The sequence below is a fragment of the Macaca mulatta genome, chromosome 14, assembly GCF_049350105.2.
Source record: "Macaca mulatta isolate MMU2019108-1 chromosome 14, T2T-MMU8v2.0, whole genome shotgun sequence".
Lineage (NCBI taxonomy): Eukaryota > Metazoa > Chordata > Mammalia > Primates > Cercopithecidae > Macaca > Macaca mulatta.
In genome coordinates, this window is record NC_133419.1 from 57,837,948 (window position 1) to 57,898,895 (window position 60,948).

The 60,948-nt window shown below is 38.7% G+C and overlaps 2 protein-coding genes across 2 annotated transcripts; both read left to right on the plus strand.

Moving 5' to 3' along the window:
- Positions 1-8,289: 8,289 nt before the first annotated feature.
- On the plus strand, positions 8,290-9,228 carry LOC100427521 (olfactory receptor 5P76-like). The gene has a single exon (XM_015114937.3). It carries the CDS (start codon positions 8,290-8,292, stop codon positions 9,226-9,228), a length of 939 nt encoding a protein of 312 aa, XP_014970423.3.
- Positions 9,229-21,745: 12,517 nt separating this feature from the next.
- OVCH2 (ovochymase 2) lies at positions 21,746-56,913 on the plus strand. Its single transcript, XM_077964886.1, has 15 exons — positions 21,746-21,836; positions 41,523-41,632; positions 42,410-42,501; positions 44,174-44,346; positions 44,693-44,788; positions 45,029-45,180; positions 45,993-46,182; positions 47,642-47,665; positions 49,962-50,052; positions 50,173-50,297; positions 51,018-51,158; positions 51,539-51,669; positions 54,730-54,823; positions 55,339-55,470; positions 56,712-56,913. The coding sequence occupies exons 1-15, from the start codon at positions 21,746-21,748 to the stop codon at positions 56,792-56,794; spliced, it is 1,725 nt and encodes a 574-aa protein (XP_077821012.1). The 3' UTR covers positions 56,795-56,913.
- The last annotated feature ends 4,035 nt before the right edge of the window (positions 56,914-60,948 follow it).

A 60,948-nucleotide genomic window follows, 5' to 3' on the forward strand; every position in this document is an offset into this window, starting at 1 on the left:
CCACGAGACAGAAACCCTTACAGTCTTTCAATACTATTCAAACTTTGCACTATGCCATATGCTAATAAACTCGGTACTTTCAAGATGCTTTCAGCACTTACTGGTATTTAAAGTTTTTTTTTTTTTTTTTTTTTTTTTTTTTTTTGAGACGGAGTCTCGCTCTGTCACCCAGCCTGGAGTGCAGTGGCCAGATCTCGGCTCACTGCAAGCTCCGCCTCCCAGGTTTACGCCATTCTCCTGCCTCAGCCTCCCGAGTAGCTGGGACTACAGACGCTCGCCACCTCGCCCGGCTATTTTTTTGTATTTTTTTACTAGAGACGGGGTTTCACCGGGTTAGCCAGGATGGTCTCGATCTCCTGACCTCGTGATCCGCCCGTCTCGGCCTCCCAAAGTGCTGGGATTACAGGCTTGAGCCACCGCGCCCGGCCAGTATTTAAAGTTATAAAGATTTTAATTAAGTGTTTCAAAATGTAAAGATATTAGCAATATGTGTAGAAAGACTTACTTTGTTTATAGGTCTGAATGCTGTTAGCTTCAAGGCAATAACATATTAGACAAAACTTGGGATATAAAGTTAGAAAATTTGGAGATGAGTGTCAACCTGGCCACCAGTTGGGTGATCCTTCTTCAATTTTTAGGTTATACTTTATTCGACTATATATTATGTTGAAAATAATATTATTTTATTCTACACAACTCTAATTAGAAAACATTGTTACAGTGAAAGATATTTGATTTGTTCAAATAAATGTGTTTTATATACTGAATAGCAATCATACTTTTTGCATAGTGATTATATTGATAATTCAAACTACTTGAAAAGTAAAACAATAATATAACATATTCAATTATTAATATTTTTAAAGTATTTAACACATTTATGTGACCTAATTCATAACTGTAATTAGAAATTCCTTTCTGATAAGAGTTAAAAATAAATTGACTTTTCCTTTTCTAAAAAAAATGGCTTATTTCGCTGATACATGTTGTGAAACATGTAATTAACCAAGTGTCTCCCTTACATATTAGCTGTAAGAAGACATAAACGATAAAATGTTATCCACTCATTGCCAGGAGTATTGAATGATTTATGTTTATTTATTGTATAGTTACTAAAAGAATGGGCAGTCGTACTTCCTAGAGTTCATGTTCTAACTGCACCATTTGGTGTGTAACCTTGTACAAGTTACAGAATCTCTTTCAAATTCAGTTTATGCATCCATAAAATAATAATGAAATGAATATTATTTTATGGAAAGTGAACCAAAATTCCTAGCCCTCTGCTTGTCATTTAGTAAACATATAATAAATGTTAGCTATTACTCAAGTCTTTATTACACAACTCTATATGTATACATATTTTTAAATATGAGTCCCTTTTGTTATTCTCAACTATCTTAAATTTTTTAACCTTTGGGTTTAAAGCCACTTTAAGTGCATTTTTGGAAACAATATGACATAGTAAGAAAAAGACATTATTTGGAGGATCTTTTCTGGTGTTTGTGCTAAAAAAAACTTCTTGAGGAGAGCAAGATGGCCGAATAGGAACAGCTCCAGCCTCCAGCTCCCAGTGGGAGCAACACAGAAGACCAGTGATTTCTGCATTTTCAATTGAGGTACTGGGTTCATCTCACTGGGGAGTGCCGGACAATCGGTGCTGGTCAGCTAGTGCAGCCCGACCAGTGAGAGCTGAAGCAGGGCGAGGCATCGCCTCACCTGGGAAGTGCAAGGGGGAAGGGAATCCCTTTTCCTAGCCAAGGGAAACTGAGACACACAACACCTGGAAAATTGGGTAACTCCCACCCTAATATTGTGCTTTACCAAGGGTCTTAGCAAATGGCACACCAGGAGATTATATCCCACACCTGGCCGGGAGAGTCCCACACCCAGGGAACCACCCTCATTGCTAGCACAGCAGTCTGAGATCTAACTGCAAGGCCACAGCAAGGCTGGGGGAGGGGTGCCCACCATTGCTGAGGCTTAAGTAGGTAAACAAAGCCTCTGGGAAGCTCCAACTGGGTGGAGCCCATGGTAGCTCAAGGAGGCCTGCCTGTCTCTGTAGACTCCACCTCTTGGTGGAGTCTGACAGCTGTCTGACAGCTTTGAAGAGAGCCATGGATCTCCCAGCACAGAGGCTGAGATCTGAGAATGGACAGACTGCCTGCTCAAGTGGGTCCCTGACCCCTGAGTAGCCTAACTGGGAGACATCCCCCACTAGGTTCAGACTGACACCTCACACCTCACACAGCAGGGTACACCCCTGAGACGAAGCTTCCAGAGCAAGAATCAGACAGCAGCACTCGCTGTTTAGCAATATTCTATATTCTGCAGCCTCTGCTGCTGATACCCAGGCAAACAGGGTCTGAAGTGGACCTCAAGCAATCTCCAACAGACTTACAGCTGAGGGTCCTGACTGTTAGAAGGAAAACTAACAAACAGAAAGGACACCCACACCAAAACCCCATCAGTACGTCACCAGCATCAAAGACCAAAGGCAGATAAAAACCACAAAGATGGGGAAAAAGCAGGGCAGAAAAGCTGGAAATTCAAAAAATCAGAGTGCATCTCCCCCTCCAAAGGAACGCAGCTCATCACCACCTATGGATCAAAGTTGGATGGAGAATGACTTTGACGAGTTGAGAGGAGATGGCTTCAGTCAATCAAACTTCTCAGAGCTGAAGGAGGAACTATGTACCCAGTGCAAAGAAACTAAAAATCTTGAAAAAAGAATGGAAGAATGGATAACTAGAATAATCAATGCAGAGAAGGCCATAAACGAACTGACAGAGACAAAAACCATGACACGAGAAATACGTGACAAACGCATAAACTTCAGTAACTGACTTGATCAACTGGAAGAAAGAGTGTCAATGATTGAAGATCAAATGAATGAAATGAAGCGAGAAGAGAAGTCTAGAGAAAAAAAAGGAAAAAGAAATGAACAAAGCCTCCAAGAAATATGGGATTATGTGAAAAGACCAAATCTACGTCTGATTGGTGTGCCTGAAAGTGAGGGGGAAAATGGAACCAAGTTGGAAAACACTGTGCAGGATATCATCCAGGGGAACTTCCCCAACCTAGTAAGGCAGGCCAACATTCAAATTCAGGAAATACAAAGAACGCCACAAAGATACTCCTCGAGAAGAGCAACTCCAAGACACATAATTGTCAGATTCACTGAAGCTGAAATGAAGGAAAAAATGTTAAGAGAGCAGCCAGAGAGAAAGGTCGGGTTACACACAAAGGGAAGCCCATCAGACTAACAGCAGATCTCTCGGCAGAAACTCTATAAGCCAGAAGTGGCCAATATTCAGCATTCTTAAAGAAAAGAATTTTCAACCCAGAATTTCATATCCAGCCAAACTAAGTTTCATCAGTGAAGGAGAAATAAAATCCTTTACAGACAAGCAAATGCTTAGAGATTTTCTCACCACCAGGCCTGCCCTACAAGAGATCCTGAAGGAAGCACTAAATATGGAAAGGAACAACCAGTACCAGTCATTGCAAAAACATGCCAAAATGTAAAGACCATCGATGCTAGGAAGAAACTGCATCAACTAACGAGCAAAATAACCAGCTAATATCACAATGACAGGATCAAGTTCACACATAACAATATTAACCTTAAATGTAAATGGACTAAACGGTCCAATTAAAAGACACAGACTGGCAAATTGGATAAAGAGTCATGACCCATCAATTTGCTGTATTCAGGAGACCCATCTCACGTGCAGAGACACACATAGGCTCAAAATAAAGGGATGGAGGAAGACCTACCAAGCAAATGGAGAACAAAAAAAAGCAGGGGTTGTAATCCTAGTCTCTGATAAAACAGACTTTAAACCATCAAAGATCAAAAGAGACAAAGAAGGCCATTACATAATGGTAAAAGGATCAATTCAACAGGAAGAGCTAACTACCCTAAATATATATGCACCCAATACAGGAGCACCCAGATTCATAAAGCAAGTCCTTAGAGACTTACAAAGAGACTTAGACTCCCATACAATAATAATGGGAGACTTCAACATTCCACTGTCAACATTAGACAGATCAATGAGACAGAAAGTTAACAAGGATATCCAGGAATTGAACTCAACTCTGCACCAAGCGGACCTGATAGACATCTACAGAACTCTCCACCCCAAATCAACAGACTATACATTCTTCTCAGCACCACATCGCACCTATTCCAAAATTGACCACATAGTTGGAAGTAAGGTACTCCTCAGCAAACGTAAAAGAACAGAAATTATAACAAACTGTCTCTCAGACCACAGTGAAATCAAACCAGAACTCAGGACTAAGAAAATCAATCAAAACCGCTCAACTACATGGAAACTGAACAACCTGCTCCTGAATGACTACTGGGTACATAACGAAATGAAGGCAGAAATAAAGATGTTCTTTGAAACCAATGAGAACAAAGATACAACATACCAGAATCTCTGGGACACATTTAAAGCAGTGTGTAGAGGGAAATTTATAGCACGAAATGCCCATAAGAGAAAGCTGGAAAGATCTAAACTTGATGCCCTAACATCACAATTAAAAGAACTAGAAAAGCAAGAGCAAACACATTCAAAAGCTAGCAGAAGGCAAGAAATAACTAAGATCAGAGCAGAACTGAAGGAGATAGAGACACAAAAAACCCCCCAAAAAATCAATGAATCCAGGAGCTGATTTTTTGAAAAGATCAACAAAATTGATAGACCACTAGCAAGACTAATAAAGAAGAAAAGAGAGAAGAATCAAATAGATGCAATAAAAAATGGTAAAGGGGTATCACCACCGACCCCACAGAAATACAAACTACCATCAGAGAATACTATAAACACCTCTATGCAAATAAACTAGAAAACCTAGAAGAAATGGATAATTTCCTGGATACATACACTCTCCCAAGACTAAACCAGGAAGAAGTTGCATCCCTGAATAGACCAATAGCAGGCTCTGAAATTGAGGCAATAATTAATAGCCTACCAACCAAAAAAAGTCCAGGACCAGATGGATTCACAGCTGAATTCTACCAGAGGTACAAGGAGGAGCTGGTACCATTCCTTCTGAAACTATTCCAATCAATAGAAAAAGAGGGAATCCTCCCTAACTCATTTTATGAGGCCAACATCATCCTGATACCAAAGCCTGGCAGAGACACAACAAAAAAAGAGAATTTTAGACCAATATCCCTGTTGAACATCGATGCAAAAATCTTCAATAAAATACTGGCAAACTGAATCCAGCAGCACATCAAAAAGCTTATGCAGCATATAAACAGCACTAAAGACAAAAACCACATGATTATCTCAATAGATGCAGAAAAGGCCTTTGACAACATTCAATAGCCCTTCATGCTAAAAACTCTCAATAAACTAGGTATTGATGGAACGTATCTCAAAATAATCAAAACTATTTATGACAAACCCACAGCCAATATCATACTGAATGGGCAAAAACTGGAAGCATTTCCTTTGAAAACTGGCACAAGACAGGGATGCCCTCTCTCACCACTCCTATTCAACATAGTGTTGGAAGTTCTGGCTAGGGCAATCAGGCAAGAGAAAGAAATAAAGTGTATTCAGTTAGGAAAAGAAGAAGTCAAATTATCCCTGTTTGCAGATGACATGATTGTATGTTTAGAAAACCCCACCATGTCAGCCTAAAATCTCCTTAAGCTGATAAGCAACTTCAGCAAAGTCTCAGGATACAAAATTAATGTGCAAAAATCACAAGCATTCTTATACACCAGTAACAGACAAACAGAGAGCCAAATCATGAATGAACTTCCATTCACAATTGCTTCAAAGAGAATAAAATACCTAGGAATCCAACTTACAAGGGATGTAAAGGACCTCTTCAAGGAGAACTACAAACCACTGCTCAGTGAAATAAAAGAGGACACAAACAAATGGAAGAATATACCATGCTCATGGATAGGAAGAATCAACATCGTGAAAATGGCCATACTGCCCAAGGTAATTTATAGATTCAATGCCATCCCCATCAAGCTACCAATGAGTTTCTTCACAGAATTGGAAAAAACTGCTTTAAAGTTCATATGGAACCAAAAAAGAGGCCGCATTGCCAAGACAATCCTAAGTCAAAAGAACAAAGCTGGAGGCATCACGCTACCTGACTTCAAACTATACTACAAGGCTACAGTAGCCAAAACAGCATGGTACTGGTACCAAAACAGAGATATAGACCAATGGAACAGATCAGAGCCCTCAGAAATAATACCACACATCTACAGCCATCTGATCTTTGATAAACCTGAGAAAAACAAGAAATAGGGAAAGGATTCCCTATTTAATAAATGGTGCTGGGATAATTGGCTAGCCATAAGTAGAAAGTTGAAACTGGATCTTTTCCTTACTCCTTATATGAAAATTAATTCAAGATGGATTAGAGACTTAAATGTTAGACCTAAAACCATAAAAACCCTAGAAGAAAACCTAGGTAATACCATTCAGGACATAGGCATGGGCAAGGACTTCATGTCTAAAACACCAAAAGCAATGGCAACAAAAGCCAAAATTGACAAATGGGATCTAATTAAACTAAAGAGCTTCTGTACAGCAAAAGAAACTACCATCAGAGTGAACAGGCAACCTACAGAATGGGAGAAAATTTTTGCAATCTACTCATCTGACAAAGGGCTAATATCCAGAACCTACAAAGAACTCAAATAAATTTACCAGAAAAAAACAAATAACCCCATCAAAAAGTGGGCAAAGGATATGAACAGACATTTCTCAAAAGAAGACATGCATACAGCCAACAGACACATGAAAAAATGCTCATCATCACTGGCCGTCAGAGAAATGCAAATCAAAACCACAATGAGATACCATCTCACACCAGTTAGAATGGCAATCATTAAAAAGTCAGGAAACAACAGGTGCTGGAGAGGATGTGGAGAAATAGGAACACTTTTACACTGTTGGTGGGATTGTAAACTGGTTCAACCATTGTGGAAAACAGTATGGCAATTCCTCAAGGATCTAGAACTAGAAATACCATATGACCCAGTCATCCCATTACTGGGTATATACCCAAAGGATTATAAATCATGCTGCTATAAAGACACATGCACACGTATGTTTATTACGGCACTATTCACAATAGCAAAGACTTGGAATCAACCCAAATGTCCATCAGTGACAGATTGGATTAAGAAAATGTGGCACATATACACCATGGAATACTATGCAGCCACAAAAAAGGATGAGTTTGTGTCCTTTGTAGGGACATGGATACAGCTGGAAACCATCATTCTCAGCAAACTATCTCAAGAACAGAAAACCAAACACCGCAGGTTCTCACTCATAGGTGGGAATTGAACAATGAGATCACTTGGACTCTGGAAGGGGAACATCACACACCAGGGCCTATTATGGCGAGGGGAGAGCAGGGAGGGATGGCATTGGGAGTTATACCTGATGTAAATGATGAGTTGATGGGTGCTGACGAGTTGGTGGGTGCAGCACACCAACATGGCACAAGTATACATATGTAACAAACCTGCACGTTGTGCACATGTACCCTAGAACTTAAAGTATAATAAAAAAAATTTTAAAAAAATAATAAATGCTTATCAAGTATGGTTAACCTCAACATGACTCTTCATCTTAAGACATTTTATTTCACAATAACCTTGTTGCTATATAAATGTCTATATCAAATATTAAACAAGTAATTTGGGGCTTTTCAAAAAGAAATACAAATTGTTAATTTCTGATTTAAATTATAATTAGTATATATCCTTTATTGAATTACATTCAATAAAATATTTGGAAAAAAAAAAAAAACTTTTTTAGAAACATAGACTTGGCCGGGTGTGGTGGCTCACACCTGTAATCCCGGCACTTCGGGAGGCCGAGGCAGGCCGATCACAAGGTTGGGAGATCGAGACCATCCTGGCTAACATGGTAAAACCCCATCTCTACTAAAAATACAAAAAGATTAGTCGGGCATGGTGGTGGGTGCCTGTAGTTCCAGCTACTCGGGAGGCTGAGGCAGGAGAATGGTGTGAACCTGGAAGGCGGAGTTTGCAGTGAGTGGATATCTTACCACTGCACTCCAGCCGGGGCGACAGAGCAAGACTCCCTCTCAAAAAAAAAAAAAAAAAAAAAAGAGAGAAACATAAACTCATCATTTGATGTGAAAAATGTACTGATGTTGAATGTCTTCAAAATGACTTCTAGTGAAAATGAAACCAACAAGTTTTTACTGCTTTAATGTGCTGTTCTCATCATGGGTTCATTTAGTCAGCAGCCACTTCGTCTCATGGATTCCCTGGAAGATGGGAATCACACTGCTGTGATGGAGTGCATCTTACTGGGCTTAACAGATAGTCCAATCCTTGGAGTCATCCTCTTCATGATTATCCTATGCATCTACCTGGTGACCATATCTGGCAATCTCAGCACAATCATTCTTATCAGAATCTCTTCTCAGCTTCATCATCTTATGTACATTTTTCTGAGTCACTTGGCTTTTGTTGACATGGGCTACTCATCTTCTGTCACACCCAACATGCTTATGAACTTCCTCATGGAGAGAAATACAATCTCTTACCTTGGATGTGCCATCCAGCTTAGTTCAGTGTTTTTCTTTGGCACAGTCGAATGCTTCCTTCTGGCTGCCATGGCCTATGATCGCTTTGTGGCAATTTGCAGCCCACTGCTTTATTCAACCAAAATGTCCACACAAGTCTGTGTTCAGCTACTCCTAGTGGCTTATATAGGTGGTTTTCTTAACTCTTCCTCCTCTACCTTTTCCTTCCTGTCTTTATTCTTCTGTGGACCAAATCAAGTCAATCATTTTTTCTGTGATTTTACTCCTTTACTTGAACTCTCCTGTTCTGATACGAGTATCCCTGCAGTCATTCCCTCATTTTCTACTGGCTCCATCATTGTGGTCACTGTGTGTGTCATAGCCCTCTCCTACATCTACATCCTCATCACCATCCTGAAGATGCGCTTCACTGAGGGGCGCCACAAGGCCTTCTCCACCTGCACCTCCCACCTCACTGCAGTCACTCTGTTCTATGGGACCATTACATTCATTTGTGTGATGCCCAAGTCCAGCTACTCAACTGACCAGAACAAGGTGGTGTCTGTGTTCTACGTGGTGGTGATTCCCATGTTGAACCCCCTGATCTACAGCCTCAGGAACAAGGAGATTATAGGGGCTCTGAAGAGAGAGCTTAAAAATATTTTCTAGTGATGTCTGTTCTTTTTTATAATGATTGACAAAGTAATATTCCATAAATAAAGTAATGAAAAGAAATTGAACGTCTGAAACATAGCTGGCCATACATCATTACCAGCATTGAGCTTTTGTTAGTAGTGGGTGGATTTTCAGCTATCAAATAGTAAATCAGAGGCACATAGTAAATTACCTCTACAAAATTAAGTTAAATTTATAATTTTAAAAAGTCAAATGTGTTTATATTTTAAAAATACACAATCTACTGAAAATTCTTTTTAAGATAGAATTTTTGAAAGAAGTTATCTGCTGTAATTAGACTTGAAGACATATGAACTAAAGAGACAAGTCATCTGCTTGCTACACACCTAACAGATACTGTTGATACAGGGGTAGGATAACTTTAGTAAACACTTTTGTTTATAAATGGGGAATACAGGAGTCACATAGCAATCACTGTCCCATAACATTTACAAAAATCAGCTGGATACAAATTGCCATTTTCTTGATCAGGGGCCAGTCATTGGTACCTGTTAAATAGGTTCTTTCTCTCTTGGCTCTGCCCTCTGGGCTTTTGGTTCTATCCTCTGAATCATCCTTCCCTTTCCAGAAAAAAAACCAAAAACCAAAAACAAAAACATGTTATAGCTGAATAGTCTGGATAATCAAAGGGAATGTAATAAGAGACTATAAAATTGTGAGCAGAACTTAGGAAAAGCTTCAAAGGTAATGCCATATTCCAGGGATAGTGATCTGCTGAAAACCTGGAGGGGCAAAAGATGTGGGCAGTTACTAGAACCTGGAGAGCTGTGATGAGAGGACCACCTGTCAGGAGATATGGCATTTGGTGGAGGGTCACGGCCAACTCAGGTGACCCCAAAGGGGAAGAGCCAGAGAAGTACCCAAGCCTCAGTCTCCTCTGCCAGTGTCTCCCAGAAGCCACAGGCAAGGGAGTCTGTTGATGTAGTCCACATAGGTCAGCCTCTTGGTGCTATGTCAAGGTGGAAATGGGTAGACCACTGTGGTCAGAGAAGACTTATTCCACTGTGGTCAGTGGAATAAAACTAGAAATTAATTGCAAGAGGAATTTTGGAAATGATCCAAATACGTAGAAATTAAGCAATATGCTCCTGAATGACCAGTGGTTCAATGAAGAAATTAAGAAAGAAATTCCGAAATTTCTTGAAACAAATGATAATGGAAACACAACCCACCAAAATTTATGAGATATAGCAAAAGCACTACTAAGAGGGAAGTTTATAGCTATAACTGCCTACATCAAAAAAGAGAAAAAGCTTCAAATAAACAATGTAGTGATGAATCTTAAAGAATTACAAAAGCAAAAGCAAGCCTAATGGCAAAGTAGAAGAAAAGAAATAATAATAATTAAAGCAGAAATAAATGAAATTGAAATGAAGAAAACAATACAAAAGATCAATGAAAAGAAAAATTTGTTTTCTGAAAAGTTAACTACAGCCTCTACCTCCTGACTTCCAGTGATCCTCCTATGTCAGTCTCCTGAGTAGGTGGGACTACAGGTATGCACTACCAGACTGGGATGATTTTTAAATTTTTTGTAGAGATGAGGTTTTACCATGTTGCCCAGACAGGTCTCAAACTCCTGGTCTCGAGCAATCTGCCTGCCGTGGACTCCCAATGTTTGCTTTAATGGGTGCAAAGTCTCACTCTGTCACCCAGGCTGGAGTGCAGTGGTATGGTCATAGCTCACTGCAGCTTTGACCTCCTGGGTCCAAGTGATCTTCCTGCTTCAGCTTCGCAAGTAGCTGGGACCACAGGTGTGCACCACCACACCTGACTAACAAAATGTGTATTCCATACAATGGAATATTATTCAACATTTAAAAGAATGAAATTCTGATGCATGCTACAACATGGATGAACCTTAAAAACATTATGTTAAGTGAAAGAAGCCAGTCACAAAAGACCACATGTTATAAGATCCCATTCATATAAAATGCTAGAATAGGAAAATTCATAGGCATGGGAAGATTTGTGTTTGCTAGGGGCTGATAGGAGGTTGGAGTTGAAAGATGGGAAGTGACTGTTAATAGATACAGGGCTTTTTGGAGTGATACAAATGTTCTTAAATTACATAGTGGCAATGATTGAACAAGTGTGAATAAACTAAGTACCACTGAATTACATAAAAGGCAAAAAAAGAAAATGAGGTACACATACACAATGGAGTACTATTCAGCCATAAAAAAGAATGAGATCTTGTCATTTGCAACAACACGAATGGGGCTGGAGATCATCATGTTAAGTGAAATTATCCAGGCACAGAAAGAGAAACATTTCATGTTCTCACTTATACGTGGGAGTTAAAAATCAAAACAATTGAACTCATGGACATAGAGAGTAGAAGGACGGTTACCAGAGGCTGGGGGAGTGGTGGAGGCCTGGTGGTGAGGTGGTGATGGTTAATGTATACAAAAAAGAAATTGAAAGAATGAATAAGACATACTATTTGACAGCACAAAAGGATGACTATAGTCAGTGATAACTCAGAGTGTAACTGGATTATTTGTAACACAAAAGATAAATGCTTGAGGGAATGGATACCCCATTCTCCATGATATGATTACTTCACATTGCATGCCTGAATCAAAACATCTCATGTAGCCTATAAATATATATGCACCTACTATATACCCCCAAAATTAAATAATTAAAAATAAACTATTCTCCAATGTACTCAAGGAGATAAGTACAAGGATGTTTATAATGGCATTGAAAGATATCTCATCAGAAGACATCTCTTGATTTTTACTCTCTCTTGTCCAACTGTGTTATATCTACTTCTGCCCCTTTGTTTCCATTCTTAGTAAATGAGATCTCTATTCACTCAATCAGGCCATAAAATGCAGAATAATCCTTGATACCTTTTTTTCACACTTGCTCCTTTTCCTGGGGTAAAGGATCCCATCCTATTTAAAATAATTGAAATGGAGGGTTCCAGGGTGACTAAATATATAATGGGAGTAGGCAACTGGAAAAGTGGCTATCATGGTGGAATAAATATCTTGCATATTTTGCAGATCCCTCCAATACACATATTCTACACACACACACACACACACACACACACACACACACACACACACACACACACATTTCAATACTAAAGGACTGCTCGAAACGATAAGAAACCAGGTATTATTTTTAGGGAGTAGGTATTAATTAGATATGAACCGAAGAGTTAGGGATACAAATTTTAGTGACTAACATGTAGAGTGAATTAGGAAATTAGATTTAAATAATGGATCAGCATTATAAAAAATGTTCCCTGGCTACGAATGAAATACATGATACAAGGATAGGGGAAGATATTCTAGACATATCAGCATTTGCAGTTACTTTAATTTGAGGATAAAGTAATTTCTCAGAATAATTTATTTTTTCTTCTTCAAGATAGTCAGTCTGTAAGGAGTTGAACATACAATAATAAAAACCATATTCTTAGTCAACCACACTATTACATTTTAGCCTTAGATACATCATTGATGCCACATGTGAATTATCTCAATGGACTGTCATATGAAATTTTACTAGAATTGAGTATGAATTCTCAAGTTCTGACATCTTAACTAGGCATAGGACATGAATAAGATTATTGCTTAGACATAGACCCAAATCAGAAATGAACTTTCTATTTCAAAAAACATAGATGTATGAAAGATAGAAATAAAATTAGAGTAGGTACGTAAGTGCTCATATAGCATGTCAAGAAAAGTGATATGTGGAAATATGGACTTTTGTCAGTTTCCAGCTCTGTCCCTTGTGGTGCAGAACCTTAAGCAATTTAAATACAATCTTGGATCTTTAGTTCCATTACTTTACAAAGAGAATATTACTATACACTTCACAATTGTCTTGTTTTAAATTTTGTCGTGTATATAAAAACACCAAGCTCTGTTTTTGCTTAGCAATTGAAAATTTCTTTGATGTAACTGACTTAAATCCCAGTTGCTTAACTACTGAAAATTTCCTTGGTGAAACTGACAAGTATTTCTGTATCTGTGACCCAGGACAAATATTGTCCATTGATGCATACTTCAACAGTAGGTATGGAATCTAGGCAATTTTCACTGTGCAATAAAATTATGCTTATGCAAAGTTTGATACACTTGGGATATATCACCTTAAGTATATTATCTGTCTGGGGAAATTACACTGACAATTCATAGCAACTGAAAATTGCATGTATACATAATTATGTAAAAGTGTGTGTCTAAAGTATTTTCTAAATTATCAGGGGTTCCATTTATCCTTTCATTTCATTATTCCAAAAAGGAATCATTGCTTTTGGCTGTCATTTCAGTTCTTAAAAAATTATTTTAGATCTATATATACCTTGTTGAGAACCTCACTGTGACTAATGAATGATCCAAGAGAAAGACTTTAATGAGTAAAAATTGCCCAAATTCCATCAGGGAGAATAAATTGCTCCTAACACTTCCCACAGTAGCATTTTATTCATATTACTTGAACAAGACCTATAATATTTTAAAATCTTCCTTAAATTATTTGTTTTAAAGGAAGCTTTTATCTTTAGGATTTTATAGAAGAAATAATATGTCTGAAGTTCGCTCAAAGCAATCAAATGCTAAGTAAAGGAACTTGTGGAGGTATAGATTTTATATATTTTTTGTATATATTTTTAAATGACAAAAAATTATTTTAAAATATCTATGTATGTAAAAAAGTTATGCAAGAATGTTCTTTACATATCTTACTACTGTGAACATTTGAAAAGTGCCTGAATGTCCATTAAATTTAATATGTTACCTTCGAAGTATGTAATGCTATGAAACTATTAAAAAAAAAGAAATTGATTTGCATGTATTCCACAAAATATTAAGACAAAAAGCAAGTTACAGAAAGTATAAGTGATGTGTTTAATAAATATTTTTGTTAAGGGACAACGTGGCTGCTGTTTTTAACAGCAAAATATGTATTTTTGTTTTAAACAATAGTAAAATATGTGAATTGCTATAATTTCAAAATTTTTATTTTAACTTCCATAATCATTAACTATTTCCCTTTAATGCCTGCCTTTTCTTGTCTTATGAAATTTGTTTTTATGAACATAATAATCTCCATTATCTCTTTAAAAATTTAATTATAATTTACATTATGAATAAATTTTTCTTTGAGTATAAGTTCTATTTTGTTTCCCTTTTATGAATTGCTGTTTTTCAACTGTTGTGTAACTATCAATTTTGAGCTCATCTTTGCTGCTTGATATTTTCTACTTTATTGCCCACAACCTCTGCTTATAGGGGAAAATGTAGAAGCATCAATTTTCTTATAGATTTTAGCTAAAGTTGGAAAAAAGCAGGACGTACAGTCAGGAAGTGTGCTATTGTCTGGTCTTCTGTGCTTGACTCCTTTTCTCCAGAGTGCTGATGAGGCTTGGGTAACATAATCCTGTCACTGATGCTTGGTGATTAGGAGGAGATGTGATATAAGAGCTTGGTAAGCACTTTGGGAGGACAAACAGGAAGGATAGCTTGAAGCCAGCAGTTCAAGATCAGCCTGGGCAACATAGCAAGACCACATTTCTACAATAAAAATTATAATTATAAATAAAGGCAGAGCTTGGTAAAGCAGTCTAGCTGCTCCCACTGAAGCACCACAGCTAAACCATTTGTTGGTTGCCCTGATGTCCTTTCAGCTTCTGAAGGGTTAGTGAACTTTCCTGGTGTTAGACCCACTGGTTTTTGACATTATTCTTTTATAGACACACATACACATTCTGAATATATTTTTCTTTCTTCTGATTGTACTTCTCTGAGTTTTATTTCTCATTGATCTGGGAACATAACTCACTTATTTATCATTTAAAACATATCTATTTTAAAAATATATATGCATAGTATATGTACATATATGTGTTTCTATAATTAAGTTTGCTCTAAGTTTGTGTATGTTGATACACAAAATAAGAAGATTATATAATGTTCCAACACTATATATAGATTCTTAGGTTTGTTGTAGTGTTGAAGGTTATTGCATGTGCTCTTTCCTCTTAAACCTGAAGTCTTTCAAAAACTGATGTATATTTTAAAATATTTACATAATTATAAAGGAAAAACATTGAAAGAGAAATAAATTTATAATAATATTTTCCTTCCACAAGATTTACAATTGGTTAGTTAGACATGCAGAGACAATATATTTCTACTTTATAAATCTCTGTGTAGAATAAACATGCACATCCAAAAATTTCTCAAGGTCTTCTCAGATTTTTAATTTATTTTAAAATAAAGTTTGTTAATTTACATTACAGTAAAACATAAAACATTTCCTATAGTTTTAAAAATGTACTGTTGTAAAGTTGTGCATAAGATTAAATAAAAATTAATCTACTTCTATGTCATGTAAGTCATTTGCATAGTTTGTTTTCTCTCATTCTTTTTAATCATGTTGGCCAAGCGTTTTCTATTTGTCAAAACATGCTATAATGGAGTAGCTTTTATCAGAATGATACTCCTGCCAAGAATACATATGTGCTTGCTAAAACTAAAGATAAAAAACTGTTTTAAGGCATTAGAAAGCAACCAACGCAACAAGGCTTTGGAGAAGCCAAAGTCTTAGAAAAAGAGAAAAACAGATTGCAGTGAACTTGAGATTCTCTGTCACATTTCCTCACAACCTGATACTGAGAGACAAAGCAGAAAGTAGTGATTCTGAGTTGGCAGGCTCATGGGAGAAAGTAGATAAAAATTAGTTTAATAATACTATGGCTAGAAGAAGAGGAGAAACTAATACCCTAGAGAAATGAATATCAAAGCGAGGTAAGCCTTTATGTTCTGAAGGCAGTTGCAGATTCTGAAGCTACACAAAGGGAAAGCTTAAGAAAATTTTAAAAAGCATGTATGAAACTAAATAGATAATTAGAGATTTAAGCAATCTTATGAAGCTGAGAATACAAAAGTTAAATTTCAGAGCCTGTCAAAGAGACACCCTTGTAAAAACATCAAGCATTCCATTGGGATTCCTCAAAGAATCTCAGTTCAGCAGAGAAGCTAAATCTATAAAAAAAAAATACGAAATAAGCAATAACTGAAATTGAGGACTCAGTAAATGAATTGAACAGCAGATGACACACAATAAAGGGAGGATTAGTGAACTGTAATAAAGGTCAGTGGAAAATATATAGTTAGAAACGTGAAGAGAAAACAGAATGTGAGGGAAAGAGCATAAGACATGTTTTTAAAAATTAATTAATTAATTTACTTGTTTTTTGAGACGGAGTCTCACTCTGTCACCCAGGCTGGAGTGCAGTGGTACAATCTCAGTTCACCGCAAGCTCTGACTCCCAGGTTCACGCCATTCTCCTGCCTCAGCCTCCCGAGTAGCTGGGACTACAGGCACCTGCCACCACACCCAGCTAATTTTTGTTTTTGCATTTTTAGTAGAGACCAGGTTTCACCGTGTTAGCCAGGATGGTCTTGATCTCCTGACCTTGTGATCCACCCGCCTTGGCCTCCTAAAGTGCTGGGATTACAGGCATGAGTCACCGCACCTGGCCAGTATGTTAAAATTTGTACAAAACTCTAATATACATAGAATTAGAGTTCCAAAAGGAAAGGAAAGGAAATAATGGGAAAAATATATAAATTTAGAATTTTGAAATAAACAAATTTGGGGACATTAAAATAAATCAACTCATAGATTCACAAAACACCACTAAAACCAGTTAAGATGAACACAAAGAAAACCAAATTTACATTTCAGTCAAACTATTAAAAATAAAAGATAAAGAATAAATTAATCTTTAAAGCAAAGGAGAAAAAACATATCACTTTCAAGAGTAATAATAAAACAAATGATTTCTGAATAGAATCCATAGAAACCAGAAAACAATATAATTACATAGTTAGGTTGCTAAAAGTAAAAAGCCTTCCAACTTAGAATTCTATACCCAGCAAAAATATCCTTTAAAATTATGCCAAAATAAAACATTGTGAGACAGACAAACCTTGGAGAATTTGTGGCCAGCATAACTGTACTAAAAGAAAATACTCAAGAAAGTTATTCAGGCAGAAGGAAATTATTTCTATAGAAAACATGTAAAAACAATAATGAATGAAGACTAGTTGAAAAAATAAATCTAAATGTATAAGTATATAAAAGTTCTTGTGGAATTATATATATGTATGCCATTTCTAGGTAATTATTTGTAAGAAACATTAAAGTCATCTGGCTTATATATATTTACAAAATATATGAAAATTAAAAATAAAAATGATAGAAAATATATGCAATGTAAATTGTAACCCCCCAAAAGCTGGAGTAGTTATACCAATGGCCTATAAGGCAATATATAGTTATAGAGATGAAGGGGAGCATTTATATTGATAAAATATTTAATCATCCAGAGAAACATATGTAGATTTATTTGTACAAAGCAACAAAGCTTCAAAATATAGAAATTATAAAAACTGATGGAATTAAAGGAAAATTTTGTTTAAAAACATAATTGTAGGCTTTTCACAAAGCTCATGACTGACAGAAACTGACAAAACTCAGTAAGAATGTAGAAGATTTGAAATCTTCAGTTAAATTTAATCCCGTTGGAATGTATGTACTACTACATCAAATACCAGCGTAATACATTTGTTATAATTACACATGAAACATTTTTTAAAAAACTGATTGTATATGGAGCCACAAATCGAGTTTCAGGGTTTTTTTAGGTCTTTAAATATTTTAGAACACGTTCTCTGGCAAAAGTGTAATTTAAACAGTCCCAACATTTTGGGAAATAAGCAATACATTTGTTAATGATACAAAAGTTAAACAAGAAATCATGATAAAAATCAGATACGTTCAATTAAATAACTAAAATATAGCACATTAAATAAGCTAAGGTAATGATGAGAAGGAAATTTATAGCCATCTTTTACATGATATATTGCAAAATAGAGGCTGAAAACAATGATCTAAGTCTTTTTCTCAAGAGTTTAGATAACAAACACTAAATTAAACCCAAAGAAATAAAGATGAAGATAATAAAGACATATAAAAATGTATGAAATAGAAAATTCATGTACAATGCAGAAAAACACAAGTAAAAAACTTCATTACTTGAAAATGCTAATAGTATTGATAAACATCTAATAAGACATTAATAAAAATATAGGAATTACAAACATTGGGAATGAAAAGGTGACATTGCTGATCTTAAAGAACATAAGAAGTAAAAAGATATAAGTTTAAAGCATAAATGAACAGGTAAACTATTATGAAGAACATCTTATCAAAAATGACATTAGAAAGCAATTGAAAAACTAAGTATTTATTAAAGAAAATGAGCCTTGTGGGGAAAAACTTTTCCACAAAAGTGGAAGGCCCAGATGGCTGCAATGTTGATTCCCTTCAAATATTTAGGACATAAATAGCATCAATCCTGTAAAAAATTCTTCTGAGAAAAGGCATCAAAGAAACTTTTTCCAAATCATGCTTATATTTTGATACCCCAACCTGAAAATTTCATTTCAAGAGTGAAAAACCACAGGCAAAACTCTCTCATGAACATAGGTGAAAATATGCTAAATAAAATATCAAATCAACTCCAGTAATAACAAAATGGATAAAAAAGCAACTCAAGTTGGATTTTTTTTTTCCAGGAAATCTAGATTGATTTAACATTTATAAAATAATCAAAGTGGAACTTGCATCTCTGAATTAGGATGTAGAAGGATGTGAAAAACCTTTGATCACGTGGTAACAAGAAAAACCTAGACAACATGGAAATCACATGTGTATATGCAATGAACCAAGAATAAAGGATTCTTGAAAGCCTAATGGACACATTTCCACACAGGTGAGCAGAGAACTGTAGCAGGTTGCATACCTGAGGCAGGTGCATAGTCTGGCCCGCCACACACTGAGACTAAAGGGATGAGAAGGAATCAGTCAGTCCTCGGGTGACAGTGTGGACTTCCTGGACAGAGAGAAATTTAGAAGAAATCCAAATGCAAAAATAAATCATTTCACCCACTAATACCCTTAAATTTACCTAGAAAGCAGCAGTGGAGGAGGAGCTGGTAACAAGAGAGCAATCCCATAGTTCCATACATTTTCACAGTGAATGAATCTGTGGGCCTTGCCTGTGTTGAATTTATAGATGAAATAAAAAAGAACCATAAAATTATAGCCCAACTCTGAATTTCAAAGGTATAAAGCATCTAGAAGATAACATGAGAGAATATCTTTGTGACCTTAGATTAGGGAAAGATTTCTCAAACTTGTCACCAAAGCATTAAACATTAAAGAAAAGATCATTAAATTAGACTTCCTTAAAATTAAAAACTTTTTTCATCAAAAGATATAAATAAGAGCAACATGGCAAACTTCACAATGGGAATATACCTTGAAAATATACAAATCTGACAAAGGATTCATGATAGACTGTAAGAACAAATCAAAAAGAAAAGTGAGAATAAAATTGGCAAAAGACCTGAAAAGACACTACACAAAAGAGGATATAAAAATGGCTGATAAATGTATTTATTTAGATGTCCAACATAAGAGGTCCAAAGTGATTAATGTCAACACTGCCTGACTATTTCATTGTAAAAACTGGTGTCAGTTCCTGGATTCAATGGTGTTACCCTTTTCAAAAACCATAGGTAAATAATTTCATCGTCCAGAGTGCTGAGTGACCAGGACTTCTTTAAACTTGTTCCTTCCATAGGTTGTCTTCAGATCCCCGACTGTTTGCAAAGCATTATGCTTCCACCAACTTACATGCCATAAACGTTGAATTGAGGGTAAATTATCATCCATTCTTGCTCTAGGACTCATGTGACACACATCACTTTTGTAATAATTGGAAAACCACATTTTAATTTTTAAGAATGATTAATCAGAAATTATTACAGAGGAGGTTCTGGAGGTGGGGAGGCCATTCAGGAGGCTAAAAACTGGTATCCAGACTCAATCATAAACAGCTAAAGTAAACCAGTGACAGAAGTAGTGACCATGAACACCTTCTTAACACATACTACGAAGAAGAATGACAGTTGTATTCCAGGCCTGCATCAACCTGGGTGCTTCAGTCAATAATGTTATACCCTGGAAACACCAACTGGCTTGCTGAAGGAAAGTTCCACTGTGCCCTAGGCCCCTCTTCACCACAGTTACCCAGTAATTTTTCCTACAGCTCAAAGGCTTGCCTGGTAAGCCTTTAGAGTTCCTTCTGTGTTATCTGGAATGAGTCTCATGGTGGCAAAACTGAAACAAATTATTTTTGTCTCAATTAGATTAGATGGGAATAAAACATTCCCAAGATTTCAGCATCTCTATTTCCAAAGATTATGATAATAACATAAAACAGAAGCCAAGTCTTTCAGAGAAAGTGACCTGGGATGCCAACACTAATATCAATTGCATTTCCACTGAGTGCATGATGCTTTCCAGAATGCTAATTTATAAGATGACATTAAAAATATATATTACTTAATTGAAGAAAAACACACACCCTTTAATCATAGACTCTTCAAATAATGGGAAAAAAAAAGAGAAGTAAAAAAAGAGAAGGAAAAAGAGAAGTAAAACTATATTCTCGAGGTATCCTAACTCTGAAATAGACACATTTGATTTGAACCCATTATACTTTCATGGAAATGATGTACTGTTTTTGTGACTCTAGAAAATTATAACTTAAAGTGGACATTAATAGCATACTGGCATTGTGTATTTAAGATAGTTCTTCACATAAAATAAAGCTAACGGACAATATAAATATCTATCACATATGTTCCCAAAACTATTATTTATGCAATTTCTGGATTCACATTGGATTTCTTTCAAAATTAGAAATTTATTCTCATGGCCTCTTTCACCATCTTGTTCTTCAGACTGTAGATGAGGGGGTTCAGCATGGGATTTACTACTGTGTAGAACACAGACATTACTTTAATATGGTCAGCTGAGTGGTTTGACTGCAGTAAAACATAATAGAATGTAACTGCTCCATAAAAAAAGCGACTGCAGTGAGATGGGAGGTGCAAGTTAGAGAAAGCCTTGTGCCTCCCTTCAGTGGAGTACATCTTCATGATCAAATGCAGGATGTATAGATATGAGACAACCATAATGAACAGTGGGATTATAATGATTGACCCAGATGAGATGGCAGGAAATATTTCAGCAATGTAAATGTGGGGACAAGAAAGCTTCACAGCTGGTCAGAGGTCACAGAAGAAATGGTTGATTTGATTTGGTCTGCAGAAAGTCATGCTCAATCAACAACTGGTAAATGATAAAGCATTCACACACACACCCAGATAGGAAGCAACCACTAAGACGATGCAGACCCTGGGAAATATGTATGTGGAATAGAGAAGTGGGAGCAGATGGCCACATAGCGATCATAGGCCATGGGAGACAGCAGGAAGCACTTGACTATCCCAAAGGTAACATCAGAGATAAGCTGACTGTGCGGCCAGCAACAGGGATAGTAGTTCTCTCTCTTAAGGAACTCACAATCATGATATGCATGACTGACGTGGAAAACCTGATTGAACATCGGCAAGGCAAATCAACTGGACTGAACGAGGGCAAAATGACTGAGGAAGAGGTACATTGGGGTGTGAAGCTGAAGGCTTCTTTGAATTAACATGATTATGTTGATATTGCCCGCTATGGTAACTGTCATGCATGTCCGTGTGAAGAAACCACCAAACAGGTTTTGTGCGAGCAATAAAGCTTTTTAATCACCTGGGTGCACATGGGCTGAGTCCGAAAAGAGAGTCATCGAAGGGAGATAGGGGTGGGGCCATTTTATAGGATTTAGGTAGGTAAAAGAAAATTACAGTCAAAGGGGGTTGTTCTCTGGTGAGCAGGGGTGGGGGGTCACAAGGTGCTCAGTGGGGGAGCTTTTGAGCCAGGATGAGCCAGGAAAAGGAATTTCACAAGGTAATGTCATCAGTTAAGGCAGGAACAGGCCATTTTCACTTCTTTTGTGGTGGAATGTCATCAGTTAAGGCAGGAACCGGCCATCTGGATGTGTATGTGCAGGTCACAGGGGATATGATGGCTTAGCTTTGACTCAGAGGCCTGACATTTGTCTTCTTATATTAATAAGAAAAATACAACAAGATAGTGTCGAAGTGTTGGGCTGGCGAAAATTTTTGGGGGTGGTATGGAGAAATAATGGGTGATGTTTCTCAGGGCTGCTTCAAGCAAGATTAGGGGCGGCGTAGGAACCTAGAGTGGGAGAGATTACGCTGAAGGAAGATTTTGTGGTAAGAGGTGATAATACAGGGTTGTTAGAAGGAGCATGTGTCATATAGAATGATTGGTGATGACCTGGATGCGGTTTTGTAAGAATTGAAAAATTAAATGGAAGACGCGAGGTCCAAATAAGAGAAGGAGAAAAAACAGGTATTAAAGGAATAAGAATTGGGAGGACCTAGGACATCCAATTAGAGAGAGCCTGAGGGGGTTCAGCATAATTACTTGTTTGGTTGGTGAGTTTTTAGGCTCTATCCAAGTTTTTGGGGTACAGTTCAAGTTGGGCTGGTGTCTGGAATGAGACTGGGACCTAATAAAAAGGAGTGTCCACACAGGAGCTCAAATAGGCTTTCCGAGGACAAAGGATTCTGAGGACAGGCCTGAATTCTGAGAAGGGAAAGTAGTAAAAGTATTGTCTAGTCCTTTTTAAGTTGGTGACTGAGCTTGGTGAGGTGTGTTTTTAAAAGACTATTAGTCCGTTCTACTTTTCCTGAAGACTGAGGACGGTAAAGGATATAAAGGTTTCACTGAATACCAAGAGCCTGAAAAACTGCTTGGGTGATTTGACTAATAAAGGCTGGTCTGCTATTGGACTGTATAGAGGTGGGAAGGCCAAACCAAGGAATTATGTCTGACAGAAGGGAAGAAATGACTGCAGTATCCTTCTCAGACCCTGTAGGAAAGGCCTCTACCTATCCAGTGAAGGCGTCTACCTAGACCAAGAGGCATTTTAGTTTCCTGACTGGAGGCATGTGAGTAAAGTCAATTTGCCAGTCCTGGGCAGGGGCAAAACCTTGAGCTTAATGTGTAGGGAAGGTAGGGGGCTTGAGAAATTCTTGAGGAGTAGTAGAATAGCAGATGGAACACTGAGAAGTGATTTCCTTGAGGATAGATTTCCACTATGGAAAGGAAATGAGAGGTTCTAAGAGACAGGCTAGCAGCTTGTGACCTATATGCAAGAGGTTATGAAATGATGACAGAATAGAATGGGCCTGTGAGGCTGGAAGGAGATATTTTCCTTGGTCTAAGAACCATTTGCCTTGCAGGAAGAGATTGATAGATGGAAGTTTCAGTGGGGAAGTAAGTGGGAGTGACCAATGTGAAGGAGAAAAACTGACCATGAGGGACAGAAGTTAGAACTCTAGCTGCTTTTTGGCTAACTTATCAGCATAAACATTGTCCTGAGTAATAGGATCTGATGTCTTTTGATGGCCCTTGCAGTGAATGACTCTAGCTTCCTTTGGAAGTAAAGCGGCTTTGAGAAGCGTTTTTATTAAAGAGGCATTAATTATGGAAGACCTTTGCATAGTGAGGAAACCTCTTTCAGCCTATATAACAGCATGGTGGTGCAGAATATGGAAGGCATATTTAGAGTCAGTATAAATATTGACGCATAGTCCTTTTGCGAGAGTGAGGTCCTGACTTAAGGCAACCAGTTCGGCTTGCTGAGAGGTAGTGGAGGGTGGCAGAGCAGTAGCCTCAATAATAGATGTGGAAGATACTATTGCATAGCCTGCCTTTGCTCGTGAGTGGCGATTAGGCCTGGTGGAACTGCCATCAATAAACTAAATGTGACCAGGGTGAGGAACAGGGAAGAAGGAAATATGGGGAAATGGGGTGAATGTCAGGTGGATCAGAGAGATGCAGTCATGAGGGTCAGGTGTGGTATCTGGAATAATGTGGGAGGCCGGATTGAAGTCTGGGCCAGGAACAATGGTAATTGTGGGAGATTCAACAGAGTGAGTACTGCTGAAGGAGCCAGGGAGCAGAAACTATATGCATGAGGTTGGAGGAAGAAAATAGATTTTGGAAGTTATGAGAACTGTAGAGAGTGAGTTGAGCATAGTTTGTGATTTTGAGGGCCTCTAAAAGTATTAGGGTGGCAGCAGCCGCTGCACTCACACATGAGGTATAATAGGCTAAAACAGTAAGGTCAAGTTGTTTGGATAAAAAGGCTACAGGGTGCGGTCCTGGCTCTTGTGTAAGAATTCTGACTGCACTAACCATGCCTAGGAAGGAAAGGAGTTGTTGTTTTGTAGAAGGGATTGGGGTTTGGGAGATTAGCCGGACACCATCAGCAGGGAGAGCATGTGTGTCTTTATGAGAATTATGCTGAGATAGGTAACAGATGAGGAATAAATTTGGACTTGACGGAAGTAATGGGGGCTGTCTGTGAAGCTTTGTGGCAGTACAGCCTAGGTAATTTGCTGAGCCTGATGGGTGTCAGGGTCAGTCCAAGTGAAAGCGAACAGAGGCTGGCATGAAGGGTGCAAAGGAATAGTAAAGAAAGTATGTTTGAGATCCAGAACAGAATAATGGATTGTGGAGGGAGATATTGAGGATAGGAGAGTATATGGGTTTGGCACCATGGGTGGATAAGCAAAACAATTTGGTTGATAAGGCGCAGATCCTGAACTAACCTGTAAGCCTTGTCCGGTTTTAGGACAGGTAAAATGGGGGATTGTAAGGGGAGTTTACAGGCTTTAAAAGGCCATGCTCTAACAGGTGAGTGATAACAGGCTTTAATTCTTTCAAAGCATGCTGTGGGATGGAATATTGGCATTGAGTGGGGTAAAGGTGATTAAGTTTTAATGAGATGGTAAGGGGTGCATGATCAGTCGCCAAGGAGGGAGTAGAGGTATCCTATACTTGTGAGTTAAGGTGGGGAGATACAAGGGGAGCATGCGAAGGAGGCTTTGAACTGGGGGAAAAGGCGGCAATGAGGTGTGGCTGTAGCCTAGGAATAGTCAGGGAAGCAGCTAATTTAGTTAAAATGTCTGGGCCTAATAAGGGAAACGGGCAGGTGGGGATAACTAAAAAGGAGTACATTAAAGAATGTCTAAATTGGCACCAGAGTTGGGGAGTTTTAAAAGGTTTAGAAACTTGGCCATCAATACCTACAACAGTTATGGAGGCAAGGGAAACAGGCCTTTGAAAAGAAGGTAATGTGGAGTGGGTAGCCTCCGTATTGATTAAGAAGGGGACGGACTTACCCTCCACTGTGAAAGTTACCCAGAGCACCTGTGATGGTCCTGTAGGCTTCTGAGGTGATTGGGCAGTGTCAGTCTTCAGTTGCTAAGCCGAGAAGATCTGGGAAGGAGTCAGTCAGAGAGCCCTGGGACAGAGTTCCAGGGGCTCTGGAAGTGGCTGACAGGTGAGTTGAACAGTCTGATTTTCAGTGGGGTCTCACACAGATGGGACAGGGCTTAGGAGGAATCCTGGGCTGCAGGCATTCCTTGGCCTAGTGGCCAGATTTCCAGCACCTGTAGCAAGCTCCTGGGGGAGGAGGTTCTGGAGGAACCTCTGGCAGCTGTGGTTCAGGTGTTTGGAGTTCTTGTGTGCTGGAGATGTGGCTGGGGTTTCTCAGTGGAGGCAAGGAATTGCAACTCAGAAATACATTGCTACTTGGCTGCCTCTACTTTATTATTGTACACTTGAAGGTGAGGTTAATTAAGTCCTGTTGAGGGGTTTGAGGGCTGGAATTTAATTTTTGGGGTTTTATTTAATGTCGGGAGCAGATTGGGTAATAAAACGTATATTGAGAATAAGACGGCCTTTTGACCTTTTAGGGTCTAGGGCTGTAAAGCGTCTCAGGGTTGCTGCTAAATGAGCCATGAACTGGGCTGGGTTTTTCATATTTGATGAAAAAGAGCGTAAACACTAACTGATTTGGGAGAGCTCGGATAAAGAAAAAGGAGCATTAACCTTGACTATGTCTTTAGCTCTAGTCACCTTTTTAAGAGGAAATTGCTGTGCGGGTGGGGGAGGGCTAGTCATGGAAGGAAACTGTAAGCCAGACCGGGTGTGAGGAGGAGAGGTGATAAAAGGATTATAGGGTAGGGGAGCAGAGGCTGAGGAAAAATTGGGACTTAGCTCAGCCTGGAGAGGAGGGGAGAGGTCAGATGGGTCTGTAGAAAAGGAATATTAGAAAGACTCAGTGACACTAGGGGTTGGGACTGAGCGGACAGGTTGGGGGGAAAGAAGGAAGATTTGGGATAAGTTGCATTTGGAACAGAGACTAGGGAGGGACTGATGTGTAAAAGAATGCCTGGATGCCAGGCATCTCAGACCATTTGCCCATTTAACGACAAGAATTATTTAGATCTTGTAGGATGGAAAAATCGAAAGTGCCATTTTCTGGCCATTTGGAACTGCTGTCGAGTTTGTATTGGGGTCAAGCGGCATTGTAGAAGAAAATAAGGCATTTAGGTTTCAGCTCAGGTGTAAGTTGAAGAGGTTTTAAGTTCTTGAGAACACAGGCTAAGGGAGAAGAAGGAGGAATGGAGGGTGGAAGGTTGCCCATAGTGAAGGAGATAAGCCTAGAGAAAAGAGAGAGTAGAGACACGGAGAGAAGGGGTTGGGGGGTTCCTGCCCTCCAGAAAAGCGGGAAAGGGGTGGAGACATGGAGATAAGGGACATAGATTCCTAAAAAATCCACAAAGAAGATTGAACAAATCGTAGGATCTTCTGTTAACCCCAAAATAATGAACTCCATCACCATTGTGCTATTTCTGGTCTCCATCCTTTTTGGAATTGTGCCTATTGAAATAAAAACCAGTAAATATTAGAATAATTTAAATAATCTCATTATTTATATCTTTATTTCAACATTCATTCTATTAAAAATTAAATTTTAGATTTCACTTTCATCTAATGCTTATATTTCATGAAGTATTTCCAAACATATTACATTAAGCATTGAGAATATTAATGGCTATTATCTTAAAATCCCAGATACTCATAAAGAAAACAGTGACTCAGTTTAGAATATGGTTAACACTCACATTTACATCATTTGGTCAATTCAGGTTGTTGAATGAACACTTACAGCAATGATGTTTTTGAGACTCTGATGAGAATCAGAATGGCCGAAGTAATTGACTTTATGTTACTGTTTAGCACTGTCCAATTTGCCTCTATTTCTCATCACTTTGCATAGTTTGCAAATATTTTCTCACATTCTATAGGTTGTCTATATACTCTGTTAAGAGTTTCTTTTGCTGTGCAGAAGCTTTTTAGTTTAATTAGATCTCACTTGTTCATTTTTGTTTTTGTTACAATTGCTTTTGAGGACTAAGCCTTTGCCAACAGCAGTATTGAATTCTTTGCCAACGGCAATATTGAGACGTTATTTCTTAGGTTTTCTTCTAGGATGTTTATAGTTTGAGGTCTTACATGTAAGTCTTTAATCCATCTTGAGTTAGTTCTTGAATATGGTAAAAGGAAAGGATCCAGGTTCATTCTCCTGCAGATGGCTAGCCAGTTATCCCAGCATTATTTACTGCGTAGGAAGTCCTTTTCCCATTGCTTCTTTTTGTTGGCTTTGTCAAAAGTCAGATGGTTTTAGGTTTGTGACTTTATTTCTGGGTTATCTCTTCTGTTCCATTGGTCTATCTGTCTGTTTTTATATCAGTACAATGCTGTTTTGGTTACTGTAGCCTTGTAGTATAGTTTAAATTCAGGCAGTGTGATACCTCTGGGTTTGGTTTTATTTTATTTTATTTTATTCTTTTTTTTTTTTTTTTTTTTTTTTTTTTTTTGCTTAGTATTGCTTTTGCTATTTGGGCTCTTTTTTGGTTCCATATGAATTTTGGCATAGCTTTCTCTAATTCTGTGAAAAAATGACTTTGGTAGTTTCATAGGAATAGCTATGTGTAAATAACGTTGGGCAGAATGTCAATTTTAATAATATTGATTCTTCCAATCTGAGAACATAGATTTTTTTTTTTCCATTTTGTGTCTCTAATTTCTTTCAGCAGTGTTTTGTAGTTCTGCTTGTAGATATCTTTCAACTCCTTGGTTAGCTGTATTTGCTAAATGTCTTCATCAGGAAATTAAAAAGATCTCAAGTTAAAAATCTAACATTGCACCTAGAGGAACAAGAATTTTTTAAAAAGCCAGCCCAAAGCAGAGAGAAGAAGCAAAATAACTAAAATTAAAGAAGAACTAAATAGGACTAAGATGGAAAAATCCATACAAAAGTCAATGAAACCAAAAAATGATTTTTGAAAGAATAAACAAGATTGATAGACCACTAGTTAGACTAACAAAAAAAAAAACCACAGAAGATCCAAATAAGTACAATCAGAAAAGACAAAGATGACATTACAATAAATCCCACAGAAATACAAAAGATCCTCAGAGACTATTATGAACAACTCTATGCACACAAACTAGAAAATCTAGAGGAAATGGATAAATTCCTAGAAATATATAACCTCCCAAGACTGAGCCATGAAGAAAGTGAAAACTTGAACAAACAATAACAAGTTCCAAAATTGAGTCAGTAATTAAAAAAAAAAAATCAGCCAAAAAAAAAAAAAAAAAAAAAAAAGAAGGCCTGAACCAAATAGATTCACAGCCAAATTCGACCAGACATACAAAGAACTGATATCAATCCTACTGAAACTATTCCAAAAAATCGAAGAGGAGGGTCTCTTCCCTAACTCATTCTATGAAGCCAACATCAGTGTGATACCAAAATTTGGCAGAGACATGGCAAAAAGAGAAAACTTCAGGCCAATAACCCTAATAAACCTAGATGCAAAAATCTAGCAAACTAAATCCAGCATTACATCAAAAAGTTAATACTCCACAATCAAGTAGGCTTTGTTACTGGGATGCAAGCCTGGTTCAACATATGCAAATTAATAAATGTGATTCACCACATAAACTAAATGCAAAAACCATATGATTATTTCTATAGCTGCAGTAAAAGCTTTCAGTAAAATCCAACATCGCCTCATGATAAAAACTCTCAATATACCAGGCATCAAAAAAACATACCTCAAAATAACAAGAGCTTTCTATAACAAATCCATATTCAACAGCGTACTGAATGGCAAAAGCTGGAAGCATTCCCCTTGAGAACTGGAATAAGACAAGGATACCCATTCTCACCACTCCTATTCAACATAATGAAGGTCTAGCCTGAGCAGTCAGGCAAGAGAAAGAAATAAAGGCATCCAAAAAGGAAAAGAAGTCAAACTATACCTTAACAGATGACATGATTCTACACCTAGACAACATTAAAGATCCTGCTCAGAGGCTCCTAGAACTGATAGCAACTTCAGTAAAGTTTCAGAATATAAAATCAATGTACAAGAATTAGCATGTTTACACACCAATAACGTTCAAGCTGACAGTCAAATCAAGTCAGGCACAGTGGCTTATGCCTGTAATCCCAGCACTTTGGGAGACTAAGGTAGGAGGATCACTTGAGCTCAGGAGTTCAAGAACAATCTGGGCAACATAAGGAGACCTCAGCTCAGGAAAACAATTTTAAAATTAGCCATGCATGGTGTCATGTGCCTGTGGTCCCAGCTACTTGGAAGGCTGAGGTGGGAGAGTTGCTTGAGCCCAGGAGATCGAGGCTACAGTAAGCTGTGATCACACCACTACACTCCAGCCTAGGTAACAGAACAAGATGCTCTGTCAAATAATAATAATAATAGTAATAATAATAATAATAAATACCAAATTCCTAGGTATTTTAGGTTTTGTAGCCAAAATTGAATACAGCCAATTTTCTAATTTGAATGAATGTTATCCTAGGAGGTTAGTATCTTTAGCATGTTATAAATGCAAATGTAAATACTTTCTAGATAAATAACATTATCACAGTCCTAAAATTATTTCTACAGTTTTAGTTTTAATAGTCAATGTGCAGCACATAATCAAAATAGCCAGACACACAAGGGGATAAGGCTATATTAATAAAACCAGTTCCTCCCCCTACACACAGAAAATAAAAATTTAAGAGACTCTGTACATTGGAGTTATCAGACACAGACTTTTAAAACACTGTGCTTATTACACTCAAGGAGATGAAAGATGCAAATAAGAATTCCAGCAGAGAATGAGAAAAAAATTTTAAATAGTTAAATAAAAATTATAGTACTGAAAGATATGCCAGCCCCCCATCCCCTTAGGCCACATAGCCAGTGGAAACCCTGTGGGGGACCTGGAATTCAATCTCTATCTGATAGTAATAAGGCAGCGCTCACCATCGACTCACCCCTGCTTTCTCGCCAGAGGAGTGTCATAGGAGGCCAGCTAAAACAAAAGATTTAAGGCAGATCTAGAATCTCATAACATAATACTCCAGAAGTCAATGATTCAATAAAAAAATTACTCATCATACTCAAGATTACTTCAAGATGAGGAAAATATCAACTTGAATGAGAAATAACAACCAGTGGGCAAAAACACCAAGATGACAGCGATGCTGGGATTATCTGACCAGGATTTTAAAGCAGGCAACCTGAAAATGCTTCAACAAGCAATCACAAATATGACTGAAATAATTTTTAATAGGAAGTCTCAGCGAAGAGTCAAAACATATAAAAAAGAAGCAAATGGAAATTTAGAACTGAAAAATATATATTCAAAAATTTAAAAATACTCAGTGAATGGGCACAACTGTAGAATAGAGGAGATATAAGAAAGAATCGTTAATCTTGTAGATATAACAAACAAAATAAACCATTCTAAGAGTGAGAGAAAACAAATTTAAAAAAGATGAACAGAGTCTCAGGGAACTATGGAACTGCAGATTGAGTATTCCGTATTCAAAATGCTTGGGACCACAAGTGTTTCAGCGTTTGGATTTTTTCAGATTTTTAAATATTTGCATCATACTTACCAATGGAGCATCCCTAATCTGAAAATCTGAAATCCAAAATGCTCCAGCGAGCATTTCTTCTGAGTATCATGTCAGCACTGAAAAAGTTTCAGATTTTGTAGTATTTTGGATTTTAGGTTTTTGGATTAGGGATACTCAACCTGTATAATACAGGATCTAACATTTATGTCATCAAAGCAGCAGAAAAAGAGGAGAAAAATGATGAAAGCTGAAGGAATAATGACTTGCAATTTTTCAAATTTGGCAAAGACCCATACATTTAATAAATTTTCAGCAAATTTCCTAAGGAAATCCATGCTTAAATACATCATAATCAAATTTCTAAAAATTAGAAACAAAGAAAAACAATTGAAAGCAGTGAAAAAAAAAATGGCACCTTACCTACAGCAGAAAACCAATTCAAATTACAGCAGATTCCTCACTAGGAACCACGGAGGTCAATATAAAAGTTTTTTATTTGTAAAGGAAAGAAACAGTCAAGTGTGAATTCTCTATCTAGCTAGTATCTTTCAGGAATTACAGGGAAATAAGACATTCTCAGATGAAAGAAAACTAACAATTTATCACCAGCTGACCTACCCTAAAAGAATAGCTAAAGAAAGTTCTCAAAACAGAAAACAACTAATCAAAGAAGGAATCTTTACACAGCAGGAAGGAAGAAAATAAAACAAGAGATGTAAACATATAGATAAATACATTTCTCTGCTCCTCTTAAGTTTTCTAAATTGTTTTTTATTGTCATAACAAAAATTATAACACTGTCTGATGTGGTTCTCGATATATGTAGAGATAATTTTTTAAGACAATTCTATTATAAATGGGAAAGGGTAAAGAGACAAAGAAAACATAAAGAGAGAAAAGGCTTCTACTCTTCACACACATTCATATGGTCATGGAACAGATTTTGTCATTGTCAGTAAGTTTAGCAACTTCATCACATCAATTTCAAACACCTCACTCTGAGTATCACCTCCAGGTCCATTCAAAATTTACTTGGTCTCACTGGAAGCACTAATCATTGAAGTAACTACGTTTTCACAGTCCAGTCTCCACCCTCTATTGTGTCTCAACATCCCTTTGAACTTTTTAAAAGAGAGGGAGCTCATCTGCAACTACCTATAGTTTTGAGGTATTTCCAGTATCAAGAGAAGGAGCTCAGTTAATCTGCAACTACTTATAGTGTTTAAGTATATATTTGGATATATACCCAGTAATGAGAACATAAATCATTGTATTATAAAGATACGTGCACACATATGTTCATTGCAACACTATTCACAACTGCAAAGACATGGAATCAATATAAATGCCCATCAATGATAGACTGGATAAATAAAATGTGGTATATATACACCATGGAATACTATGCAGCCATAAAGAAGAATGCAGTCTTGTTCTTTGCAGGGACATGGATGGAGCTGGAGGCCATTATTCTTAGTAAACTAACACAGGGACAGAAAACCAAATACTGCATGTTCTCATTTATAAGTGGGAGCTAAATGATAAGAACACATGGACACATGAACACATGACAGAAAACCTAATACTGCATGTTCTCATTTATAAGTGGAGCTAAATGATAAGAACACATGGACACATAGAGGGGAACAACACACACTGGGGCCTATTGGAGGGTGGAGGATGGATGGTGAGAGGAGGGAGAGGAGCAGGAAAAATAACTAATGGATACCAGGCTTAATACCTGGGTGATGAAATAATCTGTATAACAAACTCCCATAACACAGGTTTACCTACACAACAAACCTGCACATATAGCCCTGAACTTAAAGTAAAAGTTAAAAAAAACTTTAAAAAAAGAAAATATTAAAAAAGAAAAGAAAGATTTCAGCCAAAATTTATATAAATAAATTTCAGTTCTGTCACTTACTAAGTGATCTTGGGAAAGTTACATAACCCTCTGAGTCTCATTTTTTCTTATTTTTAAAATTGAGATGCAGTAATAATAATATTTATCTCACATGACCACTATTTTAAATAAAACGATTTATGTTGAAACACCTAGCAATGGATAGCAATGAATGAGTAATCCATAAATAAGAATCTACTTAAAACTGCAACTATTAGCTTCTACTAGTAATGCAAAGGACGTTTATATATCAATAATAATGAATGTTGTCTGCCAAAGATAATGACAAACTCCAGGAATCATCTCTGTGCAGCAGGGCTTATCTATGCAGGATTTGGGACCATTTGGAATAAAAGACCAAAAGTACCTCAACACCAGACCTGCACAGGTTTGTTAACATCTTATTGAAAATCCAATGGGAGAAAATCCAATAAGATTGAGACAATTAGGTGTGTTTATGTATTCATACAAAATTATGCTGGCCAAGATAATTCATTAAGATTCCAGGGGTTTCATTAATTCTCTTCATTATTTGTATACAGTTATTTTAACTGCATAGATCTAATTAGTTTTGAAACTTGATTTGGGTCAACATAATTATTGTAGGCTATGCTGTACTCATCTGTGCCATCTCTGAGAAGCAGCTATGACTAGGTTCCAGGAACTATTTTTGTTTTTTAGCATTTTCATGTTTTTTTTTTTTTATAATTAGTTGCATCTTAGAGAGCTGCATGAAGAGCCTTAATGCTTTTCTCCACATGAAGGTGACCTATGTTTCAATTTAACTTTGGCATACCCCACTTATGTAGATTTTTTTTTCCCGAAATCTTGGACTCTCGAGGTAGAGATCTGGTTATTAAAGATACTTCATCCTTTTTCCACCTTATATTTATCTCTAATCCAGTGCTTTCTTTCCAGATAACCCAAGACTCTCTTCCTTGTTCCTAACTTCCATGTGTTTTTTAATAAGTGATTTTTACCATTTATATTGTTCTAAAATTGCTTTTATAATTCAAGAATATTTTTTAGATAATTCCATGTATGTATTAATATCCTTCAGGCTTTTAATGAAAGCATTTCATTAGTATTTACTTAACTGTACTCCTACCAATGCTTCATTGTACCAGCATTTCTCTCGGATGTATTCCTGGGTCAAAAGGTTCGCACAATTTAAGTTCTAATAGATTCTGCCAAATTGTCCTCAAAGAAAATTAGCACAACTTAACTCATAGTGCTTTATGTTAACAATCTATTAGATCAAACGTTTTTCGTTACTTATTTGATCTATCAATTTCTGAAACTCTTGCACTATGATTGTACATTTTTCAGTTTCACATGCTCCTATCAGATTTTTCTTTAAATATTTCAACACTGTGTTATTAGGTATTTAAATGTTTAAGACTGCTATGACTTCCTTGTGAATGACACTTTTTATTTTAATAAAACCTTTAAAAGTAACGTTGCCAATTTACTTCCCACCAGCAATAATCTGAAAGCAATTTATTCATTCCTTAAACTGTTAATAGTATTGAACTTTTTTACAATGAATAACATGATCTATTATAATGTAACTAATTTTGTTTTTTTAAAAAAAGTTTAATGGTTGTCATTGTGCATAATTTAGTTTTCTATTTACCATGCTTTCTTTGTCACTGTTATTTTTGTTGTTTGTTTTCCTATCATTATTTCCTTTAAACTGAATCAATCTTCTTTTTACTACTTTAACCATATGGAATTTATGCATCATATTTCTATTCTTCCAGTAGTCATAATTCTTAAGGTTCTAACACTTTGTTTACATTTTCTACTAGTGTCTATAATTAATTTGTTTATAAATCCTGACTTTAAATTAGTTAAGAATCTTAACATATCTTTACCTCTCATCCTGTTCTTACCATTGCCCATCTTGCTTGTGAAATCCTCAGGAAATTACTGGCCGGGCGCAGTGGCTCATTCCTGTAATCCCAGCACTTTGGGAGGCCCAGGTGGGTGGATCACCTGAGGTCAGGAGCTTGAGACCAGCCTGGCCAACATGGCAAAACCCCATCTCTAGTGAAAATACAAAAATTAGCCAGGTGTGGTGGTGCATGCCTGTAATCCCAGCTACTCGGGAGGCTGAGGCAGGAGAATCACTTGAACCTGGGAGGTGGAGGTTGCGGTGAGCCAAGATCGCATCATTAAACTCTAGCCTGGGCAACAACAGTGAAACACTGTCTCAAAAAAAAAAAAAAAAAAGAAAGAAAGAAAGAGAAAAAGAAAAGTAAAAGAAAAGTTGTGATAAATGCTGGATTCATTTTCTTTTTTCTTTTCTTCTATTTATTTGTTTGTTTATTTATTTACTTATTTGAGACAGGATCTCTGTCACCCAGGCTGGAGTGCAATGGTGGCAGTCTTGAACTCTTGGGCTGAAGTATTCCTCCTGCCTCGGCCTCCTAATGTGCTGGGATTATAGGCATGAGCCACCATACCCAGTGATTATTTTTCTTTATTAATCGTTTCAAAGACTGCTGAATAGTCATTAGTGTTGGTCCCATTCATCTTCCGAAGATTATTAATTTTTCTAGTGTTATTGTGAAATCATGTAACACAACACAGTCTAAACAGTCCCCATGGGTATCATTTCACTAACTACCAAAGAATTACCCCATATGCTGTTATCTATATTTTACATATGAGGAATACAAGGATCTAATGGCTTGACGGACTTGCCCAAGGCTACACTATTAGTAAGTGTTGCAGTCTTGATTTCAATTTATGGTTTTTTAAAAAATTATTGATGCCCTACCCTTTCTATGATGCTATTATGTCATCTAAGCCCTTGTCACTTTTTCTGCGTGCTTTTTATTTTTCTCTGGCAGGTCGGAGGATTTGGTTCAATTTTGTCTTTTTCTTTTTGGCTTCCACCAATCACTAGCTTCAAAATTGACACAAAAGAAAGAAAGAAAGATGCATTTGCTAAATTTATCTTCTCAACTGGCCTCCTCACCACTTCATAATTGTAAGAGTTACCTTTTTTATTGTCCTAAACTACCTCTTTTTTTCTGGCTGTTCTCACTCATCTACATCTCCTGTTAACTTCCTTTCTCCATCATACCATGAAAATTTTGTCTTCATAAAAACTGGTATCTTGGAGACAAGCTACAGAGGCTGAAGCATAACACATCAAGTTCTCACCAAGAATTTGGGAGCTAATTATAACTCTTCCAAACAGACTCCTATACAGCTTCCTTTCCCCTATTTTCTACATGCCTGTGTGTGAATTTTTTTGCTTTTGCAGACACTGACTCAGACAAATCCCTACACGATTTTCCTTCTATTCCCTCTCATTCCTGGCCAGCTCACTTTTGCTTAAGTTTGTTTCTTTGCTATCTATCTCCTGTGCTTAGTATGTATAGGAACTTCCCCACTCTTCCTTACCCCAGTATTCCTGAAATTCCTGGGTATAACTAAACTTCTTTCTGGAGTACTCTCATTTCTATTCTAAGACTCAAATGGTGAGTCTTTGCGCAATTCACAGCATCCCTCAGTTCCAAATCATCTCTTCCCTTTTAAAATTTATTTTTAAAAAATACCCTTATTGTGTTTGATTATCCTTGAGGCATTCTCATATTGTTCTTAATTATTTTACACTTCAACTTACCTTGCATTTGCCTTTAGTGTCATCTATTAGTTGCAACAGGGAATATGCAGGTTTTTATAAAGGAGGATTCAGTGATTCCCACTTAGGGATTGGATTAAGTGGGCAGCCTGAGAACATACGGTGTGTCCTGCTCCTGCTCCAAATTTATGATAAGAAGAATGTATTAAATAAATGAACTCATAGCAGTGCTGGAAAACCTGAAAAAGGAAAGCACTTTTAGTGGTCCCAAATTATGAATATTCCTAGAAAGATTAAAAAGTAGATGGAATTCAATTAAGGAAAGAACCACAACCTCACATCCCCGTTAGGAGAAAACTGCTGAAAAAGTTCTGGAGTAGACCCACTCCAATTTATTCCAAGTAAGAACCAGTTGGTGTTTTCCCCTGGGAGGGAGATGTGAGGGGACATTTGGGCCCATGGAGCAGGGCAATTCCAGGTGGCTGGAAACTTCAGGGAGAATGAGAAGCAGACAGGTCGAGAAACCCAGTTCCTGGGACTGTCTACCAGACAGTACATTCTGTTACTTTCTCTGGGCCCCTGGGGGTGGCTGAGAATATTCCTGGTGGTGAGTGTTTATGGCACTGTTGATCAAAATTGAGGCTGTCAACACAGAAAAAAAATTATGAAGGTTTTTTGAACCTCAAATGTGAGGATTGATCCAGGAAGACACAGCAACAAAGTTGGAGGTGTTCTGAGGTCTGTCAGAAGGTGAAAGGTTTTGATGGAAAAATCTGAAAAAAGAGAGAGGGAATTCCTCATACTGTAGTCATTCTCTTTTCATTGGAAGGTACAATACAGAAGTTATAATCATTAGCTATGGATTATATCACAGGGTTATAGGAACACATTAAAGTCACAGCTCTGCAATCAGTAAAATACAGAATGTAGAAAATGCTAAAGGACTAAATAACCAATTCTTTCAACAAAAATAATTGCACAAATAAAAAGAGAGAAGAAAGTTATGGTTTTAAGAAAAACAGAAGATATAACAACTAAATGAAACAGGTAGACCTGGGATTTTCTAGGTATAGAATCATATCATCTGTGAAGACAGAGAGTTTTGCTTTCAGGATAAATTTTGATACTAATTTCTCAACTTGGGGATATACGGACAGAGAAAACAATATATTTGAATCCCAAATCCGTGTTTGGTGCAGACTTTGGTCCAAAATTCCCAAGAGAGATTTTTTTCCCCTTTAAAAGATTTAATAGTTTCATGTATAAAAAATTGATTTTATACTACCATGCCAAGCAACACTTTAATATAGTCCTCTCTGTAAGTAACTACAATGTACAGTTATTATAGTTTCTATCCAAACTCTGGGAGGGTTGAATAGCTGGCCTTACAAAAATGTAGCGTCTTAGAACCTGCTGCACCACCTATGAAGAGCAAATATTTTAACAGCAAGGGGGCCACATTTTAGCCCCTTAAGAGATGAAAGTAACAAACTCTTAATGACCAGCTTCATGTGGTGAAGAGTGTGTTGATGTGTATTGACAGTTGTGGTGATGCAAGAGCTTGAAGCAAATATCCTCTCCTGAAATTAAGGAGTAAGCAAGAGCTCATCATATTTCTGTGTGACAATCAATAAAAATGCTCCACTCCCACATTACAGAGGAAAACTCATCATTTTTTCAGTATAGAGTCAAATTTTATTGTCCTATGCTATGTGCCTACTTTAGGCTTGTCAAGTTTGGTGCATCCTAGGCCCACGCTAGGTCTTTCTGCACTTTTGACATTAGCAGTACCAACTTTTAGACAGAATATAGTGAATTTGGGATCAGAAAGGTCATATTCCTAGTCAAGTTGCTCTTAAAAGTGATTGATAAAACACAATAGCAATCTAAAGAGAGCTTGCTGTCAAAGGAAGATTGAGACTTTGTTTAGGGCTTAGACATTGATTGATTACCTCTTGGGGCTATCACCCCATACTAATAGCCAAAAATGCTTGGCATAAGGATTACAGTAGTTGTAGACAAAGCCTCAATAGAGGTTTGAGTTTCGTTTCTTTCCATAAGGCTACAGTCTAGATTAGTGTACCTAAACATGTAGTGCTTACAAATGTTAGGTTTTACAACTTCTCTGTTTTGCATTTATATTATCTGTATGTGTTGTATTTTCATACTTTTTTTTGTACAAAGACAAAAGTTGCCAAAAGGAAATTAAGAGTTTTTGGGTTGACATTTGTTATTTTTAGTGGGTAACTTATAAAAGTTGACAGAAAAATGTTATATTTCTATGTGGTCATAGATGGCATTGACAATCCTACAAATATTTCTCACACACTGACCATGTGCCCAAAACTCATTGAGGAAAGAGAAGGATGTACAGGTCATCATAGCCACTTTACTTCCTCAAACATCTACCAAGCATAGAAGTAAAGGAGATTTAGTGTTTTCCTTCTATAAATACAAAAATGATAGGGGAATGCAGAGTCACAAATGCCCCAATGGACAGTATCCTAGATGACTTTCTAATAGCAGGGCTTCCTCAGTGTGACACCCAAGTATCTTTCCACTTCTCTCCTTCACCAACATATGTTTATAATAATCACATAGTTACATTTGCAAAATAAGATAAATAAAAATATTTTAGAATATTGGCAGGGCGTGGTGGCTTACACTTGTAATCCCAGACCTTTGGGAGGATGAGGCAGGCAGATCCCTTGAGCCCAGGAATTTGAGATCAGCCTGGGCAACATGATGAAACTCCGACTCTAACCAAAAAAAATTATATACATTTGGATGGGTCGTTTGCAAAAAAGTAGGGACGTGTACCCTTGTAAACAAGGACAACTTTGATAGTCAATCCTTTTATAGAAAGTAGTAAGCTCTACAAAGGAGCAAGTAATGTTCGCAAATGCAAACCTTACATGCTAACCACTTTGCTAGCCAGATACACTCTGGAGGAATCAACTAATTGATGTAGGTGTAATAGGATATGTAATATTGTTTGATCAAGATTTTGCTTCTGTGGTTGTTTCTCCACATCTTGCAAAAGATCTTTGCGAAACACTACATTCAGAAACATCAGATGGACATGCTTGATATACCAAGTCTTGGTTAATGAATAAACTTGTTTTAAATTGGCTTATTGCTGGTCTCCCAAGGCTTCCTATTTTTCTTTGCTGTCGTCTCTCTAAAATTTCAGGGGAAAACTGTGAGTCTCAAAATGCTTATAAGCAGGAACAAGCTGATTTTACTACTAGGAATAGTCTTTTTCAAACAAGGTAAATCTGCAACTCTTTTGCTCCCCAAAGGTAAGTTTCAAATGAACTCTATAATTACCTTTGTCTGAAACTTTGATGACAATGGACATCACAACTCCACTCCATGTTTCTTTGGGAAAATAGGAGAAGCAAATATATTTTGGTTATCTAATTGTTTTTAAACAATTATTTCGGACTTATCTCCTGCAATCAGCATAGGACACAGGGTGAAACATTTATAGAACGCAACTAATGTATCCAATTAAGTGAACAATCCCTGTTTTCTTCACTTAGTTTCCCTAAGTGAACTGAGATTGTTCACTTACTTGGACCCATTACATAATCCCATCTTCATTCATAGAGCAAAGTCTGGAAATCAGCATGGATTTGGAAGCATTTTTAATCTTTTGCAAAATCATCTTGCTGAGAAATATGAAGTATGTTCACTGTAGTATATTGTAAATGGTCTTTTTTTCCCTTTCAACTAACTTAAACTGAAAACAGTTCTTGGCAGACTTCTCCTTGGTCAGACTTGTGCCAGCCCTGAGAATCAACATGTTTTCTGACTTTAGTGAATTCCGGAAATTGTAAATTTTGTATTTAAAGTATTTATGACTCATTTGACTGAAACAGTTAGAAAATAAGCTTTTGATCCAATGTCATCCTGGCATTGGGTTCAGGATCAAAACACTTATTGTTACATTCATGCTCTGCCATTATTCAGCTGTGCATCTCCTTGATTCTTAGTTTTCTCATCTGCAATGTGGGGATAACAGTGTTTCATTTATAGGCATAGACTGGCATTAAATGAGAAGCTGTATGAAAGAGCTTTGAATACTTTAACATGTTGATCTAAATAGCTATGCTTTTAAGGATGTGTTCTCAAGAAAAATCATTTGTTCGTCCACCCAGTGTTTCTAAGTGCTTACTTATGCCAAGAATTAAGCTAAACCTTAGAAATGCAGAGGTGAATAAGGCAATGTTTTTTTCCCTCGAGTAGTTCATCATCCAATGATGGAGGCAAATAATTCATTATCACAATTCTGCATGACAAGAACTATAAAAGGGGTGAAGAAAGCATGCTACAGAACACAGGGGAGAGGCAACCCCACTTTGAGGAAATCAAGGAAGACTTCCTAGTTGAGGTGATCTGCAAGCTTAGGAATAAGAATTACAGAACTTAGGTAGGCAGTGAAGCATGGTGATTATGAGGCAAGGCTAGTTCTAATCCTCCTTCGAAATATGGAAAAGGATGACCTCCAGGAGGGACAGAAGATGTGCCATCCTTGAGTTACCAGGTGGTGGTAAACATCCTTAATCTAGCCTATCCCTTGGCTGAGGAGTCAGAAAACCCATTGAGGGCAAAGAAATAAAAACAACTTTTTCAGGGATAAAATATTTTACATAAAGAGAAAAGAGGTTTTTCTTCTATTACTTAGCAAACCTCTATCCAAGTACCGACTTGTGAATCAGGACACTTCACTCCACTCTCCTTAAATAACCTGTCACTTTCCATTCCTCAAAAGAATTAAATCCAATAAAGATTTATTGATATCTGACTGTGTGCTGGGCACAATACACTATAGTCTCAGACTCAGTTTCATGGGTGAAATAGTGAAGATATTACCTCAATCCTAGAAGCTATCTAATCATTTAATGTTTGTTTCGTTTTTTTCTCAGCTCCCAGTTGTGGGCGGAGTCTGGTTAAGGTACAGCCTTGGAATTATTTTAACATTTTCAGTCGCATTCTTGGAGGAAGCCAAGTGGAGAAGGGTTCCTATCCCTGGCAAGTGAGTCTCAAGGACTTCTATGCATCAGGAACTGTGCTAGATTTTATGGTTATAGATATTTCTAAGGTTAAGTTTATATCTTTGAGGAGCCTACAGCCTAGTTGGGTTGAAAGACACAGAATAGTCATCATGGCATGTGATGAATGTCATAAGAAAAAGTATTTACTTGTATATAGTAAATCATTTTAGAATCAAGTCAAATATCGCAAATAGGATAAGCAAAAATTAGAATGTATATTGGAGCGGTAGGATAAAGAAGAGGCTTGAAGAAGCTATAGGAGTCAAAGAGTTAGGAGTATGAGAAAAGTGGTAGATCCAAACAATTTTCCTAAGAGGCTTAGAGAAATTGGAGCATGTGTTGAAAGGCTCCCCAGCCCTCACCTTGCCTTTCTTCCAAACCTCTTCAGCTAGACTCTGCTATATCTTATACTCTTTTGTCTTCATTCACAGACACTGTTCATATTGTTAGAGCAACAGGTCTGCGTCAACAGTGTTATAAAAATAAGTAAATACATCCCAACTCTTCTAACTACTACCTCTGTTGACACATACTTACAGCCAATCATCTCAAATTAACTACCTCTCATCTAGACCAGGGTTGCCAGCACCACTCTTCTTTCTGAGCGGTAGTGTGTGAACTTTATCTTCTCACAGTTCATGATTCTTGATATTTACGAGTGAGATATCTGAGTCTGGTTTTGAGAATAGGCTTCATCACCATGTTTAGGGGGATCCCAGAGCATGAACTTGCTTTCATTTAAGGTATTTGCATTTTAGGTGTCTCTGAAACAAAGACAGAAGCATATTTGTGGAGGAAGCATAGTCTCGCCACAGTGGGTGATCACGGCGGCTCACTGCGTTGCAAACAGGTAAGAAAGGCCTAGCCCATGGGTGAAGATCAGACCACCATTTCCTCTCCTTTGGAATTATCAGCAATAGCTCTATTAAGACATGGACCTGTGTGATGGGTGAGTACTGCTTTAATAGAGGAACATCCTAATTGCATGACACAAATGGGGCTGGGTGACATTGTCAGGTGGCACTTGGTCAATGACACATATTCTTTTCTTTTTTTTTTTGAGACGGAGTCTCGCTCTGTCGCCCAGGCTGGAGTGCAGTGGCCTGATCTCAGCTCACTGCAAGCTCCGCCTCCCGGGTTCACGCCATTCTCCTGCCTCAGCCTCCCGAGTAGCTGGGACTACAGGCGCCCGCCACCTCGCCCGGCTAGTTTTTTGTAGTTTTAGTAGAGATGGGGTTTCACTGTGTTCACCAGGATGGTCTCGATCTCCTGACCTCGTGATCCACCCGTCTCGGCCTCCCAAAGTGCTGGGATTACAGGCTTGAGCCACCGCGCCCGGCCACATATTCTTTTCAGAGGCAAAATTCGTTTTTACTTAAAATAACTGGAAGTTAATAATAGTATCCAAATCGGAAAAAAAGAGCATTATAAAGAAGGATTTGTGAGAGTTCTCTTCCAGTTTTCTTAAATTTCAGTGAAAAAATATCTAGTTCATTATGCATCTGAAGAAATGGATAAAAGAAAACAAAGGGGGTCCAGTAAAATAGAAAGTAGGCTCCCTGTCTTCTTTCCCATTGATCCTGCCTCTCTGGGATTCAACCCAACAACTTCCCTTTACCCACTTTCTTGTGTTATCCAAATATCCTATTATTGGCTATGTTCTGGGCATGTACTAGGCTGTAATCAAGATCATGTTCCCATATAGTCATTCTTTCATTTCAAGTCTGCAAACATTTCCTGGATGTTTACTTTGTGCTAGATACCAAAGATACCAAAATGACTAAGACATGATTTCTGCCCCCAGAGACTTGACTTTTCTTTTAAAAAGAGTCAACCGATCATCTCACAGCAATGTGGCAAGTGGTAGGTAAGAGAGACATTATGTGTTAAGTTAGGTACCTAATTTGGCCAAGAGTCAGGGAAGTATACCCAGAGAAAACATGCCTTTTTCGATTTTGTATAGAAGCATCACTTCTGGGAATGAAGGGTCTCAAACGATGGCAGGCTGAAGTCTCTATCTATCTTAATGCATCCCACCAAATTCCTTTCAGATAACATTAGTTAGTTATAACACAGTCTGTGCTTTATAATATACACTAAGCATAGGATCTCTGACATTGAAGTAGCATACTTACTGGGAATCACAAATCATTCCAAAAGGATCTCACTGATATTAGGTCAGGTCAACCTCCCAGGGTAGCTGAATAAACTCCCCTATAGCTGTAGAGACCTGAACTACAATGTATGTGCCTCTCTAGATATTTTCAAATAACATTGCAAAGTATTAAATTCATCATATCCTTGGCTCTATATGAACCCACTCTTCACTAGTCCTCTACTGGAAGTTGGAATCTCTGAATTTTTTTCTAACAGTGCTGGAATTATTCTCACTTTCTCTGCTCAGCAGCCTTACACCCCATATTATTTATCCATATCATTTTAAAGAAGCCAGTGTGTCAACCATTGCAACTGTATTCAGAAGCACAATGAAATTCATTCATTTTACTGTTTGCTTTCCATAGAAACATTGTGTCAACTTTGAATGTTACTGCTGGAGAATATGACTTAAGCCAGATAGAGCCGGGAGAGCAAACTCTCACTATTGAAACTGTCATCATACATCCACATTTCTCCACCAAGAAACCAATGGACTATGATATTGCCCTTTTAAAGATGGCTGGAGCCTTCCAATTTGGTAAACATTTGAGGATCGTGTTGAATTGTCTACCCCAAATTCTCTATAACCTCTGTGCCATAGCACATTTTCTGCAGTATATGCTCTGGGTCATGCACTTTGAGACAGGGATTTGGGCTTGGGGGTCCTACCTGAAACTCTTTTTGCTTGTGGTTCTGGAGATAGCATTACATGGAGTCAGGAGAGGGTTTTCTTGATCTGACAAGTAACCCCTGGAGGTGCCAGGCAAAGCTATCACAACTCTTATGAGGTCTTTAGGGGACCACCTGGATACCAACTGGTAAGTGGCTTTATAGTGTCCTCTCCTCCATGAATAAGACAAGCCCTACCTTGCTCTTTTCTTCAGACCATTTTGTGGGACCCATATGTCTTCCAGAGCTGCGGGAGCAATTTGAGGCTGGTTTTACTTGTACAACTGCAGGCTGGGGCCGCTTAACTGAAGGTAAGAACTTCTGTGCCATTCCTCTTAGGCAGAGGTCAGAACTTTCTGATGGGTAATCAGAAAATGGAATTTTTAATCAATTTTTTAAAGACAATTGTGCATACATTTTTAAAGATAGAGAATGCCACGTTGTACTTAGAAATTCAAGTCTTTCCAAGTGACACAAACACAAATGATGCGTCTTCAACTCAGAAAGGGTGAAAGAGTTCCTGCTGGGGCTTCCATCTCTATGTTTTTCAGATGGCGTCCTCTCACAAGTCTTGCAGGAAGTGAATCTGCCTATTTTGACCTGGGAAGAGTGTGTGGCAGCTCTGTTAACACTAAAGAGGCCCATCAGTGGGAAGACCTTTCTTTGCACAGGCTTTCCTGATGGAGGGAGAGACGCATGTCAGGTGGGTGGGAGCTGTGGGGCTGTCAGGCCCCAGGCAAGGCTTCCCTTGGTTTTGTTTTCTTCTAGTTTTCTTAAATTTCAGTGAAATTTAATTTAATTAGAAAGTATGTTGGAGAGGTAGAATAAAGAATAGTCTTGAAGAAGCTATAGGGGTCAAATAGTTAAGAGTACGAGAAAAATGGTAGATCCAAACCATTTCCCTAATCAGGCTGCAGGAAGACTGATCCCAGGTAAGGCAGGAATCTGGAAAGAAGGGTTAGGAGTACCAAGGGAGGTTAGGTCAAAATAAAGGGACAGTGGAAACAATCTGTTTTTAGCAGGAAGTGTGATTTAAAAGAAGTCTTCTGCTTTTTCCAAAAGACCAAATAACAGAGATAATGCCAAGAATGAACTCGGGGTTCTCCCATTCCTGAAGGATGGCTGACTCTTTTCTATTTAGAAGTTTCCAGTTTGTGGACGTTGGAAACTTTACACTTTGCCTCCATTCTTCCTACTAACCAAGGCCTGAAGTCAGTCTCACTGCTGGCCAAGACTTCTCTGAGTCTGCAGCGTGAGATAAGAGAAAGAAGAAAGTCTGCTACTTTGATGAAAGCCATCCATGAGGAAAAGGGAGGTGGGATTGTTGGGTTCCAGTGATATTTGAGGATCATATGGGAATTGTGCTGGGATCTTCAGACACAGGACCCTGAGTCTAAATTATTAGAAGTGAAGAAATGACATTGATCCTCCTCCAGCATCGTTGTGAGGAAAAAGTGAGCACTTTGGGGCATAGACACTGACAGTGGTGCTAACAGAGGCTTTTTCCCTCTGCAGGGAGATTCAGGAGGTTCACTCATGTGCCGGAATAAAAAGGGGGCCTGGACTCTGGCTGGTGTGACTTCCTGGGGTTTGGGCTGTGGTCGAGGCTGGAGAAACAATGTGAGGAAAAATGATCAAGGATCCCCTGGGATCTTCACGGACCTTAGTAAAGTGCTTCCCTGGATCCACAAACACATCCAAGCTGGTAACTAAGCCATCACACAAGGTTAAGAAGCTGCCATTCTGCTAGGGTCAGAGAGAGCATCATCTGAGTCTTGGCAAATCAGAACACCTGAACAGACAGGCTCTACCTCTGTTCTCAGTGTAGCACACAAGGATTGTGAGATTTACCAAGTCTGAATAAAACAAGAGTAAAATATGGTATGTGGAGCAGCATGCAAATTTTCAATGAAAAATGAATCCATCTATCCTAGACTTTCTCAAACTGGCCTTTAATTGAAACTATCTCAGTTGATCATATGCTTTCACCACTTACTTCTCAACAAAATCCAGCAAACTATAACAGATCAGTAGTTATCAACCAGGGGCAATTTTGCCCCCAGGGACAGTATCAGGAGACATTTTTATTGTCACAACTGGCAGGGCTGAGGAGTGGCTCTGGTGTCCAGTGGATAGGGGCCTTGGATGCTGCTAAACATCCTACAAAGTACAGGACAGCCTCCCACAACAAAGAATGATCCCACCCAAAAGGTTAATAGTACCCACATTGAGAATCCCTGGCATAGATCCAGGTATAGTAAGTCTGAGAAAGCCAGGATGTACATGCAGCCAGGCCTCCATATCTGCAGGTTCCACATCAGCAGATTCAACCAACTGTGGATCAAAAATATTTAGAGAAAAATAAAATGATAAAAATAACAATACAATAATAATGACAATACAAATTTTTAAAAGTACAGTATAACAACTACTTACATAGCATTTTCATTGTCTTAGGTATCGCAAGTACTCCAGAGACAATTTAGAGTACTGCATAGGGGAAGACATGCCTAGGTTATCTGCAAATACTATGCCGTTTAAGGATTTGGGCATCCTCAGATTTTTGGTATCTGCAAGGGTTCTGAAACCAACCCCCCACAAACATTGAGGGACAAGTGTATACCCTTATGATAGACTGACTAGTGAGCTCATTGCAACTTCTTTGCTACCTCCAAATCCAACTTAATTGTTTTCTTATCTGGTGGCTTCCAACCTCAAAAAGGCCTTTATCCTTTTCTAAAGAAGTTAATTTAAATTAAGTTTAGTAAGAATTTGAGTTTGTTTTCAAGTATATTGTACAGTGGCAGGTATCTGAGCCCTCAAAGTTTTACCTATTTAACCCAGCAACTCTTTTATAGTTATGGACAAATTATTTCCATCTCTAGCCTCTGTTCTTATGTAAAATGACCCCCTTGCTCTGTGAAATCTCCAGTTAATTACTGTTTCTTATTAGCCCACTCAATAAAGAGAATTAAATCATTTTAAAACACCAGAGCCCCTTTCCTACTTTATCCATTTATCCCTTCCCTTCTTTCCACAGATTAGATTTTTATTAGTTGCATATTGACTTAAAAATCTCTTCTGCGCCAAGGAGATGCTAACTTCTTGAAGTATTGTTCAGGATACCACAGGCTTTCAATTGCATCTTTCTTTTTCTTTCCCAGGTAATCAGAGAAAGAGCTCCAGAGGTGGGTATTCCTTGCAGGCTGCTCCATCGGGAGCACAAATTAACATGTAGCACTTCTGAATGTCAGTTCCTAAAGTCTTCCTCTCCAAGAGCGCTCCATGCTCAGTAGGTCTAAAACTACCACCTGGAGCACCTACAGCCATTCCCAGCCAGTCCAGGCAAGCCCATGCCTGGCAGAAGCCCCAGTTGCCCTCCCATTTCATTTCTTAGCAATCCAGAGCTCTGTCCCAATTCAGTCAACCTTTGCCAAACACTAGCTTGGAATCAGAGACTCAGGGAAACAAGGCAAGGCAGTGCAGATGTGGTCAGTAAGCTACATGCCTTGCCCTGAAAGTGTCCCTACTTATATAGGGTCTCATCCCCTTTGTTCCGTTGCGATCCTGCAATGAATTCACTCTGTGACTTTGGGTGAGTCTTTTCCTAACTCTGGCCCTCATCCATAAAGAAAATGGTATGGGCCAGATGGTCTCTAAGACATTTTAGTTCAAATCATCAGTGGTTCTTTGAACCTGTGGAAAGATCTACAAAGAGCAATATAGAAAAATAGTACCCTGAGCCGGGCGCGGTGGCTCACGCCTGTAATCCCAGCACTTTGGGAGGCCGAGGCGGGCGGATTACAAGGTCAGGAGATCGAGACCACGGTGAAACCCCGTCTCTACTAAAAATACAAAAAATTAGCCAGGCGCGGTGGCGGGCGCCTGTAGTCCCAGCTACTTGGGAGGCTGAGGCAGGAGAATGGCATGAACCCGGGAGGCGGAGCTTGCAGTGAGCAGAGATCCACCACTGCACTCCAGCCTGGGCGACAGAGCCAGACTCCGTCTCAAAAAAAAAAAAAAAAAAAAAAAGAAAAGAAAAGAAAAATAGTACCCTGAGAGCTCAGAGGAGTGAGAAGCTGCTTCTAGTTGAAAACAAATAAACTCACAGGGGAGCTCTGATGCACAGACATCTTTGAAGCTGCACCTTGAAGGAGGAGTAGGATTTTGTCAAGTGGAAATGGAATATGGGTAAAGAAAAATATTCCAGCTCAAGGAATCATCCTTATTAAAGGAAGGATCTTAAGGATGAAGACAAAAAAATATAGGGCATAAATCAGCTAAAGCAACAAAAGCATAGGGCATGTGATGAGGATTTATAAGGGAGAAGAATAGAAACATAACTTGAGATCAAACTATGTAAACTTAAAATGCCAGCCAAAAAAGTTTGGATATGATTGAGTAATAGAAAGCTGATTAATTAGATAAGCAGATTTGAACTATAATAGCATAAGAACAGCATGTAGGGGATGGGTTGTGAGGGGACGAATGCATGGACGTATGAAATTCTGCATTAGTTTGAGAGACAACAAATGAAGGCTTGAACCAAGGCAATGTCCACAGAATGAAAAGGAAGGAATAGAAACAAGAAATGAGGATTGGGAGCCAATTAGATGAAAGGTTGTAAGGAAGAAGGAGGAGGAGAAGATAGTATCAAAGTTTTGAGCACTAGAGACTAAGAAAAGGGTGCACAACAATAATAAAATCAGAAGTGGGGGCAGTTTTGCTGACCCAAGGAATTCTATTTGTAGCATATTGAGTTCTGAGGGAGACATCTAAGAAACCGTCATAAAAAATCAGGTCTGAAGTTCAGAAATGTAGAGATGACATCTGAAACGGAGTGTATGAATGAAACTGGTCCAAGGGATCATAGAGAGAGAGCATATGAGGATGAAGGCTAGAACCTGGGAAATACCTGCACTTATAGAATAAAGCATGAGGTCAGCAAAAGAAGAGTAAAGGGCCAGAGGTGGCTCATGCCTGTAATCACAGCAATTTGGGAGGCCCAGGTGGGAGGATCGCTTGAGTCCAGGAGTTCAAGACCCAGCCTAGGCAACAAAGTGAGACTCCGTCTCACGAATAATTTCTTCAAAAAAATTAGCCAGGTGTGGTGGTGTGAGTCTGTGGTCTCAGCTACTCGAGAGGCTGAAGCAGGAGGACTGCTTGAGCCTGGGAGGTTGAGGTTGCAGTGAGCTGTGATCATGCCACTGCAGTCCACCCTGGGTGAGAGACTGAGGCCCTGCCTCAAAAATAAAAAGAAAGAAGAGTTAAGGAAAGAAAACCAATCATAGAATTTCAAGGTTAAGCAGGATCTAAAAGGAATCAAAAAGGCATCATAGAAGTAAAGACAGGAGAAGATTTCATGAAGAACAAAGAGTACATCAAGAAGAACCAGGAGGCTATGGTGTTTGCAGCTTCTAGAGGGAGGGGCTGTTGTGGTTAGCTGGCACAGCTAACCCTGACTCTCCTGGCTTTTCCTCCCAGCCAGGTGCAGTGAGCAGGATGTCACAGTCAGCGGGGCTGAGGGGGAGCTGCACTTCCCAGAAAGCCTCCACCTATATTATGAGAGCAAACAGTGAGTAACCCCCTTTGCACTCCTCCTTACTCCCACCTCCAGTCTGGCTGTGCCCACTAATTGGACTGTGATAGTCATTTTCTGTCTAGAAATAACACCCTCTCCATGATCTGCCTACAGATGGTGTGTCTGGACCCTGCTGGTACCAGAGGAAATGCATGTGTTGCTCAGTTTTTCCCACCTAGATGTTGAGTCTTGTCACCACAATTACTTGTCAATGTATTCTTTAGAAGACAGACCCATCGGTGAGTGGATTTTCACAGTGTCAAATGGAAACTGGTGCCAAGTGGGCTGAATGAGGCCTCGTTATCTTATGTCTGGCACTGAGCCATCTGTAAATGCCGCACTGTCTGACTTCAGCTTTGAGACTCAGAATTGGGAGTGGGAAGGAACCAAATCTGAGCCTGGATGATGGCTGCAAGGTCACAGGGCAAATCTGCTTCCCATCAAATCAGGCTTCCTAGGCTCATTTGCCAGACCTGGTGTCCATGAGGAATAAACTCTAGATATAGTCAGGGCCTCTCAGGATCTCCAGACAGGTCACTGCTTTCCTAGCTGTGAAAATGACCTTTCCCTGCCTCATCAAGCTAAGAAGGGAAATACAAATAGACAACCATGAGAAGGAGACAGGTTACTTATAAGAAACAGAAATGGAATGGCGTTTCTGTGGTTTCTCAGCTGGAGGTGATGGACACATTTGGCAATGACTGAGAAGCATTTTTCAGTTGTCACAAGTGCAGGAATTGTCACTGGTAGAGGCCAGAAATGCTACCAAATATCCTACAAAAGATGCAGGATAGCAAGAACACAAAGAAGGTTCTGGCTCAAAATGTCAACTGTGACAAGACTGAGAAACTTAGGATTGGACTCCTGAAATATCACGGCAAATTCAGTTCTTCTTAAATCACTGAAGGGGGACTATTTTCTAGATTCTGAACAAAGAATCTTTTTTTCTCATCCTGCAGGAAAATTTTGTGCAGAAAGCCTCCCTTCATCCATTCTTGTTGGCTCTAATTCTCTAAGGCTGAAATTCGTCTCTGATGCCACAGATTATGCAGCTGGGTTTAATCTTACCTATAAAGCTCTTAAACCAAACTACATTCCTGGTAAAACCATTTACTTTTAATTACGTACTATCCCCACCTTCTGTAGAAGCTTAGGCCCCATAGGAATTAGGTGAGAGGCAGGGATGCCTCTCCCAAGGCTCAGCTGGCTCCACATGGGAGAGGGGCACAGGCTAACTGGGGAACAGGGGGCAGTCTCCCCCTCAACCCTGAGTTCACCCTGCTAGCTCGTAGTGATTGCCATCCAAGTGAGTCGAGAGGGCCTGAAGAGTTCTGGAGAATCATGCACTATCTCTTTTCTTGTTGGCAATGTCTGAAAATGCAATTGGTATGCATCATTTTCAGGAGACAGGAGGGAGAGCAGTGAGAATTCTTCTTTATTTGAATGGTGCCATCTGTTTGGATTTTTTCTTATGTTTCAGATTCAGGTTGCAGTTACTTAACTGTCCTTTTTGAAGAAGGCCTCATACAGAGTCTAAACTATCCTGAAAACTACAGTGACATGGCTAACTGTGACTGGATTTTTCAAGCTCCCAAACATCACCTAATTAAGGTATTGACTTTGGCTGTACTTACTTAGCTATGGTAAATTCACAAAACAGCTAACATAAGCACCATGAGGTCAGAGGTTTTATCTGATTTATTCACTGCTGTATTTGCAGTACCTAGAACCTGGCACCTGACACACAAAGCTGTCAATAAATACTTGCTGAATGATGGATCCGCTCAGTTTCCCCTGCAACTACACATTTTTCCAGTAGATGACACTGTGCTCTTTACTTTTTGTTTAAAAAAAAAAAAAAAGTGCTGCTTTAATCTTTGCATTGAATTAGCCGGGCACAGTGGCGGGCACCTGTAGTCCCAGCTACTCGGGAGGCTGAGGCAGGAGAATTGCTTGAACCTGGGAGATGGAGGTTGCAGTGAGCCGAGATTGTGCCACTGCACTCCAGCCTGGGCTACAGGAGCGAAACTCTTCAAAAAAAAAAAAAAAAAAAAAAAGAAATCTTTGTGTTGGTGACTTTCTTAGTCTATTCCAGAAACAAGCATTTCTTCCTTATTTATTAAACTGCTCACAAACACATTGTAAGTTATAGATAACAAAAGTCAAGGACAATCAGGCCAAAATCACCAAGCCTTTCAAGCAGAGAGGACAGAGCAAGCCTAGAGGAACCAGTGCAGATCAGGCTCAGGGAATCGCTGGTTTAAGAGGGTCTTAAGGTGTCCTGGAGTGGGCGGTGGAAGGCAAGGCGGAAGTCAATGTATGGAGGCCTTTGAATGTCTGGAAATGGAGTTTATTCCACATTTGATTAGCAGTGTTTGTGGTTACTTGTTTGTCCATTAAACACTAATGGATCATCTGCAGAGAGATATCATCAGGGAGGTAGAAGAAAGACTGCAGTCAGGGTGAGATTGGAATGAGGCGTTTTCTTACAGGTCTTTCTCTTAAAATAATAATTGAAAACAAGACGGTGTAAGATGGAGAGAAAGGAGAGTAGAAAATAAAGGGGAGAGGAGTGAGGGATGATGAGACCCCAGCGTTCTCATGTACTTAAGAGATGGAAAGAGCTCTGAGATGTGGGAGAACCAAATTGGTGTGTTCTTGTGACAGCCTGGAGAATGCAGCCTTTAACTTAAAACACAAACCAAACAAAAAGATGTGACCAATCATTTGGATACCACACTAAGTTAGAACTTAAACAGATGAGAACTGAGGTGTCCAGTCCCCACCACACACCTCCATAAAAAGGGAGAATAATTAGACTGGAAATTGAACAATTGAGAGGAGTTTGGATTGGTGGTATCTGAAATATCACGTTAAGTCAGATGTTAATGGCAGAAAGAAGATCACACAGGTTTTATGAATGAGTGGGGAAAGATGATATGGAGGCAGTTGGTATAGATTTCTTTCTAAAAGTTCCTCAAACCTAAACAAAGTTGGGACAAAAATTTCAGCAGAATTAAGGAAAATTTGTTAGTGATGGAGGATAAAATTTAGGTTGTGAGCATGTTTCCAGGTGGAGGAAGAAGAGGAAATTTAGTTGAAAATCTGAAAATGCCAGAGCCAGAAGTGATTGAAAAATATCTCTTCAATAAATAAAGGTTGAGTGTTGTGCATCAGTGAAGTGATGTTCTCATACCCTGCCAGTGACAGCGTCATTTTGCAGAACTCATCTAAGATAGTAATTTGGAAATTGGTGTTACAAGTCATAGCAATATGCTCATCATTTGACTTGGAGAGAAAAGGGCCCCTTCCCAGAAAGTATCCCAGTAAGGGTTTAATAAATGTTTGAATGAATCCTATTTCTGATACATGTCCCCCTCCCCAAGCCTACCTTCACCATTAGTAATTATTTGCCTCCAGTTTTGTTTTATCCACACAGTCCTTTCTGCATCTCGCTCAGAGTCCGGGTCCCATTGAATCCCCACCAAACTATGTGTTAAAACTGGAACTCCTATTTCATCTGCCCTCTCTCCCGGCACTCTTCACTTCAAATTCAATTGGCTAGTGCTCACTAAACTGCTCCAAGATCACTCTTTATTGTTTCTTTGTTTCTCCTTCACACTGTTCCTTCTGTCTAGATAGTTCTCCCTTTTCCTGACACAAAACAAGTGTCCCATGCAGGGAATTATACAAGAGAAGAAAAAAAGTAAATGCATAAAGATATTCACTGCCAAGTTTTTAAGATAGCAAAAAATGCAGGTGTCAAGGATAGAGATAAATGAAATATTATGCTACCAATAAGCATCACAATTACAGAAACTATGAGAAAAAGTTTGTCATTATTTATTCTTGGTGAACCTAGGTTGATTCCAGGTGATCACCTTTGTTTTCTAGGTCATTACTCATCATAGCCTAATAATCTACTTGAGAATTTTGCTGAGGTTTACATTTAAGCTTAGTATCCAAAATCAACTCTCTCTAACTCATACAAGGATTTCCTTTTTCATGCACATTCATGAGGATTGCTACATTTGACTCTGAGCCCACTTATGCAAATGCTTTCAGTAGCTCAGATGATACTTTGTTTTATATCAGCAATTAGACTCACTCATATCGTGCCTTATCAGAATTTTGCTGTGAGGCATGGAAATTTAGTGGCAACAGGACAGAGTAGGTGAGAAGAATAGCCAGATATATCCTGCTGGGTAGAAAGACATGGTCTCCAAGGGGCACAACAAATTTTAGTCTTGATTCAGGAGAACTAGGGGTTCAAGATGAAACATCAGGAACCAGGTGAACAACACTAAGATGTCCAGAGAAGCAGTTTTGTGTATATGCAATTAGTTGAGTTGAGTGTCTAGTTGTTTCCAGGAAAAAAAATCCCCATGCGGTAGCTCTTTTAATCTCTTAGAGTCGCTAGGAAGCTAAAATATTTGCACAGTTTCCTGCCCTTTGATTGAGGCCATATCTGGTAGCTATTTCAAAAAGTTAGAGAGCCTGTGATATAGAATCCTTTTGTTGGTAATCTGACCCACTCCTGAATACCCCATTAACTTTCTCATCTAAGGTCTTACTCTAGAACAAGTTGAGCAATTCAAATTTCTCTGCTGAATCAAAGTCAAGTAATTCATTCAGATTGTTTACTCTGCATGTAACTTCGCGTCTTCTCAGCTTTCATTTCAGAGTCTGGAAATAGAAGAAAGTGGAGACTGCACTTCCGACTATGTGACAGTGCACAGTGACGTAGAAAGGAAGAAGGAAATAGGTTAGGTTTGTGGCCCCTGAGCCTCAGCTCGCTCTGGTTTGCGTTTGGACCCAGTCTTGAGATGGGAACGAAAAGGAGACGGATCAATCTTCCTTCATCTTCCTGCACCACCTCCACCCCTCCCTGTGGTCTCACCATCACTCCTTTGTGTTCTTCATTATGGGGGCAGGAATAGAAAGAGGGAGAATCAAAGAACCACTGAAACAGAAATGTGAAAGGCCCATGAGGAAACTAGGAGTCAGAAGGGGGAAGTTCCATTGAAACAAGTCCTGAGGCTAGAACCAGTTCCCTTAACATCATTGAGTATGGGAGTGTTTGGGAGAGAAAACCAAATTGAAATGTCTTGGTGTTAATTACCTGTTTAAGGAGTGAGCCGCCTTCATTTTGAAAATGAATTGTGAAAAGCATATTTCTCAACAATTACCTGAAGGACAATTTTCTTTTTTCTTCTCTCCAATGCCATGGATATCTGCTGGGTGCTGGACAATGTCTTGCCTGGGCTGGCCTTCAACAAGCTCGGGTGTGTGGCTATGATGTCCCCACCCCTGTGCTGAGCCCCTCCAGCATCATGCTCATCAGCTTCCAATCGGATGAAAATGGGACCTTCAGGGGCTTTCAGGCTACAGTCTCCTTCATTCCTAAAGCAGGTAAGAAGATAGAGTCACCAGCTCTTTGGTTCCCAGTTCTAATCCTTGTGATATGAATTAGAGGGCAGTCTTTAGAGCTCAACATGGAGACAGTCAATTCTCACTATCTTCAATAATTACATCCTATCAAGTCACCATGGACACTGAACAAGAGAATACTCAGCCATCGCTCCTAGGAAATGTATAGGGTTAGGTGCCTGCAAGGTACATTTTCATCAGCTGATCAGTACATAAACTTGTTTTATGTGTGTTTCTGTTTAAAGACATCTTATTGAATATATATTGTTGGTTCATTACAATGAATTCATGGCCATTAAATTCATGACCAACAGCACTGTGACTCATGTCTGAACAAAGCTTAGATCTAACACGTGTGTTTTCTATGTGAGGCACATCACAGACTTTTGCACTTAGGAACACTAGATGGCACTTCAGCACTATGCTTGGGGCCATTTTAAACATCGAGGTCACCAATAAAAAGAACAGACTTGAAAAAAAAAAGTGCTACTAAATAGACCACGAAAAGGACACTTGTTTATAGGATGAGGGCTGAAGCAAAAAGGCAAAACATTGCCTTGTTTTACCTCATCTGGAAACATGTGTGTCTAACAACGTGTATTTTTCGTCACTCTTCACAAGCCTATGAATGATCCTGAGAACAACATAAGTATCACTTCTGGAGCTGTAAATAATTTTTAGTGAGTAGGTGAATTCACATATATGGAGTTCACAAAGAACGAGTGACTGTATGTCTGAATCCTGGCCGATCATTACTAGATGTGTAATCTTAAGAAAGAGACATCTAAGACTCATTTATTTCAACCCTACTAAGGGAAAACAATGCATCCCTAATAAGAATGCAGCGAGGATTAAATCAAATAAGATACACTTGGCCACAAGCAAGTGTGTAATACATAACAGAGACATAGAAATATGAAGTATCTTCACCAGTTCCAGACTCTGGACATCTGAACTACCTAACCAGCTTCCTTACACATTCTCACACCCATGATTCTTCTTTCCAAACCCCACAAAGTCAGTTACCTGCTTTCCAAGTTGTTCATTCTTGTCAGTATTAAGCAGCTGCAGATGGCAAAGCCAAGTTAAAGTTAAAATGCCCCACTCTTCATTTGAAATACCTACAGAGTCTAGCTGACTGAGGTGCCCCAGAATTCTAACAATAGCGTCATAAATCATTTTCTGATAAATCTTCAACCCTGGCGATCTTTGTGGGAGCTGAGTAATTGTATCATACTTATACCCAATATACCCAGATTTAAACATCTCCGTATCAGAGGATGAATCAATGTTTCTGGAGACATGAGATGTGCCAAATGGACAAACCAATGTTTCTGGTAAGCTGTTTTGGGTACCAAGTGATACACACAGAGTATAATCCAGGGTTCAACTGAAGAAGCAGGTGATATAGATTTAATTACATCTTCCTCTAAAATATACTGGAGTCCTAACCTCCAGTACCCCAGAATGTGACCTTATTTAGAGACAGGGTTGTTACAGAGTTAATCAGTTAAAATGAGGTTATTAGCCTGGGCCCTAATCCAATATGACTAGTGTCCTTATTAAAAGGAGAAAATTGGAAGCAGAGAGACAAACACACACAGGGAGAAGATTGTGTAATGATGAAGGCAGAGGTTGGGGCAATACATCATCTACAGGCCAAGGGGCACCAGTAACTGCCAGTAAACCACCAGAAGCTAGAGGAGAGGCTTGGAGCAGACTCCTCATCAGAGCCCTCAGACAGAGTCAACCCTGCTGACACCTTGATCTTGGACTTCTAGCCTCCAGAATTATGAGACAATAAATTTCTGTTGTTCTAAGCCACCTAGTTTGTGATACTTTGTCATGGCAGCCCTAACAAACTGATACACCAGAATTGGCTTACGCAATTCTAGGGGCTGACTAAGCAGGTAAATCTACAGGCCAGGCGGTCAGAAAGGGAAAATCATAGAAACACTGGAATTCCACAGCATGGGCTGAAGCTGTTCTTCACAGGCAGAATTTCTTCTCTCTTTTGGGGAAGCCTAAGCCCTGCTTTTAGGGCCTTCAAACTAATCAAGTCAGGTTCACCCAGATTATTCAAGATGATCTTCTTTACCTAGAGTCAAATGATTAGGAACTTTACTTACTTCTGCAAAATTTCATTACAGCAACAATTAGATTAGTGTCTGATTTAATAACTGTGGGTTGTCACCTAGCCAAGCTGACATATCAAAAAAGCCATCACATGGAGCTTCATGGTATGTGGTCATTGTCCCTTTTGCTCAAAGCAACACTGGAATATTTCCAGTCACCAGAATACAAGTTTCCATCTCAAGTGAATAATTTAGGGGCAATGACTACTTTCTGTGCCAAATTGTGGTCTCATCCACAAGATCCCACCTCTGAAAAATAGCAAGTATATCACTATGTTCTAGTGCCAATGAGCATCGAGAAGTTCTGAGCTTTCCGTGTTCCTTGTTTGTCCATGACATCCATTGGCATATATGAGTGACATCTTGTTCCATGTGGAAAACACAGTTGTGAGGAGAGCAGGCAGAAGATGAGGTGGGGAAACTTTTATAGTTTGCCATTTTGATACTTTATCAGGAGAAAAGTCAAGCCATTTTTTATTTTTATTTTTATAAATTTTCTGACACATAGGACACAGAATAATAGAGAGAGTGGAGAATGAAAATTCCTTTTCCCGAGAAGGGATAAAAGCAGTTGGACTCTTTTTGTTCTGGCTTCTATGACAATGACCTCATAATGCATGGAAGCCCCGGGTAGAAAAATTTTTGTGAAGTGTGGCTGCAGTGATTCCTTCTCTTGGCCACCGGGGGTACATTCAGCAAAGTCATTGCAAAGCACAGTATTTCCAAAGACCAAAAAAGAGAACTATCATAGCAGTAGCACATTTGAGGAGGGTGTGAGAGGTTGAAGATGAATTTAGTGTGTGCCTGTCAATTTACCTGTGGAATATCCAGCTGCAGATGTCCAGGAATTAAGAATCAAGCCTGGGATGGGGTGGTCTGGGAAGTAGCAGATAAAGGTGAGAGTTGCAACCCAAAAGAACCTATTTTTAGAGGAAAAAGAGAAAAGGGAAGACAGAAGAACCAAAGAAAGAGGCTGAAAGGAGCCTGGCATAAGGGGAGGAGGAGAACCAGGACAGACATGGCAGCTGTGTGGAAAGAGATTAGGTTTTGCTGTGGACTGAATGTTTGTACCCCTACCAAATTCATGTGTTGAAGCTTGATCTCCAATGTGATGATATTTGGAGTGGGTCCTTAGGGAGATAATTAGGTTCTGAGGGTGGAGCCCTCATGGATGGGATTAGTTCTTTTATAAGAAGAGATGCACGAGAGCGTGCTTCCTCTCTTTCTGCTCTCCCCCATGTGAGGATAAAACAAGAAGACAGACATCTTCAAACCAGGAAGGGGGCCCTCGCCAGACACTGGATCTGCCAATACCTTGATCTTGGACTTGGCAGTCTCCAGAACTTTGCGAAATAAATTTCTTGTTTAAACCAACAAGTCAATGGTATATTTGTTATAGCAGCCCAAGCAAAGACAGGGGAGAGAGGCATCAATAATGAAAAATGCTGGACAGAATCTAGTAATATAACAGTGGGAAAAGAGGCCTTTGGATTTGGCCATTGGGATGTTTTAGGTAACCTCAGTGAGTCGGAATTCCACGGTCTGATTGCTAAAGATGGAGAGTGAATAGGAGGTGAGAAAGAGGCTCCCTGGAAGTAGATTTCACTTTCATAAAGAAAGGTCCCCAAGTGTTGTTTTGAGTCTCTGGCCTCTGTTGCCTGAAGCTCTCAGGTTTCAGGAGTCATAGGGTCATAGAGGCAGTTCCGATACACTAGCAAAATCCCAGTAACAATTTATTTCTCAGCCTTAGCCTTCAATTTTCTCAAAATTATGTCTTAGGCTTTATTATTATTATTCTTCCCACAGCCATCGCTTCTTACAAATAATGTTTTGGGTAACATCATATTTTTTGACAATTTGCACAGAAATATCACATACCTTTTAGGCCACATGGTGGAATCACCTTTCTTTTCATCTGTATGAATAAAATGCTCTAAAATATATCTCCTGAAAATATATTCTTTTTTTTTCGGGGGCGGAGGGGGGATCTTTATGACCTTAACAGAGATTCCTTGCCTTTAAGGTAGAAAGAAGTCTAACAAGCTACAGCAGCTTAAAATCCCCACCTTTGCATCAGAAGCATGCCAGGAGTATGCTGTGTTTCTCTCCAGAAATTCTAAACAGCGTAGCAGATGCGGGCAACGATTCCCGCTGGGTGAGCGCTCCAGCCGCCATCTTTCTGCTCTCCACAGGACACTTGGGGGCTGGGAGTGTCACTTTGTGGTTTGATGAAACAGCCTCTGGGTGGAGCTGCTGTGACAACTTATTTAAAATCTTCAGGATGCTCAGGGACACACTATAGACAATGTTAAGAACCTTCTTCTCAGAATTGAATGGTCTGTTCTAAAAAAAGCTTTCTGTGAATTTTTGGAAATGTTCCACTCTCTGATATGAAGTAAGGGAAAGGGTCCTTCTTTCATAGTTTCAGGATTTTGATTTCCTTTCTTCCTGCAGATACTTTATAGATTGGGATCAGGCTCAGTATAGACAAATTCATTTGTGAGAATGATGGTGCTTCTTTTTCTCTGTTGTTTTTAATAATTTTAAAAATCTATTAAACAACAAATGTCTGTCATTTTTAATTTAAAGTATGTAGTACTTGCTTGTTCATCATGAAAGAATGGCAACTAACATACATTAAGTGATAATTACTGTTATGGGTACTCTACAACTCATTTTTAAATCAAAACTTACGTAAAATTAATAATAGCATTAATATATAATTCATTATATGCTAGGCTTCATTCTAAATGTTTCATATGAATTAACTAATAAAATCATCGTATGACCCTAAGAAGAAAGAATCATCGTCATCATCATACCCATTTTAAAGATGGAGAAACCAAGACCTGGAAATGTTCAGTAATAGTCCCCAGCCAGATCATTTGTAAACTGGTGGAGCAGGACTTCATACCTCAGCAACCTTCTACCAGAGTTTGGCGCAGTGCTATGCTACCTCTCAGGTGGGCATATTTGGGTAGAAATAGAATTGCCTTAATAACACCCAAGTCCCACTTATTCCTGTGCCAACCTGTCATGAAGGGTCTCAGCTCTTACAAAATGCCCTTCCAATGTCCTGTAGCCCTCAAGGGGTATCTCACGTAGCTGGGTATAAGTATGCTCTCATAGGGTGGTGTGGTTCTTCTCCCTCCCACTCTGCGTCTACCAGGAACAGCATGTCCCTGCTCAGCCTCCAGCCCTCCTGGGGGACCCTGCCACCTGACTTCTCTGTGTGCCCCCACTCTCCTACCAGCTCCTCCACCAAGTCACTGGAAACCCAGCAGTGTCAAGACTCTCATGTTTCTTGTAAAGTGAGAAAGAATGT

Bases quoted from the DNA above. Each gene is read 5' to 3' on its own strand.
- LOC100427521 (XM_015114937.3), top strand. From the start codon at position 8,290: ATGGATTCCCTGGAAGATGGGAATCACACTGCTGTGATGGAGTGCATC.
- OVCH2 (XM_077964886.1), top strand. From the start codon at position 21,746: ATGACTGACGTGGAAAACCTGATTGAACATCGGCAAGGCAAATCAACT. The intron at 44,347-44,692 runs GTAAACATTTGA...TCTTTTCTTCAG, and splicing joins GGCTGGAGCCTTCCAATTTG to ACCATTTTGTGGGACCCATA. The intron at 45,181-45,992 runs GTGGGTGGGAGC...TTCCCTCTGCAG, and splicing joins GAGGGAGAGACGCATGTCAG to GGAGATTCAGGAGGTTCACT.